The following is a 58,143-nucleotide window of genomic DNA, read 5'->3' as shown; positions in this document are numbered from 1 at the left end:
AAAACTCTCGACCTTGAAATCATGCCTTAAGTCGCGCCGCGGGGCCCAGGAGCCGTGCCGCGGCTTAAAGCTATTGCACACCAAAATACATTTTAAGCTTATTTTCAAGTGTGTTTAGCCTTTCAAGTCGCGTTCGCATTCCTTAAGTTCCAATTCGCATTCCTTATGTTCCAAACATTATATCCAAGTCCAAAATAATACCTCAAACCACCTCACGTTTTACGAACGTGTACTCCACACTCTCTGAATAATCTCATACAGTATCACACTACTATAGAGTACTTTTTTTACATTTAAAACAAATGACAACCAACAACTCAACTTTTTAATGATATATGTTCACTTTTTCCAAACTTTTGATTTAAATGACCTTACATGAGCAGATTAACGAGCTTATCGAGAAGGTAAAACGAGCTTATAACAGAAGGTAAACAGTAATAGAAAACATTGTAATATAGGTTAAATAGTAGTAGAAACATTGTTCATATAGGTAAAACAGTAGTACATTGTTCATATGGTTAAAACAGTAGCAGAAACATTGTTCATATAGGTAAAACAGTAATAGAAACATTGTTTATATAGGTAAAACCGAAAATACAGAGCTTCAAATCCTCCTCATGACTAACAAACTAGGAAACTTCTTTCTTTTCACGATTCATGAACCAAACGCTTTCTTTTCATCTTTATTCCTTGAGATTATCAACAATCAAAAGCTTCAAGTTTTCCACGCGGTCAACTTCAATTTGAACCTGTTTGGATAATAAAAGAACGGAATTTTTATACATATCTTAAATTTCTGTAAAAAGTACTTAAATATTGTCTAAACTAAATCACTTGCTAATGCAGCCAAATACACAAATAACATGACCCGTAATTCTAGAAAGTTACCATTTTCATTATCCCAGCCAAGCAAGTTTGAACATTATCCGCTTCCAAATTGACATTATTGAGAAATTCACGAGTAACATAAACTGCAATATAAACAAAGAGTTAGCAAAGTTTTAACATAAGTCACATACAAAATAAAAAAACAAAAATTCTTACCTTTTTCATCTCTACCAACAATTGACCCACTAGCTTCATCAAGACTACTAGCACTAGATTTTGTATCCTTAGTAGCCAACCATGTTGGAAATAAACCTAAGACATTACTAGACATTTCAGAATCCTTGAGATTATTAACAATCAAACTGTGACGCCCCGTACAAAACCATCGTGTACGATTTGTCAACAACAGGATCTTTACATGGTCAAACACTATATGTTGTTTGAAAACGATTTGCATTCATTGAAAAGATAACGTTTTACAATGATAACATGACATAAGACTTATTACAAAACCATTGTTTCAAAATAACATAAGTTTTCCATAAATTGAGACATCTTTAGTAATGCAGCGGATAACTAAACAGCAGGTCCATAACAGCAATTCAATAACAGCATGACAACAAGTCTAACAGCGGAAACTATAACCTCTAAGCACCTGAGAAATACACGCTTAAAAAGTCAACAATAATGTTGGTGAGCTATAGTTTAAGTATTAACAGTAAGTAAGATAGGCCACGAGATTTCAGTGCTGCAACAGCGTAACAAAACAGTATGAAAAGTATATGCATAACTGTGGGCACCCGGTAACTAGACTTAACGTTTATAACCCCCTGAAAGTGCACTTGGCGAGTGCGTATGACTACGAAGTATTAAACACCCGTTAAATGCTAGCGCGACTAGCCCGAGTGGGGATGTCAAACCCTATGGATCCATATCTAAGATTCGCGTTCACCGGTACAAATACCAATGACTAAACGTTACCGTGCTAAAGGGAATATTTATGCCGTTATATAACCCACATACATACAAAGTTTAAGTACTCATGCCTAACATGTAAAACGTATAAAAAGCGCATGCATTCTCAGTCCCAAAAATAGTAAAAGTAGTAAAAAGGGATGCTATAACTCACAGTGAATAAGCAAGACAAGTTGTAACGAAAGTAGACAAGTAGCAAGTCGGTCCGTAAGGTCGTCAACCTAAGTCAAAGGTCACTAAGTCAGTAGGTTGTCTATACAAGTTCAAATAGTTCATAATTAAGTTTAAGTGTCATCATCATCATCAATCATCATCTCATAATGTGATGACCCGGAAATTTCTGACCAAATTTAAACTTAATCTTTGTATGATTAACATTTTCGACACGATAAGCAAAGTCTGTAAAACTGAATCTCAAAATTTTTGAACTACTTTTATATATTTAAATACCTTTCGGTTGTTTTCGACGATTCGCGAACAATTATATGTAAATAGATACATATATACTATAACTTGAAAAGGTAACAATGTATTAATTATTTGATACCGTACATTAAACTTATTGGTTTAAATATCTATTTGAATATATATGATAAGTTGAAATATTTATTATTAAAATTTATTTATAAATAACTTCCAATGTGTATTTAAAAAAACTGATTTATATATATTAAAAAGATATATACATATATATAATTTCAAGTTATTTAGTAAACGATAGTAACATTTCAAATTGCTACAGTACCCAAAATGCTACAGTGTTTTTGAAAATCACTATTTGCTACAGTGAAATTGACTTTGCTACAGTGGTATATTTTATGGATGGTTTAAGACTATATTTTGACAAAGGTACGATTCACGAAACGTAAAGTACAAGTTTTCTCAGCGTACGAAAGGGCGTTCGAAAAACCGGAACCGGGACATAAGTCGAGTGACAACGTACGACTTATCGGAACAAAAATTACAAGTCAACTATGCACGTGAATTTAATATAATATATAATTAATTAATTTAAATTATATATATTATATTTATATTTATTTTATATTATGTCGACAAGCTAGGAGCCAAAACAATGTGAGCTGTCCCTGGTCCTCATGCGAGTCGCATGGCCAGAAGGCCATTTCCATGCGAGTCGCATGACTCCAGATTTCAGGCCACATCTATAAATTTCAGTCTTTTCGCTCGATTTAAATCACACACATACACAAATATATATATACTCCGTAATATTATTTATTATTTATTATTATTATTATTATTATTATTATTATTATTATTATTATTATTATTATTATTAATAAGATTATTATTAATCTTATTATTTTTTTTTTTATTATTATTAGTGTTATTATTTTTGCGATACAAAAATAATAATGTACAAAAAATATTACGACGGAGTGATGTCCAAGTAATTTTCAAAACGAGTTTCCGAGCGAGCTAGAGCTAAGGAAAATATGGGTTATTGCCAAGGAAATTATGGGTAATGTTCGGGGGTATTTTTGTGAATCAAACCTCGTGTTTATCATCTCCGATGCGTCTACGTGCTTTCCTGCAATATTGTATATCAATATTAAACTGTGAGTTTCATATGATCCCTTTTACTCTCTACATTTTTGGGCTGAGAATACATGCAAATGCTTTATTAACCGATATACAATATTTATATGCGTGAGTTTCATAAGATCCCTTTTACTCTTTACATTTTGGGCTGAGAATACATGCAAATGCTTTATTAATCGATATACAATATTTATATGTGTGAGTTTCATATGATCCCTTTTACTCATCATATTTTTGGGCTGAGAATACATGCGACTGTTTATAAATACTGAAAATACTCGATTTATATGCGTGAGTTTCATTTGCTCCCTTTTTAATTGCTTTTGCAATATATTTTTGGGCTGAGAATACATGCAATTTACTTTAAATGCAATGGACACAAGTACATACTAAATTCTACACCGAGTTTGAACCGAAAATCCCTTAGCTTTGGTAACTAGTAACTGCCGGTTATAAGAACTGGTGGGCGCGAGTAGTAGTATATGGATCCATAGGGCTTGATATCCCCGTCCGAGCTAGAGCACTAGCCTTTTAACGGACGTATGCTATTTGAGAAGCGTACACGTTGGTTTGCGTGTATTATTAAGATGATTATACAAAGGGTACAAATTATATATACGTTAAAGTTTAGTTACCAGGGTGCTCAACTTTGTAGAACCGATTGATAAACGTTTCGGATGAAACAACTGAAATCTTGTGATCCACCTTTTATTTAAAACATAATGATAAACGTTTTGAATAAAACAACTGAACTTTTGTAATCTACATTGATATACGGATTATGTGTAATATTAAAACTATGAACTCACCAACCTTTGTGTTGACACTTGAAGCATGTTTATTCTCAGGTTTCTAGAAGTCTTCCGCTGTTTGCTCATACGTGATACAAGTTATGTGCTTGGAGTCATACATGCTATATACAAGAAACTTGCATTCATCAAACCATTACCATGTATCTTATTTTGACTGTATTGTCAACAGATGTATTATTGTAAACCATTTAAATGGTGATTGTCTATACGTAGGAATCATCAGATGTAAAAAAAACCTGGAATTTATATATTCATTTATGAAATACCTTTTCAAACGAATGCAATGTTACAAAACGTATCACATAGAGGTCAAATACCTCGCAATGAAATCAATGAATGACGTGTTCGTCCATATGGATTTGGAGCGACCGTCACACATAATCTAAGTAAACTAGTCAAGTGTAGAGGTCGAAACAATAGGCTGAAATGAATCAGCTGCTACGGCCTCTACGTAAATCGAAAACACGCAAAATCAGTGGCTATAGCTCCGTATGGGAGTCCTATAGTTGCTGACCAATTCCTAGACTCAAACTCGACTTAGTTTGACAGTGGTGACGGTCGGAGTGCGAGTAGGTCCGAATTTTCAGCACGACGTTACAAAGGTGTTACGATAAAGAAAAGGCCATAACTCACAAACCGTAACTCGGTTTGAGACGAGTCTTAAACGAAAATTCATCTACTCGAACTAGACTATCTGAAAATCAAGTTTCCCAGTAGCCCAGGAGCCTGATCAGACACGAAAAACAGAAGGTAAGGTGCTCCGGTGGGATTCTTAGTGCTTGATGCTCATCACGGTTCTCATCCTTGATGCTTGTAGCTTCAAGTGTACAACTCGTTGATGACTTAGCATCAATTTGACTAAGAATTCACCATCAATACACAATATGTTAAGACCAAGTAATAATACAACTCATTCATGAGTCTTAGATGGATGATGAACCAAGGTTACATCATATCCTTAGTTTTAACACCAAAACAAATCAAAACAACAACTAAAGTTACAAACTTTACAACAAATAAGCAAGTATAAACATATTCTAAGTCAAATGAGGTGATAAAACCCTAAGCTAGAGAGCTTGGATCCATTTCACACAAGTAACAAGGTCACAAAGCTAGAAAACTTGAACCTTTAAGTGTTCTTGAAGATCTTGAAGCATAAAGCTTGGATCTTGAAGATACATGAAGATTACAAACCAAAGTTTGAATCTTTTCAACAAAACAACATGATCAAAGTAAAAAGAACTTAAATACAACAAAGGATATGAAGATTCAAGCTAGAAAGCTTGCATCTTAAGTGTTCTTGAAGATCTTGAAGCATAAAGCCTAGATCTTGAAGATGCATGAAGATTACAAACAAAAGTTTGAATCTTTTTAACAAAATAACAAGATTAAAGTAAAAGAAAGATAGATCTAACAAGTTGGTGAAGATTCAAAGCTAGAAAGCTTGAATCTTCTTTGTTCTTGAAGGATTCATGCTTGAACCAACAAGATATAAGCAAGATCAAAGCTACAAGGAAACTTGATCTCCATGTAATGATGATGATGATACACGAATTGAAAGGAAAAGGAGGAAGGAAAGAAAACTTACAAGTAAGGAAAAGAAAGAAAGAAAGTGTGTGTGAAAAACCAAAATGATCAAGTGTTGGAATGAAGGAAAATGGCTAGTATTTATAGACAATTAGGGATCACATGGATTGATGACATGGCAAGGATGATGGTGGTTAAGGTGGACGGCATCATGGGGAGGAGGAAGGACAACCTTTTTACTTTTTGGCTAATGGTGTCTAAAGTGTGTCCTTATGCTAGAATCTTATGGGACATGTGGATTAACCTTATCCATAATGCTTACATGACTCACTAATTAATTTATTATTTATTTATTTATTATTATGGGCCACTAGTAATTATAGTTGGGCTAACTAATTGGGTCACTAGCTAGAGTAGGGTGGGCTTGAGCCCAACAAGACAAAAAGTTCAAAAGGCTAACTACTGGGCTTAAGCAATTAAGTAGATAAAATCAAGCAACCAAAGGCCCAAGTAATTATTATTATAAAATAATAATTAATATTTCGCTGCCCAAAAGTTCCGGTTCCGACAAAAATCAAACGTACGCGCAGTCCGCGGTTTAATCGTAACGGCAAGTAACGCTAACGATTATAAAGCATCCAAAGGACAAGTTAAGCATTCTAATCATACCAGGGCAAGTTTTAAAGTATATATACATATATAACACGTGTAAACAAGCTACCAGAGTAATAAAGTAACACAGTACGCACAAAAACGCAGTTACGCGAAAACACAAGGCACAAAAGCAAGTCGAAAAAGCTGGGTCGTCACAATACCCACCTGTTAATGGAAATTTCATCCCGAAATTTAAGCTGAAGGTGAGGGAAGAGCAGGGAAGAGGTGAGGATATTTCTTCTTCATTTGATCCTCTCGTTCCCAAGTAAACTCAGGCCCTCTCTTGGCATTCCATCGTACTCGGACGATCGGGATTCGATTGTGTTTCAGAACCTTGACCTCTCGGTCCATAACTTCAACAGGTTCTTCCACGAAGTGGAGTCGATCATCAGTCGTAAGTTCTTCCAATGGTATGACGAGTTTCGGTGGTGCAAGACACTTCTTCAAGTTTGACACGTGAAAAGTAGGATGAATTGCGCTCAATTGCTCCGGAAGATCCAATCGGTAAGCTACGGGTCCAACACGTTCCACAATCTCGAAAGGACCAATATATCGCGGGTTTAACTTTCCGCGCTTCCCAAAGCGGATTACACCCTTCCAAGGTGCGACCTTCAACATCACCCGGTCTCCTACGTTATATTCAAAGTCCTTCCGTTTTTGACCAGCATAACTCTTTTGGCGATCACGGGCTATCTTAAGTCTCGCTTGAATCTGAGAGATCTTCTCCGTCTTCTCGTGGACTATCTCTGGTCCAGTGATTTGTACTTCTCCTAACTCCGCCCAACAAATAGGGGATCGGCACTTACGGCCATACAACGCTTCAAACGGTGCGGCATTAATGCTTGAATGGTAACTGTTGTTGTAAGAAAACTCAGCTAACGGCAGATGCCTTTCCCAAGAATTTCCAAAGTCGATAACACATGCACGCAACATGTCCTCCAATGTCTGAATCGTCCGTTCACTCTGGCCGTCGGTCTGAGGGTGGTAAGCGGTGCCCATGTCGAGACGGGTTCCCAAGGCTTCTTGCAGAGAACGCCAAAATCTGGAGGCAAAACGGGAATCGCGATCTGAGATAATCGATAGAGGTACACCATGACAAGATACAACTTCCTTGATGTACAGTTGAGCAAGTCTCTCCATTGTGTCAGTTTCCTTCATCGCTAGGAAATGAGCTCATTTGGTCAGACGGTCAACGATAACCCAGATTGTATCGTATCCGTCCACCGTCTTCGGTAGCTTTGTGATGAAATCCATCGTAATCGCTTCCCATTTCCATTTCGGGATCTCCGGTTGTTGCAAAAATCCAGATGGCCTCTGATGTTCTGCCTTGACCTTCGAACAAGTCAAACATCGCCTAACGTAAGTTGCAACATCCTTCTTGAGATTCGGCCACCAATACTGCTCCTTGAGGTCATGGTACATTTTGCCGGCTCCGGGATGGATTGAATACCTTAATTTGTGGGCTTCTTCAAGTAGAAGACTTCGCAGATCTCCATAACGTGGCACCCAAATCCTTCCGGCATAACATCGGAGTCCTGACTCCCTAACCACGAATTTGGAGACAAGAATGTTCAGGCATTCACGAGATATGTTCTCCTCCTTGAGAGCTTCTTCTTGAGCTGCTCGAATCTGACCGTGGAGGTTCGAATGGATGGTGATATTCAGAGCCCGAACACGAAGAGGTACCGCTCTCTCCTTCCGGCTTAGAGCGTCGGCTACAACGTTAGCTTTACCAGGGTGGTAACGAAGTTCACAATTCTAGTCGTTCATCGTCTCAATCCAGCGTCGCTGCCTCATGTTCAGGTGTTTCTGGTCAAAGATGTGTTGGAGACTCTTATGATCGGTAAAGATGGTACACTTAGTCTCGTAGAGATAGTGTCTCCACAGCTTCAATGCGAAGACAACTGCTCCAAGTTCGAGATCATGTATAGTGTAATTTCGCTCGTGGTTCTTAAGTTGACGTGAGGCATATGCAATGACCTTCGTTCTTTGCATCAACACGCAACCAAAACCATTCTTCGAAGCATCGCAGTACACGACAAAATCGTCACTGCCTTCAGGAAGCGATAAAACAGGTGCGGTGGTTAGCTTCTGCTTCAGGGTTTGAAATGCTTCTTCTTGTTCCTTCTCCCAGACAAACTTCTTCCCTTTGTGAGTCAATGCGGTCAAAGAACGCGCGATCAACGAAAAACCTTCAATAAACCTTCTGTAGTAACCGGCAAGATAAGAAATTGTCGACTGTGAGTCGGTGTAGTGGGTGTCTCCCAATTGCTAATAGCCTCGATCTTAGCGGGATCAACCTTGATACCTTCATTACTCACAATATGGCCCAGGAATTGCACTTCCTTCAGCCAAAACTCACACTTAGAAAACTTCGCGTACAGTTGCTCTCTTCTCAGAAGTTCAAGCACTAGACGGAGGTGATATTCGTGTTCTTCTTCGTCCTTGGAGTAGATGAGGATATCATCTATGAAGACGATAACGAATTTATCCAGATAGAGTTTGCAGACACGATTCATGAGATCCATGAACACAGCTGGCGCGTTTGTTAATCCGATCGGCATCACGAGAAACTCATAATGACCGTAGCGGGTTCTAAACGCCGTCTTCATCACGTCACTCTCCTTCACCCTCAACTGGTGATATCCGGATCGTAGATCGATCTTAGAGTAAACGCTTGACCCTTGCAGCTGGTCAAAAAGATCGTCGATTCGAGGAAGAGGATAACGATTCTTGATCGTCAACTTATTGAGTTCGCGGTAGTCGATGCACATACGGAAAGATCCGTCCTTCTTCTTCACGAACAAAACAGGTGCACCCCATGGTGACGAGCTCGGTTGGATAAACCCTCGGTCGAGCAATTCCTGAAGTTGACTCTGCAATTCTTGCAGTTCCGAAGGTTCCAGACGATAAGGTGCGCGAGCTACGGGTGCAGCTCCCGGCACTAAATCGATTTGGAACTCCACTGCTCTGGGTGGCGGTAATCCAGGCAACTCCTCCGGAAATACATCAGGGAATTCATTCACGATCCGCACATCGTTCACACTTTGCTCCTCTGAATCCAGAGCCTTCACGTGTGCTAAAACAGCAAGTCGTCCTTTCCTCATGATCTTCTGCGCCTTCACGCAACTAATGAGGTTCAGCTTCGAGGTACATCTCTCTCCGTAGATGGTAAGTGGTTCTCCGTCTCCTTGTGGTATACGAAGAGCCTTGTCTCCACAGATAACGTCGGCCTTCACTTTGGTCAACCAATCCATACCGACAATTACGTCAAAACTCCCTAACTTAATAGGTATTAAGTCGATTTCAAAATCAACACCTCCTATGTTGATAATGGCTCCTCGGCCAATCTGGTCAACCTTTTCAAGTTTCCCATTGGCTACCTCAACTAACATATTCTCCTCTAAAGGCACTAGCGACCAATCTATCTTATTGCAAAAATGTCTACAAACATAGCTCCTATCGGCACCAGTATCAAATAGGACAGAAGCTAAAAGATTGTTGATTGCGAATATACCTGTAACTAAGTCGGGGTTCTCGCGTGCATCCCTTGCATTCACGTTGAAAGCTCTAGCACGCGGCGGTCCACCGTCTTTCTTCTTATTTGGGCAGTCATTTCTAAAGTGGCCTTACTGTCCACACTCATAACATTTCCTTGGCCCATTCTGGTTCGTCCCATTCTGGTTCGTCCTTGCAGCTGGGACGGGAATCTTGCAGTCCTTAGCAACGTGCCCAGTTCTCCTGCACTTCTCGCAGATCACACTACGATACCCAGTATGGTGCTTGTAACACCTCTTGCACTGCGGTAAAGTGCCCTTGTAGTTGGGGTTAGTGCTAGTATTAGGGTTGGCGTTCCTTCCATCGTTAGGCCTCTTAGCAGGGGTTTGATCATAGATCCTTCCCTTTTTGTTGTAATCCCACTTGCGCTTCTCGCCGTTGGTTCCCGATTCGGATTTAGCTTTCTCCGGTTCCTTGCTGATGACCTGGTTCATAAGAGTATGCGCCATACACATAGCTGCTGGGACGTTAGGTGGATTAGAAGAGGTAACATTCCCTTGGATGGACTTGGGGAGTCCCCACAAGTAACGTTCCATTCTCTTGAATTCCGGGGTGACCATCGTGGGACACATCAACGCCAATTCTAGATACCTACGGTTGTATCCATCAAGATCGTTTCCTACGACCTTCAACTCCCAGAACTCCGCCTCCATCTTCTGTATCTCCGTCCTGGGGCAATACTCTTCAATCATCGCACCCTTGAATTCTTCCCACGTAATGGCGTAAGCTTCATCGATACCCTTAGCTTGAGCCAAGGTGTTCCACCAAGTCAGGGCGCCATCAGATAGCGTGCACGAAGCATACTTGGTTTTGTTCGCCTCGGAACAATTGCTGACGCGGAACACAACTTCTAGCTTCTCGAACCACCTAGTCAAGCCTACTGGCCCTTCAGTGCCGCTAAAGTTGTGAGGCTTGCAGCTCTGGAACTCCTTGTAGGTGCAACCGTTCTGGACGTTCTGGTTAACTGCTGGAGCTGGGGGAACAACATTCGCCATGGCTGCGGCAACTCGTTCCGCGATCATTTCCTCGATCTGGGCTGGCGTAGGTGCTGCTCGTGTGTTCGCCATCGTCCTTCGAATCAAAAGTTTTGACTTACGTCAAAATCCAACGTACAGTACAATACAGTACGCAACAACACAGTATACAGCAACACAGTATACAGTGAACATGGAAACAACACAACACATGCCAAAAAGCAACGCAACAAGATACAAAAACCGCAAAACCAACACACATAAACGTAAACAAAACACTATACAAGAAATAAACAACGCAAATTTCCATTAATAAAGAGCAAGCATACATGAGTTCTTACATTACACAAGGAAAACATGAAACTACAACAGGTTACATAAGAAAACCTACTACAAAGCTCTAAGGTGATGGTGGGTGAAGGATGTCCATCACATGGAACATCTGCTCCTCGAGCTCAGTTACCCGAGCACGGAGGATCTCCAACTCCCTCGTCAGTTCCTCATTAGAGGGAGGGGCTGGCTGAGCAGGCGGGGCTGCTGGTGCTGGTGTTGCCGGTGGTGCAGAGGGTTCGGCGGCATGACGGTAAGGCTTCCGTACAAAAGGATCAGCAGGGTAAGGCACGACCCGCTTACGGGCAGTAACCCTACGACGCTGGCCATGTACGTCAGTAAACGCTCGTCCTCCGTTGATCCCTGGGACAACGGTGCCGTCGAAACGATACCGATTCTTCGGCGGGGTGGAGGGTGACTGAACAAGTATCTCAACAGGGTCCTCCTCGTCGGAATCGTCGTCGCTGGAGTCGTCCGTGGATGAGTCGTCTGAACTGGCTGGAGGTGACACCACAGGTGGTCCTCCTCGGGCGGCCATCATCTGCTGGTATCTGGCGGGTCCGATCGGCATAAGACGTCCGTCAGGAGTGCGTCGGCACCAGTGGTTACGTTCATTACGAACCGGACCTTCCCCAAGATCCGCAAGAATCACAACCACACCGGGGCGGGTATGTGGCTCCTGAGGTACCGGGGCAATGGGAGCTGGAATCTCCAGAGGGTCCATGTGTCCATCTAATGTAGCCACTGGGGCAGGTGCATGGCTGCTGGTTCCGGAAGATGAAGCACCAAGGTCACTAGACGGAATCTGAACATCGGTAATGGTGGCAGGTGGGGTGGCTGATAGGTCCGAGTCGCTGTCCAAAACGATGACAGGTGGAGTATCCGACATCTGAACAAGGAAAATAAATTTTCCGTATCAGTAATGTCATAAGTGTAGTGACCCGAACTTTTCCATGTTTATATATATTAATTGAGATTGATATTTACATGATTAAATGTTTCCAACATGTTAAGCAATCAAACTTGTTAAGACTTGATTAATTGAAATATGTTTCATATAGACAATTGACCACCCAAGTTGATCGGTGATTCACGAACGTTAAAACTTGTAAAAACTAAATTGTATTATTCCGTAAAGTACTTATGAGATTACTTTCCGGAGCAAGAATAGAATCATCACATATACCCGCTAATCTCTTAACCGTGAATGCTTTTCCTCCATCGAGGGCCCATTCCCACTTGTCTTTTTCCTCACTGATTTGAACCTCCGCGAGCTGCATCTTCAAGGCGTCAAGTTCACCTAGACCGCTACCCATAGGTTGACGGGCCCAGGCCCAGTTAAACACCCCGCTTGTTTGTAACTGCATGCTGACCGAAGCTTCTTTCTGTGTTTCTAACCGAAATAAGCGTGGATATGCATCTTTGAGAAAACTGTTTCCCACCCATACTTTATTCAAAAAGGATGTATCCGACTCATTTCCAATTTGCTTAGTGAAAGAATTCTTGAACTCTATACCCATGTCATCGATCGTATTTTTTGCACCAATAATATTATACCACGTACCCAAGGTAGATTGGTAACTTAAGTCACCTCCCGACCTCAAGTCGCCATTAAAACCATAAATGCTACGAATGACTTAACCCAGAGTGAGTTAGTTTCGGTTTTACTAGATCATTTAATTATTTAATTAATTTGAATATGATATGTGTGTAATCTACTAGATCATCTTATTTACTTTTATCGTCTTTATTTACATATCAAACTAACAGATTAAAAAAGGTATTGTATTATTCTGTTATGATTAGTTAGTTTTTAGAGGTTGCTGATTAAAACTGTATTGTATTATTTTGTTATGAGTAGTTAGTTTTTAGAGGTTGCTGATTGAAATTCAAAAACTTGCTTCTGATTAAAAGGGTATATATTTCTTATTACCTGAAGTTTCTGTTTTTTTAGAGAGGTGTTAAAATGAAGAAGGACTATCGAAGCGTCACGTACAATGGGGCTTGCTTGTTCCATGTATGTGCAAGTCATAAACCAGATGATCACAAAGGAGGTCAATCAATTAAATAGTAACAAGTTGATCAACAACCAACCAACCAATTATAAAAATCTATTCCACAATAAAAAATAAATAAAAAACCAATCAAATCATTAAAACATAACAATTAGAATCACCAATTAGAAAGAAAAAAATAGGGTGTAAACTTTTGTTGTTACTTTTCCATGTTTATGTCAAACTTTTTTTAATCGATTCTTCATGTCCAGGTAATCCCATTACTGAAAGATATCATAACACACATGTACAACTTAAATTTTAGCAAGTTCATCATGATCATCTTTAACACGGTGTGGTTCTAAACTTAATCGATGGAGTTTGATATTTCTTGGTGTCTATTTTATGATGATTTTGACTCTTTTTTTTTTTAATTGCATTTGTAGAGTTGCATATGGAATCTATGAAAATCTATGAGATGAAAGGTATTTTTTGGTATTTGTTTGTTTACATTTGTAACGAATAATAAATAGTAAAGTGGGTTGGTTGTATTCTTTGGCATTAGATTTGAACTAATTTTTTGGTATGTGTTCGTTGGTCTACTGGGTTGGTTGTATTCTTTGGTTGGTTATGTTTACCCTTGAAACTCAACATTCACAACTTATTAGTCCAGTCCAAGTTTTTAATGCTAGTAGGCTTAAATCACTATTTAAAAAAGCAGCCCAGTCCATTTGAGTGATAACCTAACAAAACTGTAGCCTTTTAAGTTGACCCACCCAAAACTAATATGGAAACTGCAACCTTGGTCGGTCTAATTCAATAGGGCAACCTAACCCCCTTTTCCAACTATTAAACATAAACCGCTGAGCAGTACCGTAGTCTATCTCTTCGTATTACAGGTACGTTTTTTTTTTTTTAATTAATTAATAGCAGTACGTACGTGGTGATTCTAATTTTTATGTTTTAACGATTTGATTGGTGATTTTTTCTTTAATTGTGGATTCGAATTTTATGATTATTTGATTTGATGATTGTGTGTTTGTGAAACATCAGTCACTCTAATTGGTTTTAGTAATTGGTTTGTTGTTGTTGATAAACTTGTTTGTAAAAGTTTGCTAGTAACAGATAACAATTTAGCCAAAGACTTAAAGAAAAAATCGGTTTAGCTTTCTAAACCGAATATATTCAACAGTCCCTCTCCCTTGAACTCATTGCCCTAAACCGACAATTAGTTCAAATCTGATGCAGCTCTCATGCCCATGCCACATCGAAGTTTTTTAAAACTTTCTAACTTCAATGCCTTTGTCATCACATCAGCTAACTGATCTTGAGTTCCACAATATATTAATCGAACAATTTCTTGTTTGGTGAGCTCCCTAAGAAAATGATATCTGACCCGAATATGTTTTGTACGACCATGGAAAACTGAATTTTTCGAAAGCTTAATTGTTGAGGTATTGTCACACATGATCAACACAACACCTTCTTCATGATCTTGACCGATTTCAGCCATCACTTTCTTCAACCACACAGCCTGACAGGCACATCCCACAGCAGCTACAAATTCAGCCTCTGTAGTAGATAAGGTAACACAATGGGTTGTTTTTTAGAGGACCACGCTATTGCACCACCTGCCATCATAAAAACATACCCTGAGGTACTCCTGCTATCCACCTGCGTAGTCGCGCTATCTGTGTAACAAATCAAGTTGCCACTGCACCCCTTCTCATAGAAAATCCCATAATCAATTGTAGCCTTAATGTACCTGATTATTCGCTTGAGTATTGACATATGCAGCTGCGTAGGACTCGACATGTATCTGCTAACCAAGCTAACTCCAAACACAATATCAGGTCGTGTAGCGGATAGATACATTAGGCTACCAACGATTTGCTTAAACAGCGTAGGATCCACCTTGACTCCAGTTTCGCCTTTATCAACCTTGCCATAGGACTCCATGTACCATTGTATTCACCCATTTTAAAACGTTTCAAAACCTCATTTGCATATTTTCTTTGGCATATGAAGATGCCATCTTTACGTTGTGAAACTTCAATGCCTAAGAAAAAATTTCATCTGACCCAAATCGGTCATATCAAATTCGGGCTTCATTGAACTCTTAAACTTAGTAAGCATTGAATCACTGTTACTTGTGTAAACAATAAATCCTCCACATATACGCTAACAATGATAAAATTACCTCCCTCCCTTTTTAACGAAAAAGTGTTTGCTCACTCGGGCTCGCCTCAAAACCTTCTTTGATAAAAAAAAAAAAAAAAAAAAAAAAAAAAAAAAAGACTCGAGATTCGACTAAACCAAGCCCGGGGCGCTTGTTTCAATCCATACAACGCTTTCCTTAACTTATACACCTTGTGTTCACACCACCCTTCTGCTCATAACCTCTCGGTTGCTGCTCCACATACAAGAAAGCTGATTTCACATCCAACTGGTGTGTATTTTCCATCCATTTGAGGCAGCGAGAGATATATAATTAATCGAACAGTATCCAGTCGTGCAACCGGAGCGAAAACTTTGGTGTAATCGACCCCCCATGCTCTTGTGAATATCCTTTTCACAACTAGACGAGAGCCTTATACTTGTCAATTTTGTCTGTTTCGCTGAGTTTAGTTTTGTAAACCCATTTGACTCCAATCTTCTTTGCACCCAACAGGTAAATCAACAAGTACCCATGTGTCGTTTCGTTCAAATGCCTCAATTTCATCATTCATGCATGGCCATCCTCTAGTGTTGTGAGTGCTGAGAGCAGCTTCTTCATAATTTAGTGGATCAGATGTAATCATTAATGCCATATTTGCTGTATCTTCTTCATCTGATAAACCATCTCCACTCACATACATAGTCATATGACCAAATCGGTGGTTGTTTCCGTCCCTCCCTTGCTGTTACATCAGCCCTTGTTGAGCATTATCTTCAACAATTACCGGATGATGCTGCTCTACAGATTCTGCTTCTATGACTTCGTCTTCATCATCGATAATAACCATTGTGTTCCGTACTAGTAGTTTCACCCCCCAATCCAGTTCAACACCTTTGGAAAGAAACATCATTCTCATCCCAATTCCATGCCAAATCTTCATCAAAGACGACATCTCGACTGACCAAAATCTTCTTTGTTACTGGATCAAACATTCGGTAACCCTTATTAGATGCGTCACTAATACCAAGAAGAGTGCAGCGAACGCTTTTTATTCTCAACTTTGTTTCGTCTTGCATCTGGCACATGTAAACCCCCCCCCACCACCACCACCACCCCACATGCTTCTTCCGGAGTAACATTTTTATTTAACAGCAATGGTAGGAGAACGATTACGAACATAATTTACCCAATTGACTGCTTCTGGCCAGAAAACACGAGGGGCTTTCTTCTCATTTAAAACAGATTGAACAAGGTTCATAATAGTTCGGTCTCTGCTACTCCGTTTTGTTGTGGCGTATATGCCGTGGTAAGTTGCCTTTTAATCCCCATGTTCCTTACAGAAATCATCGAACTCGGTCGAGTTGAATTCACCACCCCCTCTATCTGTCCTTAAGAAGCATTTTATAGTCAAGCCTGTCTCATTCTCAACTTGTATCTTAAACATATTTTTTAGAGGTAACGAAGGCTTCTGACTTTTCCTTGAGTAAACAAACCCCAACTCTTCCTTGAAAAATCATCATCAATTATACAAAACACGTACCCCTCCTATCGCCGTTTGAAGATGGGAGTTATCGGACCCACATAGATCCGCGTCCAGGTGCTCCAATCTTACACTTGCTCTCCACTTACTTGCCTTTGAAATTGGACTTGTATGCTGTTTGCCTTTCATACACGACTCACAATTGACTGTCTCCTTCACCACATTAGGTAAACCATGCACGCACCATCTGCTTTTGAAACAATATGTAGTCATCCCCTCCTTATAACTTAAGTGACCGACCATATCTATGATGCCAGAGTAGTTTAGATATGTCACTGCTACTGCTCTTGCATTCAGGCACTTCTGATCACTACTTGTACTACTACTTGACTCGACTGACAGCTTTATACATACGATTTGAAGACATAGGGGTACACTCACAATTCTTCCACGTTGGGGATGATGGTAGATGGAACATGTATCATTCTTGAAGAGTATTGCCAGCCCCTTCTCCTCTTGCACTTGTCCAACACTTAAATAAATTGTTGTACAATTCTCAGGTACATAGTAAACATCACCAATCACATAATTCCCACCCATTAATGGTTAGCTTGACAGACCCCCTTTCCATCTACCTTCAACTTTGAATCGTTGCCAAGACAAACAGTATGCTTAAAAAAGTGTCATCAATGTTAATGAAAGTATTATTATAGTTACACCGCACATATGCTTGGAGCAGCCCGAGTCTAGAAACCACACGTCACGTTTGGGATGATAGCTTTGAACCTTTTCATAAGTCATTAACAACATATGCTCTTCTTCTTCTTCTTCTTCTTCTTCAACATAGTTCGCCTCATTGTTCCATTTGGGACACTCGTATTGAAAGTGTCCCAAAGTGTATGGCACTTGTAATAACATTCGATAGTGGATTTAATGAAATTGGATCTGCCACGATCTCGTCCTCTTCCTCGATACGAATTAAAACGGCACCTGCTTTTGGTTCTTCTACTCCTTTCTCAACGATGTACCAAAGTCCCTTTGCTCTGATCAAATTCTCCATCAACTCACTCCCCAATGGTCGTAATGACCATCAAAGTGAGAAAAATTTGAATGTATGATGACTTCTCTTCTCCCATCGTTGCTTACTGTTGTAACACACAAATATTTTTGATTGAAGGCTCTGATGCCAAATGTTAAAAGTTTGCTAGTAACAGATAACACAGTTTAGCCAAAGACTTGGCGCTTTTATTAATAATGGATATCAAGAGCTGCTATAAATATAGCTGGTACATCATAACAGAAAATAATAAAGAACGTGTGCCATTCCCTACACAATCGGATCATGGCTAATAAAAAAGGAGGACTAAATCAAAAATTCAGAAAAAACAACTAAAAGGTCCTCTAAAGAATCGGTCTTTCTAAACCGAATTTATTCAACAGTTTCTTCTTTTATATATGTATGTTTGATTGATTGATTGATTATCTGGTTTATGCAAATTGCAGAGACATGGAACAAGCAAGCCCCATCGTACCTGCCCCCTCCTTGGTCCTCCGTCGTTGCAACGACTCCCTGAAAAGGATAGAAACTTCAGGTAAATAAGAAAGAAATATATATACCCTTTTAATCAGAAGCAAATTTTTGAATTTCAATCAGCAAAGAACTAACTGATCATAACAAAATAATTCAGTACCCTTTTAATCCGTTTCACTTGTAAATTATTAATTAAGACGCTAAAAGTAAATAAGATAAAGGTATAAGGTTTTCCTATTCGGGCTAGGGTTACCCGGGAGGGCGAGTAATCCGACTCCATACTCTAATGTACGCAGCCCAGCATGATTACTTCTTGGTTGTTTCGAATCCATCTCTGGCCACCACTAAATATTCTCCCTAGACATGAGACCTCTTGCAAGGAACTCATGGCCCCGACTCCGACCCAATACTCTGCCAAAAGTAAATAAGATGATCTAGTAAATTAAATTATTTTAAATATTGTTTGTTTTTAGACTCTGATGTGATGTGTGTAATGCATCTTAAGCCATTCACCACCCTTGTATTCAATTCAATAGATTCGTGAAGCTTTTTTTGGTTAAGAATTAAAATTCAATCATAGATTTTGGCGTATTGCATTGCAGGGGGGGTTTCTATCTATCATCATCATAAAAGACAAAAAAAGTCAACCTGTGATGTATCGAAAAATAATAAAATTATTATGGGTGATGATTATTTGTTGCCGGTTGACACCATATACAACATCTTGTCTAGAATGCCTCTAAAATCTTTGGCTCGTTTTCAATGTGTAAGCAAGGTATGGTGCAAGTATATTAACGATCCGTACCTTGAAATCATGCATAATGCCAAACGAGCTACTATGAAAGATGATCCCACGATGCTCATCATGGTTCAGTTAAAAATTGTTGATGTACGTGTAAAACCTTGGCATGCATCTGCATCACTCACTATGTTGACTACTAAAGAAGAAGAATCTTGTGCACGTAATCATGAAGAAGTGGTGATCACAAAAAAGAATCAACCATATATGGAGTTTCGCTCTAAACATTGGGGTCCTAGATTTGTTCTAGAAGATATAATTTTAGGTTCGTGCAAGGGTCTGATGATTTCATCACAAGACCCTCACAACAACAACAACAATGATGGCACCACTGTTTTACTTGTGATCAATCCTTTAAGGAAAGAATGTTATAAGCTGCCACCAATTAAAATTTGGTCATGTACATCAGTGTCTTACGAACGCGAGGCATGTGGGCTTGGTTTTGATGATTCTACCAATACTTACAAAATGGTCTGTGTTGTGCTTCGAAATCAAAAGAAGATTAGGTCGCATGATGATGATGATGATGATGATGTGGTGAAGGAGGATTTATGTACCATGGTACATGTATTGGGTGGCACGGATGACTCATCATCATCATCATGGCGGGAGATACCCCAAGTTCCACCTTATCCCATAAGTGGTGAAGGTGTATTTGCTAATGGATGTTTGCACTGGTTGGTTAGTTATAATCTTAAATACTGGCCGTTTGGTGTAGTAAGGAAAATAATTTGTTTTGACATGAATAAAGAGGAATTTGGGTTGATAGATCCGCCTAATAAACATAATTATATGGGTGGTAGGGGGGAGCATTTGGTTGATCTAGATGGTCAAGTTGGATTTGTGTATAACGGAGTCACTTTCCACCAACGATACATAGAGGTGTGGTTACTGAATCCTAAAACAAAATGTTGGGTCATCCATTGTCGGTTTGACAAAAAACCGCCTCTTCCTCTTAATTCGTATATAAAGGTTATAGGATATTGGAACAAGGATGCAGGGGACTTATTAATAACAGGCGGTTGCCCTACACAGTTGTTTATTTACCGCTTAAAGCATGGCGTTTTGCATGAAGCCAACTTTATTTATCATAATGATGCACGTAAAGTAGATTTTCGACTGTATCAAACTACGTTTTCTTCAACCCTCCGCCGCGGTTCAATCAAAAATTGATGATGGGGAAAGTTGCTCGATGCAAAGTTAACAAAACACACACACCAGCTCTCCACATTCACTTTTATTTTTTCATTTTCGTCACTATGTGTATATATATATATTTGTGCATACTGCTTGCTACCTTATAATAATAATCTTAATGATGAACTGTAATATCTTCGGGCACATGTATTTGCGTCTTTTTTTCATTGATTGTATCTTTTACATCTTTGCATATGCTTGTATAGTTTTTGACGCACGCAATATGATAAATCAAGCTCTTTACGATGTTTGGAGAGGTAAAAATTCGAGTCGAGATCGATTTAGCTTGTAATTTTAAGCTCGAGCTCGGCTATTAACGTAACCAAAATTATTATTAATAATAAAATAATATAATATTTAATGTAAATTAATGTAATAGTAACGGACTGAATATATACTTGTTCTACCCGACTCGAATTTTATTATAAAGTGCACTTTTAAGGTGGTAAATAAACATAGTAATAGTAATAAGGGTAAAAAGATAAAAAGATCACAAGCTTAACAAAGCTCGCGAGGTTTGGAGCCGAATATTTTAATACACGTGCTCAACTCAATTTGTACCGAGTCTATTTGGAATATTTTGCAAGCCTATTTTTTTAAAAAGCAAACAATCGATTATCAATAAGTTCAATATGTGATATGATCACACGTGCATAAGCTAGGTGCATGTGAGTTCTTTCTCTCCTGTCCTTAGTTTTCCATGGATCCACACACACAATGCACAATCACATTAAATTATCAAGACCAAGCTTTTCAAAAAAATAAAAAATTATCAAGAACGAAACTACTGCATTACTTTGTACCACATACAATGCACAATCACTCTTTTCACTTAGAGTGCTCCAAGTGTGAAACCAAGTTTTCTCTCATCTTTCTCCCTATAGGATCAACATGGTTACACCGTTGCTCAACATACCCCGAATCATGATGGCTTAACAAACAATCATCCGAATTTATAACATCACCACAATCAATTATTATATTATGAAGCAAACAACATACCACAATAATGCTAGGAAGTTTCTTTTTATCGGGTCTCCACATAACCTTATTAAGAATCCTCCATCTTCCTTTAACTTGCGAAAAAGCTTTCACCGCAAGCGATCTTGCACCTTCATGAACCTTATTAAAACCCGCCACCTCATCACTTTCATTGTACGGCGTTATCAACCATGGTAAAAGCGGATAGTTAACCCCACCCACTATATATTCTCTAATCTCCGATTCACCCGAAAACGCTTTCGGGTTTCCATCTAAACGCTCACCATCTTCACAAAGTTTGTAAAAGCCCGAAAATTTTAGAAGTTTTGGGATAGTCAACCCACCGGGCCAACCTGTTACAATATCAAGAAACCTAGATTTATCATCAACGATACCTTGTACTAACATACTATAATTTTTAACTTGATCGCACCAATCGTCTGAAGTTTGCACTGCGGGTAGGGTCATAACTATGTGGGTCGCATCAATGGCTCCACAACAATTAGGTAACTTAAATAAAGATTCGAAATTTGATTTTATTTTCTGTAAGTTATCATGATCGGGCCATTTGAGATGGTGTCTACCACACTCTTCCATGGCTTCTATAAACCGCCAAGTGACTTGAGAAACCGTTGATTGCCCAACTCCAAATGAAGATCCTACTAAAACTTGTGATTCGCCAGATGCTAATCTTCTTAAAGCAATTGCAACTTGTTTCTCGACACTAAGAAGTCGTCCCTCGATGTTAATAAGTCCCGAAGGAGGACGTGAAATGAGATCCTCTCTTACAATAGAACATATGTACTCAAACGTCTTCTTTGAGACCCGGAAAAAGTACTTGAATCCTTCTTCTTCATCTATGGGCACACCTATAATCAAAATTTGAGTTAAACTAAAGTTAAAGGTCGATTATGTATCTACATAAATGTCAAATTGCATACAAAAGTAACCAACTTCAGTTTGTTTTCTACAAATATAAATCTGCTTAGTAAGCATAAATTGTTGCACCAATGTAACTTTAAACACAACTTGCATACGAAGCTTAAAGTTCGGTTATATTCGTGTAAAAGGCTAATTGCATAAAAAGGTAACCAACTTTGGTTCAATTTATGTTTTACCTTTTTGGTAACCAATTTAACTTTGGGCTGTAAGTCCAATACATAATCAAATTACAATGCACATGAAATAAATTCATTTATACAACACCAAGTCTTAATCACATTATCACTTCCGTAGATATCGAATAGAGATAGAAATTACCATATATCAAACCCCCTATTTTCATAAATTAGGCAGACAAACCCTAACGCTTAAAATTGAAGTAATTGAATGCATCAAAAGTTCAATTAGCATAGAAATGAAATTTCTAAGACTAGTAATGATCTAATTTCAGTTACAAACTTATATATAATCAGCTCTACATTGATAAATCATACACAATTTAATAAAAAAGGCAGAAATAATACCAGGAGCGGAAGCATTTTTTTCCCAAAAAGAAATCCACCATTCAGAATCAACACCTCGGTTTTCACTACCACTTACTGATGCCGTTGCTGCTGCTGTGTTTGAGCTTGATGATGTTTTTTTCTTCTTTATTTTCATTTTGGGATCTTTTTGTATTTTGATATTTTTGGGTGAAAATTCATGGTTTGATTTCTTTGGAGCCATTTAGGAATTGGATTATTGGTGAAATGATAGAAATTATTACAGTTACGTTTTGTGAAATTTTGAGTAAGGTTTTTACTGAAATTGAAGTTTGAAATCAGATTGGAAATGGTAGTATAAGGGTCTGTTCCTAGTTTTTTTTAAAGGAAATGAAAGGGAATTAAGAGAAATGAAGGAGAGGGATTTCAAATTCTTCTAATTTGAAAGGAAGAGATCTAGAGTAAAATATCCTTTCAAATCAATCCCTTTCTAGCCTAAGAGAATCCGGACTTGTTTTTTTTTTTTCACGGTCAACTTGACTAATAACTAAGGGCGACCAGCCCGGAGTCATTGCATGCAAACATTTGTGGTCATGAGTGGATAATTGTGGGTGCTTGAATCGAACCCTTGACCTCCATTATGGAAGGTCAGGGTTTAATTATTCAACCACCACACTCATGATTATCTAGAATTCGTGTTTGACCTTGACCTTTGGTTAAGAGTACAAATAAGTAGTCACATTCGTTTTTGGAATTTGGATTGTCGTTAAACAAACAAATACGGAGAAAGTAATTTATTAGATTTTTCATTACCAAGATACTGTAGCACATAATTCATGTTATTCAAAGATAAAAGAGTTAAACATAAGTAGATTTAGGGTGTATTTAGATGACAAACTTATTGAAACTTATGAGAATTATAATTTATTTTTTGGAAAATGCTAAATGTAGGCCTTAGAGCACTGGGAGTGGTGACTGAGATCACTTGGCATGTCAGGCCTGACTTGCTGAGTCAGAAAAAGTGGGAAGTGGTGAGCTCTGTCAGTCAGGCATGTCAGTTTATATTTTTATTATTTTTTTTATGATGTTAAATATAACATAAATAAATATAATTATAAAAATTAACAAAAAATAAAATAACTTCCATTAAAATAAAATAAAAAACATTACAATTCCTAAAAAAAAAAAACATTACATTTCCTAAAAAATTTTAAAAAAAACAATACGTTATCGCGATTAAAAAGTTACAAATCGTTAACAACTGGGTCATCGCGATTATGCCATAGATGCGAAACTAGAGTATGTCGAAGATACTCATGCTCGTCTTTGTCACGCAGCTCTTTTGTCTTCTCGGCATACACATCACACCTTTCGTACCAAGTTGATCCCTGTAGGTTGTTGACAGGCAAGTAGTAAGATTTATTTTCAGCGATGTTAAAACCATTGTCTTCAATTATCATGTTGTGCAATATGATGCAAGCATACATGATTCTTTTGATTGCGTTTACACTATATGCCCTAGCTCGTTGTCTTAAAATACCCCAACGACCTTGCAAAATTCCAAATGTCCTCTCAACGTCTTTACGAGCTGCAGATTGTTTCTTTGTAAAGTATTTCCTTTTTGCGTCAACAACACTTGAGAATCCCTTAACGAAAGAAGCCCACGAAGGGTAAATCCCATCGGCAAGATAGTAGCCTCGATCAAAATCAACGTCCCCAATTTCGTATGGAACTTGAGGAGCCGTGTCAGTTAGTAAACTATCAAACAATGGAGATGCATTAAGGACATTCAAGTCATTGTTCGAACCGGCCATTCCAAAATATGCATGCCAAATCCAATTGTCATACGATGCAACGGCTTCCAACATGATTGTGGGGTAACCGTGATCGCCTCGGGTGAAATGCCCTTTCCATGCATTTGGACATTTACCCTAAGCCCAATGCATACAATCAATGCTTCCAAGCATTCCAGGAAAGCCGTGAAGTTCTTCATGTTTATGATACAACCGACGTATATCGTCCTCGGTCGGTTCTCTCATATATACATTACCATACAAGTCTATAATACATCTTGTAAAATATTGCAAAGACTCACGTGATGTTCTCTCTGACATTTGTAAATATTCGTCAAATAGATCCGGTGAATCACCGTATGCTAGTTGACGAATGGCAGAAGTGACTTTTAAAATAGTAGATACTCCGAGAACACCACGTGCATCGGGACGTTGTTGAAAATAAGTAAACCACTTTGGTGCATTGGGACGAGTAGAGTAAGAAAGTATACCTTCGATTATTTTTTCAAGAAGACTTTGTGACATTCGATAGCGTCGTTTGAAATATTCAGGGGGATACTTCGGATCTTGAACAAAATAATCTTTCATCAAACGATTGTGCGCTTCTACACGATCACGATAAATGTAGCGACGTCTTCGTCTTGAGCTTTGAGCCTCATTTTGTTCCTCGACCTCTCTACGTATTACCACGTTATTTCGATAGGCAAATATACTTTTCATTGCGTTAACCAAACTTTCTTCGTCGGAACTACTCATTTTAAAAAAAATATATTATTATTTTGAGGATAGAATTTGGATTTGATTGTGGGAGTATATGTTGAGTAAATTGGATGTTTTGTGTTTGAGTTTGTGTTTGTGTTTGTATATGTGTAGTGTATTTATAGCATTAAAAAAGAAAAAAAAATAAAAAAAATTGCAACGGTCCAAATTAGATCCGTTGGAGTATTAATTTTTTTTTTTTTTTTTTTTTAAATGGAAGCCAACTTCGTCGCCTGGGCGACTGACCGGGCCGGAATGGGAGAACCGAAAAGGGGTGGGGAGTGGGGTGACGTGGAACGAGGAAGGCGACGGGGCAAGTGACGCACACCACTCCCCTTGCTCTTAGGGCTACGTTTAAGCTTATCAAATCTAATTTAATTTCAATAATATAACACAATCATGCCATGAATAACATAATTATCAAATTATATAAGGAAAGTCGATATAAAAAAAAAAAGAATATTTATACTTTGTAATTAATTAACCAGTGTTTTTAAACCTAAATTTGGTAAGCTTAAACGTAGCCCTAAGGGCTACGTTTAGCATTGTCCTTTATTTTTTCATAACGTTTAATTATAAGATTTGTTTGGCATACAAAATTAAAGAAGCTTATTGGTAACTTATTGAAACCATAAGCTCTAGATTTTTAAGCTACTTAAAGTAACTTATGAAGAAAAAAAAATAGAACTTACTCCCTCCGTTCCATATTAATAATCCACAGACAAAAGACACACAATTTAAGAAAATGTCATAAAAGTACTGTACTTTCTGTTTACTTTGTAGTTTTACCCTTACCTTTTCTTTCTCCTTTAATCCTATTCACATACATTAAGAACATAATAGAACTTAAGCTTCTTATTCTTTTCTATTTATGAAAGTTGACTATTAATTTGGGACATCTGAAAATGAAATACTAGACTATTAATATGGAACGGAGAGAGTATAAAAAATTAAATTACTAGAAAGCCCTTCAATATATTATCTTATAAATTTATATTATGTCCTTTTATATCATTTTATAATAATAAGCTTTCAGCTACTGACGAAAAATAAGCTCCAGCTACCAACTTGAAAAATAAACTTCCAGCTCCAGCTTTCAATTTTAACTTCCAGCTTCAGTTACCAGTTCATCCAAACAGAACCTTACTAGTAGGGATGGCAACGAACATCCGATCCGATGGACATCCATCCAATCCGATTCGCTTAAAGTGGATACGGATGGTCTTAAATCGATATGGATACGGATATGGATGAACCTAAATGGATATGGATATGGATACGGATGAAAATTTTCATCCATGGATATATCCATTTACACCCGAAATGCATAAGGAAACACATGAATGTGTATATATATATATATATATATATATATATATATATATATATATATATATATATATACAATAACTATTACACATGTATTTACCATTACACATACATTTTGCTTGCAATCATATATTGAATTCACTATGAGTACTCGTAGTAAACATGTATATCTAACTTAATAAACATATAAATTACACATTTAATTTGTGATAATCTATGTTTGATAGTATAGTTAACAAATTGTGTTCAATCTTTGACAAAGATTACACATTTTGGTGGAAGGATTTCAATTTAGGTCAAATTATATTTACTTTTTGTTATACAACGTTTTTGTTTTCGTTACATACTAGAAAATTTTATAACATTTCTTAAATATCGAATGGATATCCAATAAACCGCTTAATCCATTGGATATGGATATGGATGGATGAACTGAATTTAAATGGATATGAACATGGATATGAATGAACAAAAACTAAATGAATATGGATATGAATATGACATCACCCGATCTATATCCGATCCATTGTCATCGCTACTTACTAGCACCCTAAATCCAAACACATCATTCTTCCTCATATAACCCTATGGTCTTTATTGTTTTTCAGAAAATTAATAATATTTAAAAATGAGAAACTAATTCTAAGAGCTTGATATAATGATTAATTTTGACAATAATAACTCAGAGTTATGGTTAAAATTACTTATTTGCATTAGCATAAATTCGTATTTTTGCTTTTGTATTAATCCTACTAGCTTAAGACCCGCGAATTCGCGGGGTTTTTTTAGGGACGAATTAAGTATCGAATTGTAGCAGTAATATGATTTCATATGGTATTTGTTTAGAAACCAAAACAATATAAGAGAAAACAAAGTATTCTTTTTCCACCTTTATCTAATACATTAACATTGACGTCTCAAAAATGTTTGGCTCTTCAAATATGCGAGTCTTCATGTCTTTCAATTCACTTCTAAGACTGTTACTCTTAATAACCCAGATTCCAATCCTTATATCACCACTTCGTCACTGTGTAGTCGGCCCATCTTAAAAAAATTCTCCATCTACATTTAGATGAATGGTATAAACTTGAAGTAATTCGTACTCCGCTAACAAATTAGCATACAATTTTCTCAAGTTCTTTATGGAATATCAAGCATAAACAATTTTGGCCTAAATGTTTCTTGGATCAACATAATTAAGCATGTAGAAGATAACCATCACATGTACCCTATATCGAACATATTGATAACCAGTAAGATAAATATAAATCAAAGCAGTTATGTTGTTAATCGTATAATCGGTTTAATAATAAAATTCCAAAGATCATCAAGAGGATGAGATTTACCCTTCTAAGGATGACAAAATCCCTTTAAGCACCGACTTTAACGCTCTTGCAGCCGTAGCACCGAGACATATGAAAAAAAAACAAATATATGGAAACTGAGTTCACCCTACAACATCAGAATATAAGCAGGTTTAGTATTCGTATAGCCAAAAAAGGGTAGTATTCGAAGATAAAGATCCCATGAAGAGTATTCGTTACAAATCATGACATTTTTATGATAAAACCAACATTTTGAGCAGGGATTAAAATATACTTGTACATTAGTAATTTTGGGCCAAGCTTGTCAAATTCAAAGAAGACCCGTGTTCAATCCCCGACTACACTTTGAGGTCTTGCCTTTTAAAAAAAATAATAAATAAATAAATGATAATGTATGAAACTTAACACCAGAAACTTACGGATTTTGTTACAAACCTTACAATGAATAGCCTCACGTGCACATCCCGGATAAAGTAGTGCAAAATATTAGTATGAGAACAACTTGAAGAGATTGCTATAACGAACTCCGCTGAACTGGTAACAAACTGGAGCCACCTGAATGCCATAATCAAAACCTATAAACTCATCAGATATAGTTAAAAAAAATGCGTAAAACTACAAAATGCAAAGTTTCTTCAACAAAATATGCACCCTAAACAAAAAATACAAACTGAAAGCGCATGTCAACTGGTGTATAGAATTAATTTCGCTTAGCTTCACAATAGATTAGATGTGGTCAACAATTGTGCAGCAATAAAATAAACTTTGCATCAGAGAACATAGAACCCCTAATTATGAGAGTTACAGTAAGAAAGTTAACTACAAATGTGTGTTAGTCAACACATTCTACACTTATTCATTAGCTCATCTATAATCAAATATGTACTACCCTATAATAATGATGATACATCAGAGTGAGTGAGACACAATGTGCTCAAATCTTCCATCAACAGGCACCGGTGATTTTACGACGGGTGGAAACATAAAAGGCAAGAAAGCTCTTTATTGTCTCAGTATATCTCTCTAATTGTATGAAAGGTAAGAAAAACTTGCCTGCAGTACGACAGAATTGATGACATCAACATATCTAAGGCCAAGTTAAGTGACATACATCTGGCGGGTGCAATAAAAACATCGAACCCTCTTCCTATCTATGTTTCGAAACCTATCTCGGTTTGTGACCACCACCATGGCCAAAAATGCAGCCACAACTGACCCAAGTGAGAGTTAACATATAGCGGTGACTCTCTAGCAGCTTCTTCAAAGTGTCACTTTCGGCATCCAATATAACTCCTGCACCTTTTAACAACCCATTATGAACATACCCACCATCTAATTTCCTTCGACCCAACTTAGTATCAAGCAAGACCGCATAATCTGTATGGATGGCCAAGTTAAGGCCTGTAATAGCAAGAACTATATCACAATGAGCATGATCTAATTAGAACAAATACGGTGGGGCCCGGCCTTGAGTATCATTAGAAATTCTCTTCAAAATTATATTATTCGGATCGATTTCATATCCACCTGGAAGTTCCCAAATAGGGTAGTTTGAATCATCTTCATAGACTGCTAAAATATAATGACAAATCCAAGAAACGGGTTCAGATTCTTCGACGGTGGCAACACCTCATGACTAACCGTCGAGTCCTGCATTATAAACGCATCGTTTCGAAGCCCATCGAGCACAACTATTTAGAAGCTATATATCACATAACTATTCACCAGTAAGTTAATGAACTAAAAGTCACAAAAAAGAAAAGTTCTGAATTCTGCAATCATAATTTTTGTACACGTAAGTTGCACATTACTTGAACACAAAATTGTATATAAGCTGTCTCATATGAAGAAAACTTAGTTGGTCCATTAGAAAGTAGATGTTAAAACACCTGAGATGTCATGTTTTGATGTCCATTCATCTATAATTCTTTGAGCCTCTTAGTTGCCATTGCAGCGCCTTCGTCTTTCTTTGAAGAACCTATATAAATATGATTATATATACGTGGAAATACTTATTGATTCAAAGGCTTAAACAGAATTTTAGCTGATTAAAATTGATTGACTCATATTTAAAATTTGCTTCCATGGAATACCTACACAGACTATAGAAACTGAAGTCAACACAAACATTAACGCAGATGATCACAATATTTTCAGTATTTACCAAAATATACATAAAGTTCTAGAATGTGATTTTATCATATCATACCTTTTGGGAAAATCAAACATACAGTGTAATTTTTCTGACCGAATTGTGAGATAGTTGGTACTCGACTTGGATTGGCTGCAAAATCACAAATACAAAAACATCTTACTAAATTAAAGAATAATAAGTTAGGGTTTATGGTTATCTCCTTCTAGCGTTTCAACAACGGAATCATCGATTTATATAAATGAAGAATAGTTCCATCAATTAACAATTGATTCTAGGGTTTCGGTTGATGTACATCTAAATTTGAATTCGATCTGTAGTCGAAAATAATCATAAAGATCAAAATACCTTCAAAAGTGTCTCTGCCATGGTTCCAAAGAAATCGTTTTGCTATATGGTAGTTTTGTCTCCAATCAACGTGATAATGAACCAATTGGTTGTTGATTGTTTGTTTATTTTGATTCGAGAGAAATTGGGAAAATTCTAGGGTTGCAAAAAAAATTTGAATGCCTAATGAAAAACTGTTGAAGAAGACATAGAACCCCTGATTTTGAAAATCCCTTAAGAAATGCAGACACACCCAAAAACACCATAATTATAGCCCTAGAACCAAGAACACAAACTCCAAACATATGATTAGCAACCATTAGCGTGGTGCCCTATGATATGCACGAACATAAATAATGAGCCAACAATGAACAATCTTGCAAAAAAGTAGAAGGAAAAACACAAAATTGCATGAGTACCTGATTGTCATAGGTTGATTTAGAAATTCATGTCAATGTGTAATATGGCCTAGCTTAAAACCCGCAAATTCGCGGAGTTTTTTTTAAGGGTCAAATCAATTTTTTATTTGTACTATTAATAGAATCATATATAGGATTAGGTTGATTAGAAAGCATAACCATGTTGAAAGTAATGGTGTATTAATGATGCAAAAACCAAATAACATAAAGGTGTAAATCATAATATATATAAAAAGCAATACTTTGTAGTTAATTTTACGCCGAATTCCCCACAGGCCACAACATACCCCCATGATACTTTGTAGTTAACTTGTAAATTTGCTGAACATGTTATTTCTATTTGAATAATTTGTCTTTCAAATAAAAAATCAAATTGCAACACAAATATTTTTGCAAGTCGCATGCCCATTTTTCTATTGTAAAATTAGCTAACGAAGACTAAAGATTATATAGTTGGTCATTTTATAAAATTAGCCAGCCCTTACTATAAATTATACAGCTGGTCATTCTGAATATATAGCACAATCAAGAGTAATTAAAGATTATGCAGCTAGTCATTCTATAAAATTAGCCCAACCCACACTAAAAATTATACAGCTGAGCACAACACATACTTTAATTTAGACAGCTGCCCGTTGTAGGATATTGCATTGCAGACATATCCAACCCAAAACAAAATACCTGTAGTGGCCTGCACATTTTTCAACATTTTTCAGTACTACAATGCAGCAGCTGAGGAATACATATCATACAATAATATAAGCATCAATGTTTACGATCGGAGGTAACCGCCTGCTAAAAACATAGATTAAAGAGAATAATATGTATCTCTACTGATCATAACCAATTCATGTAAGGATGCTTTTGAGAACCATATTCTTTGTTTCCATTTCAAATTATTTCTAATCGAGATTATTAGAAATAATTAAATATCGAAAAGCAGCTGGGTGCCTGGTCAGTGAACTTGTATTTTTTGTAGAGGAAAACTAACCCTCGTCTTTTTCAGATCAATATCGAAAAGATCTGTGTAACAGAGTGATTTGTTTACAAATAGCAAAGAGTACATATTGGGATGAACCGATTTGTTTACAAAGGCAGACAAATCACTTTAATAATGGGTCAGATTATTAGAAATAAATAAATATCGAAAAGCAGCTGGGTGCCTGGTCAGTGAACTTGTATTAGTAAAACCCATTTCACCAAAAAAAAAAGATGAAACCAACAAATAAATCAGAATAAGAATCGGACTGGAGATTAGTTGTGTATATACTCAAACTATTCATGATCACCAGATAAATCAATAATACAAATCAATCCAATTAAGAAGATTAATCGGTACCTGTAGATCTAAAGTATAGTTTGATTCTCAAAATGATTCCATTAATGAAAGATGCTTGACTGTAGGTGATTGAATACTAAACATTAATCGATCGAAATGTTTTGGCTCAACCTGCAAATCGGAAACATTAATCGATTATGTTCTGCCTCAACCTGCAAATCGAAAACTCATCTGGTTGTTGTTTCTGATTTGCGGTTTGGTTTTTTTTTTTGCAAGGAATGATTGAATATTGAATTGCTTGTGAAGAACCCTTTTTGTGACCTAATAATATTATGAGCTTTATCATATTTTTAAGTATGAACGTGTGTTTTTCAGAGAGTATTAGGGTTTTTTTTTTTTTTCTGCAGACTCCTGTTTTTCCCTATTGATACCGCCCCTTTTATTAGAAGGGTAATTTAGTCATCAAACAAATAATCAAGGTGATTATGAGGTCATAATCAAGATTAAAAAGTTTGGATGGTCTAGATTATGAATGTTAATGACAATGGAAGGCTAGGATTAGCAATTTGAATTTTAGATGATCTATTTTTAGTTTTGTTATTATAATATAAAGAGATATATAAATAAACTAGGTTTTGAGCCCGTGCGTTGCACGGCTGTTCAAAAACCTTTTCAAATAAGTTATGTAGATGTAGATGTATACAAATGATAAACCCGTTGTATACAATCGTAGTCTCGGTATACATTTTTCACAAAATTGCACTAAACGACTTATTAACGTTTTAAGTTAGGCTATAGCACTAAATGCCTTATTGACTTTCGAAGTTAGGCTAAAAATCTTATAGAACTTATCTTAAATTTTAAATGTTAATCTACAATTTATTGAGCACCAAGTTTAAAACTTTTTGATTGTAAACTTTTACCATAACTAACTCTCTTATATGCGAATGTTAATAAAAAAAATTCAAGTTGAACGGCTGTAAAAGTTGATAGAATGTTAATCTACAATTTATTGAGCACTAAGTTTAAAAATCTCTCAATAGTGTTATTTTAGATCCTTTGAAGCATACTAAAAAGGAAAAAAAAAGAAAAGGATGAGTTATGATCTTGAAATATGAATGCTTTCAACATCATAAAATAACATGTTTTTTAGCATATAAATTAATATCTTAAAAGTTTATGGTGTTTTTGTTTTCTCCTATATCCTACCAAAAGTTTCTCAATTACGAAATTGATTATATAATTCGTTTCTTTTATATGTTTTATATTATATTATATTATTATTGTTATTATTATTATAATATTATAATATTATTATTATTATATTGGATATTGGATATTAGATAGATTAGAATATGAAAATTATTACGAGTAGTAATTAACTAATGTTGTATCTTCGACACATACCGACTTGATACATATCCATAATCCATTCTGTATAAAAAAAATAAAAAGTATCCTCCATTGCATAAAAAAAATAAAACAAATACTCCGTATATGATCATATAATAATCCTCCGATCATAATTGATCCCATATTTTTTTAAAATAAAAAACAAAATACTCTAGTAATAATAGGCCTCATCTTCCCTACCTGCAACATAATTGATTGAAGTATTCAACCTAAATAGAAAAATCATTCAGTTAATCCCTCAAAACTTAACCAAAGTCCTAAACCCAACACCACTCCCTTCCCTCACTATATACCGCTGCCCTCTCCCATTCCGCCGCCACTGCTCGCTCTTCTACCACCACACTCGCCAGATCTTCTCCAACAACCCCACACCACTCCTCTCCAAACATCACAGCTCCGCCGCTCATCTACTTATCTATCAACCACTAAAGCGACATGCTCTCCTTGTATGCCAAACCCACCACTAATCTACTTCTCCATCAACTACCAAACCGCCTCATGTACTAACTTAGATCTGTGTTATTTCAAACTAATTAACCAACTTTAGTGTTTTAATCGCGTTTTTTAGATCCGGTTAGAGTTACTTGTGGCTACCGGAGGTTGTTGTCGACAGTCATGGCCGCCGTTTATGGCTGGTAATGATGGCTGACTGATACAATCCCACATTGACTAGAGACTAAACTAGTTGATCGCCTTATAAGGGTGGGTGTTCCCTCCTCCTTCAAACTAGCTTTTGGGAGTGAGTTCTACACTTCCCCTTGTAAGGTTGATACATGCCTAGTGTGGGATAGGCTTGTATCATTGGTGCTTTCATTGAGAGGCCTCGGAGTGGTGACTTGGACCGAAAGAAAGGGTGCCAACCGTGACCAACGAGGACGTTGGATCTTTAAAGGGTGGGGTATTGATACAATCCCACATTGACTAGAGACTAAACTAGTTGATGTCTTATAAGGGTGGGTGTTCTCTCCTCCTTCAAGCTAGCTTTTGGGAGTGAGTTCTACACTTCCCCTTGTAAGGTTGATACATGCCTAGTGTGGGATAGGCTTGTATCACTGACGGTGGAGTATAATGTGTAAAAATTGAAAGTTGTATAAGAATAAGAAAAATCTATGATCAATTAAAATAAGAAAAATCTACTCAAATTGAAAATATGAGAGAATAACAAAATACAGGTAAAGTACGAGTAAATAAAAATTTGGAAAGATTCGAATCAAGAAAAAAGTTTACTGCAAATTTCTGATAATCAAGAAAAGGTGAATTTTTATAAGCACTGATTTAATTTAATTTAATTATTTTATTAATAATTAATAGTTTTCAAAATTAGTGAGGTATGAACTTGTGGATTTTACACTTGGCGGAATTTGCTAAAATTAAGCTAGTAATGACATATCAGTTATTTAAAACTCTCTTTTATATAAGTATATAGATAGATATAGATGTATAAATAATACCAATCAACATCTTTGATTGAGTGATATTATATCATTAATCGTATTTTTAATTTTGTGTAATCGTAGTTTAATTTATATAACCGTAGTTTAAGTTTTATGTAATCTTAATTTAATTTTACGTGATCGTTTTTTAATTGTATGTAATCGGTTTTTAATTTTGTGTTATTGTTTTTTAGTTATGTAATGTATTCATTGTTTTCTTCAACATTATATATGGTCGTAGTTATATTCCTCCAAGGTATATAAAACACTTATTAAGAATCCAATATGGAACCACGCTAAAATCCAACTCATCGACAACAACAATACGATTTCTTTTATGAATATGAAATGTATAAGTTCTTCAAAACGTTTCTTTCATGAATATGAAATGTACAAATTCATTGAAGATTAAATAGTAAACTGAAAAGTATTTTCTAAATTTGTTTAGAGATCTGACAATTATATAGTAAAAAATATAGAGATCTGACGATCTGAGTGTTACATGATGACTAATAGAGATTTGATGATCTATTTAAGACCTACACACGCGTTCAACATGGAACACAATTGATAACTACTAAAAAAATATTGAAATAGAACATGGAACAAACAGGTCTCATTGTCAAAGAAGACCGACTAAATTGTTGTTTTGTTGTTGAATTGATTATGGAACTGCCACCAAGACCACCAAACCAATTATTTTTACCCTTTATAAGTCATATAATCTGTCATAATGAGCAAAGAATCCCGAAGTAAAATGAAGCAAATTATTTTGAACAAAATACAAATAAATAAATTACTATCGACACAACAGAATCAAATCAAATAGCAGAAAGGATAGCCCATCTCCAAGGGTGGGCATAGTAATATAACTTGATTCGGTTTAACAAACTTAGCCCGGTTGCTAATGCCTGCCCTGAATCACCCTCTTCCGGATCATCTGCAAAACCAGTAACATTATTACTATATAAACTCACATTGTGCTTAGATAAGAACTACAAGACATTTTCGATGTTTCAAAGTACCTATAATGCAGATACTTGAATGTGTAGTACGGGTGGAAATAAGAATTTGTGTTGGAATACGATAGATGAAACGCTCAACGGGTTAACATTTGAAGAAGGTGAATGGGTTAGTTGGGGTTTTATTGCATTAAAACCATCAAGACGAAACCCTGATACAACGGGTGAAGATGGCGAAATGTTGTGTTCTGAGTCCGTTGGAACCTGCAACAAAGAAGATGATCTTGTAATTAACTTGGATTGTAGTAAACCTTCGTGCCTGAAATGGAACCGACTCCAGATTGATCTTTGAATCGTGTGAACACTTTCATAATCGAATATTTTGACCCTATTAGCCACGGGTTACACGAAGTTTCGATTGGGATAAGACAAAGACTAGATTGTTGTCTTGGCTAAAAGAAAACAATCAAAAACAATTGCAGAGATTTATCTTCTAATTGTTTAAGTTGAAAGTGTGTGTAAAAAGACAAAATTCTGGAACCTTTTTCAAATACACAAAGAATGTACTTATAATGGGTCAAAAGGTTTCTTGAAAAGTCACAACAATTTGATTCATACCCATTAGTGACTTGGAAGTTTACATTTATGTATTTAGACTTAAAATGGTCTAAAAACATGTAAAAATGCAGTTTAAATGCCCTGGAACAATCACAAAACGTTTGGGGTTTAAATGTGCCTTTTGGGTTGAAAAGGCACATTTTCAGCGAGTTCAGTGTTAAGCCGCGACGCGGGCCAGAAGCCGTGCCGCGGGCTAACAAAGCAAAACACTTCCAAACATGCCAAAACTCTCGACCTTGAAATCATGCCTTAAGTCGCGCCGCGGGGCCCAGGAGCCGTGCCGCGGCTTAAAGCTACTGCACACCAAAATACATTTTAAGCTTATTTTCAAGTGTGTTTAGCCTTTCAAGTCGCGTTCGCATTCCTTAAGTTCCAATTCGCATTCCTTATGTTCCAAACATTATATCCAAGTCCAAAATAATACCTCAAACCACCTCACGTTTTACGAACGTGTACTCCACACTCTCTGAATAATCTCATACAGTATCACACTACTATAGAGTACTTTTTTTACATTTAAAACAAATGACAACCAACAACTCAACTTTTTAATGATATATGTTCACTTTTTCCAAACTTTTGATTTAAATGACCTTACATGAGCAGATTAACGAGCTTATCGAGAAGGTAAAACGAGCTTATAACAGAAGGTAAACAGTAATAGAAAACATTGTCATATAGGTTAAATAGTAGTAGAAACATTGTTCATATAGGTAAAACAGTAGTACATTGTTCATATGGTTAAAACAGTAGCAGAAACATTGTTCATATAGGTAAAATAGTAATAGAAACATTGTTTATATAGGTAAAACCGAAAATACAGAGCTTCAAATCCTCCTCATGACTAACAAACTAGGAAACTTCTTTCTTTTCACGATTCATGAACCAAACGCTTTATTTTCATCTTTATTCCTTGAGATTATCAACAATCAAAAGCTTCAAGTTTTCCACGCGGTCAACTTCAATTTGAACCTGTTTGGATAATAAAAGAACGGAATTTTTATACATATCTTAAATTTCTGTAAAAAGTACTTAAATATTGTCTAAACTAAATCACTTGCTAATGCAGCCAAATACACAAATAACATGACCCGTAATTCTAGAAAGTTACCATTTTCATTATCCCAGCCAAGCAAGTTTGAACATTATCCGCTTCCAAATTGACATTATTGAGAAATTCACGAGTAACATAAACTGCAATATAAACAAAGAGTTAGCAAAGTTTTAACATAAGTCACATACAAAATAAAAAAACAAAAATTCTTACCTTTTTCATCTCTACCAACAATTGACCCACTAGCTTCATCAAGACTACTAGCACTAGATTTTGTATCCTTAGTAGCCAACCATGTTGGAAATAAACCTAAGACATTACTAGACATTTCAGAATCCTTGAGATTATTAACAATCAAACTGTGACGCCCCGTACAAAACCATCGTGTACGATTTGTCAACAACAGGATCTTTACATGGTCAAACACTATATGTTGTTTGAAAACGATTTGCATTCATTGAAAAGATAACGTTTTACAAAGATAACATGACATAAGACTTATTACAAAACCATTGTTTCAAAATAACATAAGTTTTCCATAAATTGAGACATCTTTAGTAATGCAGCGGATAACTAAACAGCAGGTCCATAACAGCAATTCAATAACAGCATGACAACAAGTCTAACAGCGGAAACTATAACCTCTAAGCACCTGAGAAATACACGCTTAAAAAGTCAACAATAATGTTGGTGAGCTATAGTTTAAGTATTAACAGTAAGTAAGATAGGCCACGAGATTTCAGTGCTGCAACAGCGTAACAAAACAGTATGAAAAGTATATGCATAACTGTGGGCACCCGGTAACTAGACTTAACGTTTATAACCCCCTGAAAGTGCACTTGGCGAGTGCGTATGACTACGAAGTATTAAACACCCGTTAAATGCTAGCGCGACTAGCCCGAGTGGGGATGTCAAACCCTATGGATCCATATCTAAGATTCGCGTTCACCGGTACAAATACCAATGACTAAACGTTACCGTGCTAAAGGGAATATTTATGCCGTTATATAACCCACATACATACAAAGTTTAAGTACTCATGCCTAACATGTAAAACGTATAAAAAGCGCATGCATTCTCAGTCCCAAAAATAGTAAAAGTAGTAAAAAGGGATGCTATAACTCACAGTGAATAAGCAAGACAAGTTGTAACGAAAGTAGACAAGTAGCAAGTCGGTCCGTAAGGTCGTCAATCTAAGTCAAAGGTCACTAAGTCAGTAGGTTGTCTATACAAGTTCAAATAGTTCATAATTAAGTTTAAGTGTCATCATCATCATCAATCATCATCTCATAATCTAAGTAAACTAGTCAAGTGTAGAGGTCGAAACAATAGGCTGAAATGAATCAGCTGCTATGGCCTCTACGTAAATCGAAAACACGCAAAATCAGTGGCTATAACTCCGTATGGGAGTCCTATAGTTGCTGACCAATTCCTAGACTCAAACTCGACTTAGTTTGACAGTGGTGACGGTCGGAGTGCGAGTAGGTCCGAATTTTCAGCACGACGTTACAAAGGTGTTACGATAAAGAAAAGGCCATAACTCACAAACCGTAACTCGGTTTGAGACGAGTCTTAAACGAAAATTCATATACTCGAACTAGACTATCTGAAAATCAAGTTTCCCAGTAGCCCAGGAGCCTGATCAGACACGAAAAACAGAAGGTAAGGTGCTCCGGTGGGATTCTTAGTGCTTGATGCTCATCACGGTTCTCATCCTTGATGCTTGTAGCTTCAAGTGTACAACTCGTTGATGACTTAGCATCAATTTGACTAAGAATTCACCATCAATACACAATATGTTAAGACCAAGTAATAATACAAATCATTCATGAGTCTTAGATGGATGATGAACCAAGGTTACATCATATCCTTAGTTTTAACACCAAAACAAATCAAAACAACAACTAAAGTTACAAACTTTACAACAAATAAGCAAGTATAAACATATTCTAAGTCAAATGAGGTGATACAACCCTAAGCTAGAGAGCTTGGATCCATTTCACACAAGTAACAAGGTCACAAAGCTAGAAAACTTGAACCTTTAAGTGTTCTTGAAGATCTTGAAGCATAAAGCTTGGATCTTGAAGATACATGAAGATTACAAACCAAAGTTTGAATCTTTTCAACAAAACAACATGATCAAAGTAAAAAGAACTTAAATACAACAAAGGATATGAAGATTCAAGCTAGAAAGCTTGCATCTTAAGTGTTCTTGAAGATCTTGAAGCATAAAGCCTAGATCTTGAAGATGCATGAAGATTACAAACAAAAGTTTGAATCTTTTTAACAAAATAACAAGATTAAAGTAAAAGAAAGATAGATCTAACAAGTTGGTGAAGATTCAAAGCTAGAAAGCTTGAATCTTCTTTGTTCTTGAAGGATTCATGCTTGAACCAACAAGATATAAGCAAGATCAAAGCTACAAGGAAACTTGATCTCCATGTAATGATGATGATGATACACGAATTGAAAGGAAAAGGAGGAAGGAAAGAAAACTTACAAGTAAGGAAAAGAAAGAAAGAAAGTGTGTGTGAAAAACCAAAATGATCAAGTGTTGGAATGAAGGAAAATGGCTAGTATTTATAGACAATTAGGGATCACATGGATTGATGACATGGCAAGGATGATGGTGGTTAAGGTGGACGGCATCATGGGGAGGAGGAAGGACAACCTTTTTACTTTTTGGCTAATGGTGTCTAAAGTGTGTCCTTATGCTAGAATCTTATGGGACATGTGGATTAACCTTATCCATAATGCTTACATGACTCACTAATTAATTTATTATTTATTTATTTATTATTATGGGCCACTAGTAATTATAGTTGGGCTAACTAATTGGGTCACTAGCTAGAGTAGGGTGGGCTTGAGCCCAACAAGACAAAAAGTCCAAAAGGCTAACTACTGGGCTTAAGCAATTAAGTAGATAAAATCAAGCAACCAAAGGCCCAAGTAATTATTATTATAAAATAATAATTAATATTTCGCTGCCCAAAAGTTCCGGTTCCGACAAAAGTCAAACGTAAGCGCAGTCCGCGGTTTAATCGTAACGGCAAGTAACGCTAACGATTATAAAGCATCCAAAGGACAAGTTAAGCATTCTAATCATACCAGGGCAAGTTTTAAAGTATATATACATATATAACACGTGTAAACAAGCTACCAGAGTAATAAAGTAACACAGTACGCACAAAAACGCAGTTACGCGAAAACACAAGGCACAAAAGCAAGTCGAAAAAGCTGGGTCGTCACAATACCCACCTGTTAATGGAAATTTCATCCCGAAATTTAAGCTGAAGGTGAGGGAAGAGCAGGGAAGAGGTGAGGATATTTCTTCTTCATTTGATCCTCTCGTTCCCAAGTAAACTCAGGCCCTCTCTTGGCATTCCATCGTACTCGGACGATCGGGATTCGATTGTGTTTCAGAACCTTGACCTCTCGGTCCATAACTTCAACAGGTTCTTCCACGAAGTGGAGTCGATCATCAGTCGTAAGTTCTTCCAATGGTATGACGAGTTTCGGTGGTGCAAGACACTTCTTCAAGTTTGACACGTGAAAAGTAGGATGAATTGCGCTCAATTGCTCCGGAAGATCCAATCGGTAAGCTACGGGTCCAACACGTTCCACAATCTCGAAAGGACCAATATATCGCGGGTTTAACTTTCCGCGCTTCCCAAAGCGGATTACACCCTTCCAAGGTGCGACCTTCAACATCACCCGGTCTCCTACGTTATATTCAAAGTCCTTCCGTTTTTGACCAGCATAACTCTTTTGGCGATCACGGGCTATCTTAAGTCTCGCTTGAATCTGAGAGATCTTCTCCGTCTTCTCGTGGACTATCTCTGGTCCAGTGATTTGTACTTCTCCTAAATCCGCCCAACAAATAGGGGATCGGCACTTACGGCCATACAACGCTTCAAACGGTGCGGCATTAATGCTTGAATGGTAACTGTTGTTGTAAGAAAACCCAGCTAACGGCAGATGCCTTTCCCAAGAATTTCCAAAGCCGATAACACAGGCACGCAACATGTCCTCCAATGTCTGAATCGTCCGTTCACTCTGGCCGTCGGTCTGAGGGTGGTAAGCGGTGCCCATGTCGAGACGGGTTCCCAAGGCTTCTTGCAGAGAACGCCAAAATCTGGAGGCAAAACGGGAATCGCGATCTGAGATAATCGATAGAGGTACACCATGACAAGATACAACTTCCTTGATGTACAGTTGAGCAAGTCTCTCCATTGTGTCAGTTTCCTTCATCGCTAGGAAATGAGCTCATTTGGTCAGACGGTCAACGATAACCCAGATTGTATCGTATCCGCCCACCGTCTTCGGTAGCTTTGTGATGAAATCCATCGTAATCGCTTCCCATTTCCATTTCGGGATCTCCGGTTGTTGCAAAAATCCAGATGGCCTCTGATGTTCTGCCTTGACCTTCGAACAAGTCAAACATCGCCTAACGTAAGTTGCAACATCCTTCTTGAGATTCGGCCACCAATACTGCTCCTTGAGGTCATGGTACATTTTGCCGGCTCCGGGATGGATTGAATACCTTAATTTGTGGGCTTCTTCAAGTAGAAGACTTCGCAGATCTCCATAACGTGGCACCCAAATCCTTCCGGCATAACATCGGAGTCCTGACTCCCTAACCACGAATTTGGAGACAAGAATGTTCAGGCATTCACGAGATATGTTCTCCTCCTTGAGAGCTTCTTCTTGAGCTGCTCGAATCTGACCGTGGAGGTTCGAATGGATGGTGATATTCAGAGCCCGAACACGAAGAGGTACCGCTCTCTCCTTCCGGCTTAGAGCGTCGGCTACAACGTTAGCTTTACCAGGGTGGTAACGAAGTTCACAATTCTAGTCGTTCATCGTCTCAATCCAGCGTCGCTGCCTCATGTTCAGGTGTTTCTGGTCAAAGATGTGTTGGAGACTCTTATGATCGGTAAAGATGGTACACTTAGTCTCGTAGAGATAGTGTCTCCACAGCTTCAATGCGAAGACAACTGCTCCAAGTTCGAGATCATGTATAGTGTAATTTCGCTCGTGGTTCTTAAGTTGACGTGAGGCATATGCAATGACCTTCGTTCTTTGCATCAACACGCAACCAAAACCATTCTTCGAAGCATCGCAGTACACGACAAAATCGTCACTGCCTTCAGGAAGCGATAAAACAGGTGCGGTGGTTAGCTTCTGCTTCAGGGTTTGAAATGCTTCTTCTTGTTCCTTCTCCCAGACAAACTTCTTCCCTTTGTGAGTCAATGCGGTCAAAGAACGCGCGATCAACGAAAAACCTTCAATAAACCTTCTGTAGTAACCGGCAAGATAAGAAATTGTCGACTGTGAGTCGGTGTAGTGGGTGTCTCCCAATTGCTAATAGCCTCGATCTTAGCGGGATCAACCTTGATACCTTCATTACTCACAATATGGCCCAGGAATTGCACTTCCTTCAGCCAAAACTCACACTTAGAAAACTTCGCGTACAGTTGCTCTCTTCTCAGAAGTTCAAGCACTAGACGGAGGTGATATTCGTGTTCTTCTTCGTCCTTGGAGTAGATAAGGATATCATCTATGAAGACGATAACGAATTTATCCAGATAGAGTTTGCAGACACGATTCATGAGATCCATGAACACAGCTGGCGCGTTTGTTAATCCGAACGGCATCACGAGAAACTCATAATGACCGTAGCGGGTTCTAAACGCCGTCTTCATCACGTCACTCTCCTTCACCCTCAACTGGTGATATCCGGATCGTAGATCGATCTTAGAGTAAACGCTTGACCCTTGCAGCTGGTCGAAAAGATCGTCGATTCGAGGAAGAGGATAACGATTCTTGATCGTAAACTTATTGAGTTCGCGGTAGTCGATGCACATACGGAAAGATCCGTCCTTCTTCTTCACGAACAAAACAGGTGCACCCCATGGTGACGAGCTCGGTTGGATAAACCCTCGGTCGAGCAATTCCTGAAGTTGACTCTGCAATTCTTGCAGTTCCGAAGGTGCCAGACGATAAGGTGCGCGAGCTACGGGTGCAGCTCCCGGCACTAAATCGATTTGGAACTCCACTGCTTTGGGTGGCGGTAATCCAGGCAACTCCTCCGAAAAGACATCAGGGAATTCATTCACGATCTGCACATCGTTCACACTTTGCTCCTCTGAATCCAGAGCCTTCACGTGTGCTAAAACAGCAAGTCGTCCTTTCCTCATGATCTTCTGCGCCTTCACGCAACTAATGAGGTTCAGCTTCGAGGTACATCTCTCTCCGTAGATGGTAAGTGGTTCGCCGTCTCCTTGTGGTATGCGAAGAGCCTTGTCTCCACAGATAACGTCGGCCTTCACTTTGGTCAACCAATCCATACCGACAATTACGTCAAAACTCCCTAACTTAATAGGTATTAAGTCGATTTCAAAATCAACACCTCCTATGTTGATAATGGCTCCTCGGCCAATCTGGTCAACCTTTTCAAGTTTCCCATTGGCTACCTCAACTAACATATTCTCCTCTAAAGGCACTAGCGACCAATCTATCTTATTGCAAAAATGTCTACAAACATAGCTCCTATCGGCACCAGTATCAAATAGGACAGAAGCTAAAAGATTGTTGATTGCGAATATACCTGTAACTAAGTCGGGGTTCTCGCGTGCATCCCTTGCATTCACGTTGAAAGCTCTAGCACGCGGCGGTCCACCGTCTTTCTTCTTATTTGGGCAGTCATTTCTAAAGTGGCCTTACTGTCCACACTCATAACATTTCCTTGGCCCATTCTGGTTCGTCCCATTCTGGTTCGTCCTTGCAGCTGGGACGGGAATCTTGCAGTCCTTAGCAACGTGCCCAGTTCTCCTGCACTTCTCGCAGATCACACTACGATACCCAGTATGGTGCTTGTAACACCTCTTGCACTGCGGTAAAGTGCCCTTGTAGTTGGGGTTAGTGCTAGTATTAGGGTTGGCGTTCCTTCCATCGTTAGGCCTCTTAGCAGGGGTTTGATCATAGATCCTTCCCTTTTTGTTGTAATCCCACTTGCGCTTCTCGCCGTTGGTTCCCGATTCGGATTTAGCTTTCTCCGGTTCCTTGCTGATGACCTGGTTCATAAGAGTATGCGCCATACACATAGCTGCTGGGACGTTAGGTGGATTAGAAGAGGTAACATTCCCTTGGATAGACTTGGCGAGTCCCCACAAGTAACGTTCCATTCTCTTGAATTCCGGGGTGACCATCGTGGGACACATCAACGCCAATTCTAGATACCTACGGTTGTATCCATCAAGATCGTTTCCTACGACCTTCAACTCCCAGAACTCCGCCTCCATCTTCTGTATCTCCGTCCTGGGGCAATACTCTTCAATCATCGCACCCTTGAATTCTTCCCACGTAATGGCGTAAGCTTCATCGATACCCTTAGCTTGAGCCAAGGTGTTCCACCAAGTCAGGGCGCCATCAGATAGCGTGCACGAAGCATACTTGGTTTTGTTCGCCTCGGAACAATTACTGACGCGGAACACAGCTTCTAGCTTCTCGAACCACCTAGTCAAGCCTACTGGCCCTTCAGTGCCGCTAAAGTTGTGAGGCTTGCAGCTCTGGAACTCCTTGTAGGTGCAACCGTTCTGGACGTTCTGGTTAACTGCTGGAGCTGGGGGAACAACATTCGCCATGGCTGCGGCAACTCGTTCCGCGATCATTTCCTCGATCTGGGCTGGCGTAGGTGCTGCTCGTGTGTTCGCCATCGTCCTTCGAATCAAAAGTTTTGACTTACGTCAAAATCCAACGTACAGTACAATACAGTACGCAACAACACAGCATACAGCAACACAGTATACAGTGAACATGGAAACAACACAACACATGCCAAAAAGCAACGCAACAAGATACAAAAACCGCAAAACCAACACACATAAACGTAAACAAAACACTATGCAAGAAATAAACAACGCAAAGTTCCATTAATAAAGAGCAAGCATACATGAGTTCTTACATTACACAAGGAAAACATGAAACTACAACAGGTTACATAAGAAAACCTACTACAAAGCTCTAAGGTGATGGTGGGTGAAGGATGTCCATCACATGGAACATCTGCTCCTCGAGCTCAGTTACCCGAGCACGGAGGATCTCCAACTCCCTCGTCAGTTCCTCATTAGAGGGAGGGGCTGGCTGAGCAGGCGGGGCTGCTGGTGCTGGTGTTGCCGGTGGTGCAGAGGGTTCGGCGGCATGACGGTAAGGCTTCCGTACAAAAGGATGAGCAGGGTAAGGCACGACCCGCTTACGGGCAGTAACCCTACGACGCTGGCCATGTACGTCAGTAAACGCTCGTCCTCCGTTGATCCCTGGGACAACGGTGCCGTCGAAACGATACCGCTTCTTCGGCGGGGTGGAGGGTGACTGAACAAGTATCTCAACAGGGTCCTCCTCGTCGGAATCGTCGTCGCTGGAGTCGTCCGTGGATGAGTCGTCTGAACTGGCTGGAGGTGACACCACAGGTGGTCCTCCTCGGGCGGCCATCATCTGCTGGTATCTGGCGGGTCCGATCGGCACAAGACGTCCATCAGGAGTGCGTCGGCACCAGTGGTTACGTTCATTACGAACCGGACCTTCCCCAAGATCCGCAAGAATCACAACCACACCGGGGCGGGTATGTGGCTCCTGAGGTACCGGGGCAATGGGAGCTGGAATCTCCAGAGGGTCCATGTGTCCATCTAATGTAGCCACTGGGGCAGGTGCATGGCTGCTGGTTCCGGAAGATGAAGCACCAAGGTCACTAGACGGAATCTGAACATCGGTAATGGTGGCAGGTGGGGTGGCTGATAGGTCCGAGTCGCTGTCCAAAACGATGACAGGTGGAGTATCCGACATCTGAACAAGGAAAATAAATTTTCCGTATCAGTAATGTCATAAGTGTAGTGACCCGAACTTTTCCATGTTTATATATATTAATTGAGATTGATATTTACATGATTAAATGTTTCCAACATGTTAAGCAATCAAACTTGTTAAGACTTGATTAATTGAAATATGTTTCATATAGACAATTGACCACCCAAGTTGATCGGTGATTCACGAACGTTAAAACTTGTAAAAACTATATGATGACATATATATGGATATATATATATATATAGTTAACATGATACTATGATAAGAAAACATATCATAAAGTATATTAACAATGAACTACATATGTAAAAACAAGACTACTAACTTAATGATTTTTAAACGAGACATATATGTAACGATTATCGTTGTAAAGACATTTAATGTATATATATCATATTAAGAGATATTCATACATGATAATATCATGATAATATAATAATTTAAAATCTCATTTGATATTATAAACATTGGGTTAACAACATTTAACAAGATCGTTAACCTAAAGGTTTCAAAACAACACTTACATGTAACGACTAACGATGACTTAACGACTCAGTTAAAATGTATATACATGTAGTGTTTTAATATGTATTTATACACTTTTGAAAGACTTCAATACACTTATCAAAATACTTCTACTTAACAAAAATGCTTACAATTACATCCTCGTTCAGTTTCATCAACAATTCTACTCGTATGCACCCGTATTCGTACTCGTACAATACACAGCTTTTAGATGTATGTACTATTGGTATATACACTCCAATGATCAGCTCTTAGCAGCCCATGTGAGTCACCTAACACATGTGGGAACCATCATTTGGCAACTAGCATGAAATATCTCATAAAATTACAAAAATATGAGTAATCATTCATGACTTATTTACATGAAAACAAAATTACATATCCTTTATATCTAATCCATACACCAACGACCAAAAACACCTACAAACACTTTCATTCTTCAATTTTCTTCATCTAATTGATCTCTCTCAAGTTCTATCTTCAAGTTCTAAGTGTTCTTCATAAATTCCAAAAGTTCTAGTTTCATAAAATCAAGAATACTTTCAAGTTTGCTAGCTCACTTCCAATCTTGTAAGGTGATCATCCAATCTCAAGAAATCTTTGTTTCTTACAGTAGGTTATCATTCTAATACAAGGTAATAATCATATTCAAACTTTGGTTCAATTTCTATAACTATAACAATCTTATTTCAAGTGATGATCTTACTTGAACTTGTTTTCGTGTCATGATTCTGCTTCAAGAACTTCGAGCCATCCAAGGATCCATTGAAGCTAGATCCATTTTTCTCTTCTCCAGTAGGTTTATCCAAGGAAATTAAGGTAGTAATGATGTTCATAACATCATTCGATTCATACATATAAAGCTATCTTATTCGAAGGTTTAAACTTGTAATCACTAGAACATAGTTTAGTTAATTCTAAACTTGTTCGCAAACAAAAGTTAATCCTTCTAAATTGACTTTTAAAATCAACTAAACACATGTTCTATATCTATATGATATGCTAACTTAATGATTTAAAACCTGGAAACACGAAAAACACCGTAAAACCGGATTTACGCCGTCGTAGTAACACCGCGGGCTGTTTTGGGTTAGTTAATTAAAAACTATGATAAACTTTGATTTAAAAGTTGTTATTCTGAGAAAATGATTTTTATTATGAACATGAAACTATATCCAAAAATTATGGTTAAACTCAAAGTGGAAGTATGTTTTCTAAAATGGTCATCTAGACGTCGTTCTTTCGACTGAAATGACTACCTTTACAAAAACGACTTGTAACTTATTTTTCCGACTATAAACCTATACTTTTTCTGTTTAGATTCATAAAATAGAGTTCAATATGAAACCATAGCAATTTGATTCACTCAAAACGGATTTAAAATGAAGAAGTTATGGGTAAAACAAGATTGGATAATTTTTCTCATTTTAGCTACGTGAAAATTGGTAACAAATCTATTCCAACCATAACTTAATCATCTTGTATTGTATATTATGTAATCTTGAGATACCATAGACACGTATACAATGTTTCGACCTATCATGTCGACACATCTATATATATTTCGGAAAAACCATAGACACTCTATATGTGAATGTTGGAGTTAGCTATACAGGGTTGAGGTTGATTCCAAAATATATATAGTTTGAGTTGTGATCAATACTGAGATACGTATACACTGGGTCGTGGATTGATTCAAGATAATATTTATCGATTTATTTCTGTACATCTAACTGTGGACAACTAGTTATAGGTTACTAACGAGGACAGCTGACTTAATAAACTTAAAACATCAAAATATATTAAAAGTGTTGTAAATATATTTTGAACATACTTTAATATATATGTATATATTGTTATAGGTTCGTGAATCAACAGTGGCCAAGTCTTACTTCCCGACGAAGTAAAAATCTGTGAAAGTGAGTTATAGTCCCACTTTTAAAATCTAATATTTTTGGGATGAGAATACATGCAGGTTTTATAAATGATTTACAAAATAGACACAAGTACGTGAAACTACATTCTATGGTTGAATTATCGAAATCGAATATGCCCCTTTTTATTAAGTCTGGTAATCTAAGAATTAGGGAACAGACACCCTAATTGACGCGAATCCTAAAGATAGATCTATTGGGCCTAACAAACCCCATCCAAAGTACCGGATGCTTTAGTACTTCGAAATTTATATCATATCCGAAGGGTGTCCCGGAATGATGGGGATATTCTTATATATGCATCTTGTTATTGTCGGTTACCAGGTGTTCACCATATGAATGATTTTTATCTCTATGTATGGGATGTGTATTGAAATATGAAATATTGTGGTCTATTGTTACGATTTGATATATATAGGTTAAACCTATAACTCACCAACATTTTTGTTGACGTTTAAAGCATGTTTATTCTCAGGTGAATATTAAGAGCTTCCGCTGTTGCATACTAAAATAAGGACAAGATTTGGAGTCCATGTTTGTATGATATTGTGTAAAAACTGCATTCAAGAAATTGATTTCGATGTAACATATTTGTATTGTAAACCATTATGTAATGGTCGTGTGTAAACAGGATATTTTAGATTATCATTATTTGATAATCTACGTAAAGCTTTTTAAACCTTTATTTATGAAATAAAGGTTATGGTTTGTTTTAAAAATGAATGCAGTCTTTGAAAAACGTCTCATATAGAGGTCAAAACCTCGCAACGAAATCAATTAATATGGAACGTTTTTAATCAATAAGAACGGGACATTTCAATAAGCAAGCAAATAATAGGCACTATAGCAACCTAGCATGGCAATAGTAACAACAGTGCTAAACAGAAGTAACATGTGAAAGCAGATAGTAATCATGCAAAAGCAGAAGTAAGCATATAACAAGTTCGCATGGCAGTAGAGATAAGCAAGAGCATGCAGTAAGATCACATAGCAGAAAGTAAGCAAAAGCATGCAGTAAACTCAGCAGAAACAGGTAAACAAGCTAGTTGTAGATTAGTCCTATTAGTGAATCCTACTTAGGCCCGGTCTAGACTCACTAATGCAACCTAATTCCCTACAACCAATGCTCTGATACCAAATGTGACGCCCCGTACAAAACCATCGTGTACGATTCGTCAACAACAGCATCTTTATATGGTCAAACACTATATGCTGTTTGAAAACGATTTGCATTCATTGAAAAGATAACGTTTTACAAAGATAACATGACATAAGACTTATTACAAAACCGTTGTTTCAAAATAACATAAGTTTACGAATGCAAAACATAAGTTCCATAAATTGAGACATCTCTAGTAATGCAGCGGATAACTAAACAGCAGGTCCATAACAGCAATTCAATAACAGCATGACAGCAAGTCTAACAGCGGAAGCTATAACCTCTAAGCACCTGAGAAATACACGCTTAAAAAGTCAACAATAATGTTGGTGAGCTATAGTTTAAGTATTAACAGTAAGTAAGATAGGCCACGAGATTTCAGTGCTGCAACAGCGTAACAAAACAGTATGAAAAGTATATGCATAACTGTGGGCACCCGGTAACTAGACTTAACGTTTATAACCCCCTGAAAGTGCACTTGGCGAGTGCGTATGACTACGAAGTATTAAACACCCGTTAAATGCTAGCGCGACTAGCCCGAGTGGGGATGTCAAACCCTATGGATCCATATCTAAGATTCGCGTTCACCGGTACAAATACCAATGACTAAATGTTACCGTGCTAAAGGGAATATTTATGCCGTTATATAACCCACATACATACAAAGTTTAAGTACTCATGCCTAACATGTAAAACGTATAAAAAGCGCATGCATTCTCAGTCCCAAAAATAGTAAAAGTAGTAAAAAGGGATGCTATAACTCACAGTGAATAAGCAAGACAAGTTGTAACGAAAGTAGACAAGTAGCAAGTCGGTCCGTAAGGTCGTCAACCTAAGTCAAAGGTCACTAAGTCAGTAGGTTGTCTATACAAGTTCAAATAGTTCATAATTAAGTTTAAGTGTCATCATCATCATCAATCATCATCTCATAATCTAAGTAAACTAGTCAAGTGTAGAGGTCGAAACAATAGGCTGAAATGAATCAGCTGCTACGGCCTCTACGTAAATCGAAAACACGCAAAATCAGTGGCTATAGCTCCGTATGGGATTCCTATAGTTGCTGACCAATTTCTAGACTCAAACTCGACTTAGTTTGACAGTGGTGACGGTCGGAGTGCGAGTAGGTCCGAATTTTCAGCACGACGTTACAAAGGTGTTACGATAAAGAAAAGGCCATAACTCACAAACCGTAACTCGGTTTGAGACGAGTCCTAAATGAAAATTCATATACTAGAACTAGACTATCTGAAAATCAAGTTTTCCAGTAGCCCAGGAGCCTGATCAGACACGAAAAACAGAAGGTAAGGTGCTCCGGTGGGATTCTTAGTGCTTGATGCTCATCACGGTTCTCATCCTTGATGCTTGTAGCTTCAAGTGTACAACTCGTTGATGACTTAGCATCACTTTGACTAAGAATTCACCATCAATACACAATATGTTAAGACCAAGTAATAATACAACTCATTCATGAGTCTTAGATGGATGGATGATGAACCAAGGTTACATCATATCCTTAGTCTTAACACCAAAACAAATCAAAACAACAACTAAAGTTACAAACTTTACAACAAATAAGCAAGTATAAACATATTATAAGTCAAATGAGGTGATAAAACCCTAAGCTAGAGAGCTTGGATCCATTTCACACAAGTAACAAGGTCACAAAGCTAGAAAGCTTGAACCTTTAAGTGTTCTTGAAGATCTTGAAGCATAAAGCTTGGATCTTGAAGATACATGAAGATTACAAACCAAAGTTTGAATCTTTTCAACAAAACAACATGATCAAAGTAAAAAGAACTTAAATACAACAAAGGATATGAAGATTCAAGCTAGAAAGCTTGCATCTTAAGTGTTCTTGAAGATCTTGAAGCATAAAGCCTAGATCTTGAAGATGCATGAAGATTACAAACAAAAGTTTGAATCTTTTTAACAAAATAACAAGATTAAAGTAAAAGAAAGATAGATCTAACAAGTTGGTGAAGATTCAAAGCTAGAAAGCTTGAATCTTCTTTGTTCTTGAAGGATTTATGCTTGAACCAACAAGATATAAGCAAGATCAAAGCTACAAGGAAACTTGATCTCCATGTAATGATGATGATGATACATGAATTGAAAGGAAAAGGAGGAAGGAAAGAAAACTTACAAGTAAGGAAAAGAAAGAAAGAAAGTGTGTGTGAAAAACCAAAATGATCAAGTGTTGGAATGAAGAAAAATGGCTAGTATTTATAGACAACTAGGGATCACATGGATTGATGACATGGCAAGGATGATGGTGGTTAAGGTGGACGGTATCATGGGGAGGAGGAAGGACAACCTTTTTACTTTTTGGCTAATGGTGTCTAAAGTGTGTCCTTATGCTAGAATCTTATGGGACATGTGGATTAACCTTATCCATAATGCTTACATGACTCACTAATTAATTTATTATTTATTTATTTATTATTATGGGCCACTAGTAATTATAGTTGGGCTAACTAATTGGGTCACTAGCTAGAGTAGGGTGGGCTTGAGCCCAACAAGGCAAAAAGTCCAAAAGGCTAACTATTGGGCTTAAGCAATTAAGTAGATAAAATCAAGCAACCAAAGGCCCAAGTAATTATTATTATAAAATAATAATTAATATTTCGCTGCCCAAAAGTTCCGGTTCCGAAAAAAGTCAAACGTACGCGCAGTCCGCGGTTTAATCGTAACGGCAAGTAACGCTAACGATTATAAAGCATCCAAAGGACAAGTTAAGCATTCTAATCATACCAGGGCACGTTTTAAAGTATATATACATATATAACACGTGTAAACAAGCTACCAGAGTAATAAAGTAACACAGTACGCACAAAAACGCAGTTACGCGAAAACACAAGGCACAAAAGCAAGTCGAAAAAGCTGGGTCGTCACACAAACGCTTCAAGTTTTTCACTGGAAGTCTGGCAATATACAAATGTAAACATTTTTTTATTTCTATAACAATAAATTTTTCCTTTAATTTTAATTTAAAATTTGATTAGTTAATATTATCAATGTTTGTTATAAACAGTAACTCGGAGGCCAAGACCAAAAAATGACAAGGCGCTTACGGAATGGAATGAACAGGCACATTTATTTTATAATAATACAATAATTTATATTATTATTAACATAGATATATTTGTTAATAATTAAACCCTTCAAGTTTAATACAGATAAAGGCGTATCAAACGAAGAATCAAGAATATGTCATCAATCCGGTGCTACAACAGTTGCACTATTTTTACACGGGGCAAGGACCATCTGGTGCAACATCTGAAAATAAAGGGACCATTCACACAACAAAATAAGTATAGGGACGTAATCAACGAATTTGATCAAACCAAATGGACTATTTCAGCACATATGTCTTATAAGTTAAAAGAATATAGGAATGAAGATTAGTTTGTTTAAGATGTTGTACTGTGTTAAATAACTACACACACAAATAGTTTGACAAAATCACCTTAGTGGCTCTAATTTGAAGCATTTCTGCACAACACTCCAAAAACTGCAGTATCACCAAAGACCTGCAGTCAGATTCTGATTTCAGATAAGATACAACAGATATATAACACCTTATAAACATGGTAAACCTTAGTGAGCAAAAAAAAAACAACTTTTTCTATAAACAAAAATCAATATATATTTAACTATAACATACTGAAATACATGTTTCATACAACTTTTGGTATTTCCTTTAGTTTATTTTTTTAAATTGTGAATTCGAATTCTATGATGATTTGATTTTTTGTTTATGAAACATCATAGTCACTCTAATTGGTTTTAGTAATCTGGTTTATTCCTTGCACAAACATGAAACAAGCAAGCCCTATCTTACCTGACGCCGCCATGGTCCTCCGTCTTTGCAACAACTCTCTAAAAAAGATAGAAACTTTAGGTAATAAGAAATATATACCCTTTTAATCAGCAAGTATTTGAATTTTAATCAGAAACTTTTAAGAACTAACTAATCATAACAAAATAATACAAAACCCTTTTAATCTGTTTGACATGCAAACTAAGACGATTAAAGTATTGTATTTTTCACTGATGATTTGTTATGTTACGTTCTTCCTTCAGGTTTAAGTTTTTGTGTTAACCATTCAAATCTTTAACTTCCATTGATAGATCCTTCTTTCCACAAGTCTACGATATCAATGGATATTTCTCTGAACATGATATTGAATATTGATGCATCACTCAAACAAGTCGGTGGTTTTGATGCAGTTGTTGAGACTAGCAATTCGAGGATGATGTTCAAATTGATATTAGGTTGTAAGAAAGCAGCAAAAGTTGTAGATGGAGATATAGTTGATGTGTCAAATTTTGGTAAAGAATGAATCTGGTATTGGCTAGTACGATGGATACAAAACCTACAGGTCATGATGAAGCTTATGCCTCAATCGGTGGGAAAGAACTCCCACTTGTTCTATTGACACTCACTTCTGATGGAGATGACAAAAGTTAGTATCTTGGTTTGTTTTATTTGTATGTGACTTATTAATGTAAACTTTGACAACCGTTTGTATCTGTTACAGTTTCTGCTACTCACCAATCCGTTCTGGATGTTGCATTGGAAGTGAATGATATTAAAACTTGCTTGTTGGAAATATTAAAGAGGCTAACTGTTTGGATTATGGGTTATTAATTATTTGAAGAATTATGTAGATTTGGGTATTTGTGTTTTTGGCTAATTGTTTTTCTGCATTAGCAAGTGATGCTTAAGATACTTAAAACAGATAATTATTTCGTTTTTTTTATCCAAACAGGTTTAATCTAAACTAGACAGCGTGGATATTTGATGCTTTTGGTTGATAATCTTTTTAAGGAATGGAGAAATAGTCCTGGTAACATTTGAGAATTGTTCTTTTTTACTTTTCTTTTTTCCCCTGATAGTTCATTAAAAGTAAAGAAATAATTATATTCAGGTTTTTCTAACGATGCTTGGAACAGGCTGCAGCAAGGAATAAAATGTTGGAAATTTCACAAGGAGAAGTCCTAATGGAGGTTGATAATGAGTCTGCTGATTCTGGTAAACTTAGACAATAATATATTTCCAAATATTGAAACATATCTTTTTTATGCATTTTATTTAAGTTGAGATAACTGTAATTTTTGATTTTTTTTATGTGTTTAACTTGACTGTAGGGTTTGATGCAACTCAGCTGAGGGATTCTTTGTTGGAAATAGGAGGCTATGTATATATGTATATTATTGGTGGAAGAGAGGATTGATGATTTAGAAGCTTAATTGATTTTGAAGGCTTTTCTTATGCTTAATGCTTGATTACAAATGAGGGGTGAAACCTATATTTATACTACACAATGGAATACTCTAGAACACTTCATTATCAGCTAATATCTAGATATTTACTAAGTATTGTCATGATAATCCGGACTTATATATTATACAAGATTATTCTACATACTTTGACTACTACATATGGAGTTTCTAAATAATGGGCTACAATCTCTATTTAATATACTTGGATACTTGCAAGCCCAAATCTAAACACATAGCCCAAAATCAAGTTTAGTTTCCAACATTCTTTGCTTTTAGCAAATACTTCTTTCACAAGTCTACGATATCAATGGAAAGTTCTTTGAACATGATATTGAATATTGATGCAGCACTTAAAGAAGTTTAGCTCCAACATTCTTTGTTTTTCTAACGATGTTCTTAATGTTGTAGATGACTTAAAAGGTTCGGTTCTTCCTCGCGGGTACTCGGATCATTCTCCCATTCTTCTATACCGATAAGGTTGATTTCAGGCCAAATTATTTTAAGATTTTTGATTCTTGGTTCGATCGTTCAGACTTCAATTATGTGGTTAGAGCTGCGTGGGAGTCTATTAATGCCGATGGCAACACTGACATCGTTATGAAAATGCGTAGGCAGACAAACCCTAACGCTTAAAAGATACGTAATTGAATGCATCAAAAGTTCAATTAGCATAGAAATGAAATTTCTAAGACTAATTATGATCTAATTTCAGTCACAAACTTATATAATCAGCTCTACATTGATAAATCATACATAATAATTTAATAATAATAATAATAAACGACGATAAAAGGTAGAAATAATACCAGGAGCGGAAGCTTTTTTTCCCAAAAAGAAATCCACCATTCATAATCAACACCTCTGTTTTCACTACCACTTACTGATGTCGTTGCTGCTGCTGGGTTTGGGTTTGATGATGTTTTTTTCTTTTTTATTTTCATTTTGGGATCTTTTTGTATTTTGATTTTTTTGGTTGAAAATTCATGGTTTGATTTCTTTGGAGCCATTTAGGAATCGGATTATCGGTGAAATGATAGAAATTCGTACAAGTTTAGTCGATTTTTTTTTATTTTAACTTGGGTATCCAAACGGTCAACTTGACTAATCCCAGAGCGACTACTCGCTACTCGAGAAGCCCGGAGTCATTGCAGGCGAACCTTCGTGACCATGAGTGGATAATTGGTGGTGCCTGGAATCGAACCCATGACCTCCAGTATGGAAGGCCAGGGTCATAACCATTCAAACACCACACTCATGGTTAAGTTTAGTCAAATTCTCTGTAAGGTTTTCACTGAAATTAAAGCTGAAAATCAGATTGGAAATGGTAGTATAAGAGATTCCGGACTTGTGTTTGACCTTTTGTTTTGTTAAGTGTAGGTGAGTGGTGACACACTACTTTTTGATTCGTAAAGTAAAAGTTATGTCACATTCTTTTTAGGCATTTACTGTTTTTGGAATTTGGATTGTGGTTAACCAAACAAATACGGAGTATATATTATACTAGTGAAATAACCCGTGGAAACACGGGTTTGTTTAAACGAAACAGTTTAATGATATGTTTTAGATATTAAGTGAATACTAATGTTAAAGTCATTTAGTTTATTGCCCCGTGGAACCACGAATTTTGACTAAGAAACTTGTCGTTGATTTTACAAACATAAAGTTCGTTCAAAGTTGAATGTTTACATTTATATTTATAATAATAATAATAATTATTAATAATAATAAATGTTTTTTAAATTCTTTTAGAAAAATAAAATCACAATTTAGGAGAGATTAATATTTCCTTTTATAAAAGATTTGTATTATTTTTTTAATTAAATTAATATATAATTATGAGATCATCATTATGAAAAATAAAAGGTAATTTAGCTTAATGATGATGTCATCATTTTAGAGGTTTATTAGACTATATAGATTGCTAGTATTTTTTAAATTTAAATTTTAGATAACAAATTAAAAAAGAACTACAACTAATTTTAAATTTGAAATTAGTAAATAATTCATCACCATTTTAACCATCAAAATACCTAATTAAATAATGAGTTTCAGCTACGAAATAGCTATATACTATCGATTTTTTTTAAATGTAGGCTATATACTAAAAAAAATCATATGTTACGTTGTGTACTTGAAAAAATGTGCTAATGTAAATCAACCTAACTTGCTAACTTGATAAATAGAATATTTGTTATACATGCTAACGTTGTTAATTTTTCTCGTTAAAAATGGTTAAGGTTCACTCCTATAGCAACGATTAACGCTTTTTAAGTAACAATCTTCATCCATAACAACATTAAATTCAAATCTAATTGCATATCAGAGACGCGTTCTTCATAAAAAGCTCGACGATCAAAATTATGATTAAATTCGTTTCAGTTAATGAGTCCAACACGGAATCTTCTCAAAATCATCTAGTGAACACTCGTGGATCCTCAGACCAACTTGAACACATCCGAAATTTTCGAATTGATTTGTTGAACGAAAGTTCATGAGGTTTGACTTGAAGAATTTGAGCTTGATTTGGCGAGTTAAGATCTGAGATTTCACAGAGCTTCACGAGATGGATTAAAATGTTTCTACATTTTTACATTTCATCAAATCATTGTCAAATGATGTAGAGGCCAAAACAGATGAACAAATTCAGTTAAAAATTATAATTAACGAAGCTTTAGTTTCTGATGATCGTGTTTTAGTAACCAATTTGTTGTTTGAATCAGTGAATA

The 58,143-nt window shown here is 36.9% G+C and overlaps 4 protein-coding genes and 1 long non-coding RNA gene across 10 annotated transcripts; 1 reads left to right on the top strand and 4 right to left on the bottom strand.

Annotated features, from left to right (window-relative positions):
* Nucleotides 1–14,015: 14,015 nt before the first annotated feature.
* Nucleotides 14,016–20,514, top strand: LOC139902988 (putative F-box protein At4g38870). 3 transcript variants are annotated; one of them, XM_071885729.1, is made up of 4 exons: nucleotides 14,091–14,114; nucleotides 18,154–18,249; nucleotides 18,357–18,445; nucleotides 18,987–20,514. In XM_071885729.1, exons 3-4 carry the CDS (start codon nucleotides 18,361–18,363, stop codon nucleotides 20,354–20,356), a joined length of 1,455 nt encoding a protein of 484 aa, XP_071741830.1. In that variant the 5' UTR covers nucleotides 14,091–14,114; nucleotides 18,154–18,249; nucleotides 18,357–18,360; the 3' UTR covers nucleotides 20,357–20,514. The 3 variants fall into 3 exon arrangements, with proteins under 3 accessions (XP_071741831.1, XP_071741830.1, XP_071741829.1); XM_071885728.1 differs by lacking the exon at nucleotides 14,091–14,114 and adding an exon at nucleotides 14,178–17,965 and having other exon boundaries at nucleotides 18,054–18,249; XM_071885730.1 differs by lacking the exon at nucleotides 18,154–18,249 and having other exon boundaries at nucleotides 14,016–14,114.
* A 532-nt stretch (nucleotides 20,515–21,046) lies between these two features.
* On the bottom strand, nucleotides 21,047–23,166 carry LOC139902989 (protein ANTAGONIST OF LIKE HETEROCHROMATIN PROTEIN 1-like). The gene is made up of 2 exons (XM_071885732.1): nucleotides 22,828–23,166; nucleotides 21,047–22,230 (listed from the first exon to the last, which is right to left on the bottom strand). Exons 1-2 carry the CDS (start codon nucleotides 23,027–23,029, stop codon nucleotides 21,209–21,211), a joined length of 1,224 nt encoding a protein of 407 aa, XP_071741833.1. The 5' UTR covers nucleotides 23,030–23,166; the 3' UTR covers nucleotides 21,047–21,208.
* Nucleotides 23,167–24,029: 863 nt separating this feature from the next.
* On the bottom strand, nucleotides 24,030–24,653 carry LOC139902588 (uncharacterized). Its single transcript, XM_071885194.1, has one exon. The coding sequence runs from the start codon at nucleotides 24,651–24,653 to the stop codon at nucleotides 24,030–24,032; it is 624 nt and encodes a 207-aa protein (XP_071741295.1).
* A 63-nt stretch (nucleotides 24,654–24,716) lies between these two features.
* LOC139902587 (uncharacterized) lies at nucleotides 24,717–25,334 on the bottom strand. Its single transcript, XM_071885193.1, has one exon. The coding sequence runs from the start codon at nucleotides 25,332–25,334 to the stop codon at nucleotides 24,717–24,719; it is 618 nt and encodes a 205-aa protein (XP_071741294.1).
* Nucleotides 25,335–27,397: 2,063 nt separating this feature from the next.
* On the bottom strand, nucleotides 27,398–30,204 carry LOC139902986 (uncharacterized). 4 transcript variants are annotated; one of them, XR_011777832.1, is made up of 4 exons: nucleotides 29,045–30,204; nucleotides 28,427–28,546; nucleotides 28,013–28,118; nucleotides 27,398–27,895 (listed from the first exon to the last, which is right to left on the bottom strand). It is a non-coding gene; the product is annotated as an uncharacterized lncRNA (long non-coding RNA). The 4 variants fall into 4 exon arrangements; XR_011777833.1 differs by having other exon boundaries at nucleotides 28,427–29,641; nucleotides 29,881–30,204; XR_011777830.1 differs by having other exon boundaries at nucleotides 28,427–30,204.
* Between the last annotated feature and the right edge of the window lie 27,939 nt (nucleotides 30,205–58,143).

This window comes from Rutidosis leptorrhynchoides, chromosome 3 (assembly GCF_046630445.1).
Source record: "Rutidosis leptorrhynchoides isolate AG116_Rl617_1_P2 chromosome 3, CSIRO_AGI_Rlap_v1, whole genome shotgun sequence".
Taxonomy (NCBI): domain Eukaryota; kingdom Viridiplantae; phylum Streptophyta; class Magnoliopsida; order Asterales; family Asteraceae; genus Rutidosis; species Rutidosis leptorrhynchoides.
The sequence above is the reverse complement of the archived record's forward strand: the minus strand, read 5'-3'. Positions and strand labels throughout refer to the sequence as shown.

Bases quoted from the DNA above. Each gene is read 5' to 3' on its own strand.
- LOC139902587 (XM_071885193.1), bottom strand. From the start codon at position 25,334: ATGAGTAGTTCCGACGAAGAAAGTTTGGTTAACGCAATGAAAAGTATA.
- LOC139902588 (XM_071885194.1), bottom strand. From the start codon at position 24,653: ATGTTGGAAGCCGTTGCATCGTATGACAATTGGATTTGGCATGCATAT.
- LOC139902988 (XM_071885730.1), top strand. From the start codon at position 18,361: ATGGAACAAGCAAGCCCCATCGTACCTGCCCCCTCCTTGGTCCTCCGT. The intron at 18,446-18,986 runs GTAAATAAGAAA...ATTGCATTGCAG, and splicing joins GAAAAGGATAGAAACTTCAG to GGGGGGTTTCTATCTATCAT.
- LOC139902989 (XM_071885732.1), bottom strand. From the start codon at position 23,029: ATGGCTCCAAAGAAATCAAACCATGAATTTTCACCCAAAAATATCAAA. The intron at 22,231-22,827 runs GTATTATTTCTG...TTTTGATTATAG, and splicing joins AAAAAATGCTTCCGCTCCTG to GTGTGCCCATAGATGAAGAA.